The following is a 50,671-nucleotide window of genomic DNA, read 5'->3' on the forward strand; positions in this document are numbered from 1 at the left end:
TGGGCTGGTTCCAGGGAGGCTCTAGGAGAGTCTGTCTGTTCCTCAAATCCTAGGCCAAGACTCCACCCTGTACCTCCAAAGACTTTGCTCTATTCCCCACATCCCCCATCACACCTTGCTGTCTCTAGAACACCCATCTTTTGCAAAGACCCATCTTCTTTCCCAGTTTCCAGGCATCCAGAAAGGGACATCTCAGGACGGGGTACTATTCTATCTACCACACCATGGTTGGTGGAGATTGAGTAGAGAGCATGTGGTATCTGGGAGTTGGATTTACCACAAGAGTCCTCAGGACCAGCAAACGAGGTTGTGACTGCTGATGAAGTTTGGATGAGGATATAATTGTTTTTTTTAGGGGGTTCGAAGAAGAGGAAGACTATGAAAGCCTGAAGCCTGATAATGAAGGGATGGGTAGACATCAGTGGGGAAGCAGAAGTGAAGTTAGGTGTCATGGGCCATTAGGGGCTGAATTAGGCGATATAGGCCAGCAGAAAGAACAGAAGGGGCAGGTTCTGGGGGTGGACTTGTTGCCTGGATTGTGAACTTAGGATAGTCATACTGATCACCACAGTGACTTAGGAGGGCTGGCCTGGGTTCACTTCGGGGCCACTTTGCGTTTATCAGGTATCTTGGAGCATCACTTGAAAGCTCCTCGCATTCAAGAGAAAGGCATAGTTTTTCTCTGCCCCAAGTTCTCAACCCCTAACATCAACATCGCTGCAGATACGATCACCAGCAGCATCACTGAATATAATGGCCACCATCAGCATCGCCATCAACGTCACTGCAGAAATGGCCACCGGTCTTTGAGCAGGAAAGAGGCCAGTGTATCCTCTATCGCCTGCACTGGGTCAGACCTTTTCAAGGGATCCTGATTCCCCATGCTGAAGGGACCTAGGCCATCCTGCTCTACAAAGTATGTCCCTGCTGCAGAGTGACAAAATGGAGGTGACCCAGCCTCTCTGCTCTATGGTCCTTGTTTGTGGTCCAGCCCCTATACCTGGGGCAAGGACAGACACCTCAACCCTAGGATGATACTGTCATGGTGGGAGAAGAGAGCTGGCTTCTGGGAGGCCAGGCCAGGGTTCATCCTTCAGTTCTGCCCAGGGAACTTGTTTTGCAGAGGCTCCAGGAAAAGACCTCATTGTCCGCCCTCCACCCTTAGCCACAAGGCCTGTTCCCCAGGGTAGGTTGGTGGTGTTGGTCAGTACCTTTCTAACTTTCGGGTGCCAGCTTCCTGTGGCACCTGCCCCTCCTGGGCAGCTGGACAAACGGGTCTGGGGTTACAACACCCCTTGCTTGGAGCAATGACTCAGGAGGAAAGGGAGTGGTGGGTGGAGCATGTGTCCCCTCTTCCAGCCTGGATGGCCCTAGTGAAGGTGGCTGGAAGGATGGACTAGTGAGTCTTAGAGGTAGATTTGAGAACCTCCACTTCTCACTGTGGAGGGCAAAGCTGGAAGTGACTAACACAAGACTGTCCCCCTGAAAGTCCCTGCCTCACTTGTGACAGTAAAGACAGATTACCCAGCCCTGTGGTTTTGGGTGGACCCTTCACCTTTACAGACCTCTACATGTGCAATGGCTCTGTCAGTTCTGTGACTCTGATGAATGCAGGGTCTCTGTTCCAGTGTGGTTGCATGCGCAGAACAGAGGGACTTTATCTCCCAGGGACCGGGGATAGGCAGAGCAGGTTGGGCCACAGAGGCAGGGCCTGAGGATGTAACCTGGCCTACCCTGAGTGCCAGGAGGGAAGGGTGCCCAGGAGCTAGAACAGAGTGGGTGAGTGTTATGCAAAGACCAAGGAACAGAAGCAGGACACAAGAGGGGAACTGTGAATGTATAGTCAGACACTTCACTCCTGTCATAGGGACACCACAGTTCTAAGAAAAGACCTTTATTCAACTTCAGCTATACTTAGCCTAGAGCTTTCAGAAATCAAGAGCCTGAAGGCCGGAGGTGTAGCTGCATGGGAACTTGCCTTGTATGCACAAAAGTCATGGGCACAACCTTAATACCACATAAACTGGGTGTGGTGCACACATATAATCCTAGCACTAAGGAAGTGTAGGCAGTAGGATCAGAAGTTCAAAATCATCCTTGTCTACCTAGGAAGTTAGAGGTCTGGGCTAGCAACACCTTCCCTCTAGGGGGATCTGGGACAAAACCTTCTGGAATCAAGGTCTCAAGACAAGACCTCTGGGTAGTTGAATTGCTTGTGCAATAGTTAGCTTTCGTGTCTGGACCTGAGAGGGGCTCTGGATTCCATGTCCTGACTCTAAGAGAAAGAAGGTGGAGGCAAGACATCAGAGGTCACAAGAGGTCCCCAAACTCCCAGTTTTAGCTTCAGGAGTCAGTTAACTGGAAAAGAGTGGTGGGGTTCTCCGTGGCCCTATCACATCAGGCCTGTCCTTTAGAGCTGTTCTTTTCTTTTCTTTTCTTTTCTTTTCTTTTCTTTTCCTTTCTTTTCTTTTCTTTTCTTTTCTTTTTTTTCCCGGAGCTGGGGACCAAACCCAGGGCCTTGTGCTTGCTAGGCAAGCGCTCTACCACTGAGCTAAATCCGCAACCCCTTTAGGGCTGTTCTTAAGATGACTTGGAGCCCAATGGGACGCAGGCTTGGTCTGGGGTTCTATACCAGTATAGCCAAAGTCAGTGCCTACTCCTTCTCAGGATGGAATGTCTGTAGTAGTGCTTGGGCATCTCTTTGGTTATCCCCTTGTTCCAAGGAAATGTGTGGGCGTCCAAACAGGCTCTTGGACACAGGAAGAAAACCAGGCTCCTGAGCACAAGGAAAAGGGACAGCAAGAAGAAGAATGGGCAAGACTCTGATGGCTTCACTCTTGTGTCCACAGGGTCTTTTGCCAACTGAGCACTGCAGAGAAGTGGCCACCTCTGTGGCTGCCCAGAAGAGGGTGTGCTGTGGGACACCTGGCTGAAGCAGACCTTAGCAGGAATGGTGATGAGCCCCAGATCCTCACACTCAGCGTGCCTGAGGACAGAGAAAGGCCACTTCCTCCCTGAGTGTCTATCATCATATGACTGTTGCCCCCAGGATGCTGACCTCTGAGCACATGACCTGAGCCCTTCCTGCAGATTTCATGCCAGTCAGCAACTTCCTTCCCTTTCCGGAAGCTACTCTTGCTGCCCTTACACTGGGAGGGTCAGCTCCCCAACCTTTATCCTGATCCTCAGGAAGGCAGCCCCTTCCTCGTCTTGCCCCCAGATGACCATGCCACATGTACTGAACTGAGTCTCCCTATAGTGATTCCCACCTATATGCTCTGCCTGCCTGGCCCTTGACCCAGGCTCTTCCTGCCTTAGTGGCCTGGTTTGTCAGGTCCTGCCCCTGACGAGACCACTGCAGACATCTGCTTCCAACTAGGAAATGCCCCCAAAGATATTCCAAAGGGTGCAGAAAGGAATCCTGGCCCTGTCGCCTATGGGTCTGTGATCATTGATATTGACTGTCAATGTGACAGAGACTAGAATCACACAGAAGTCACAGCTCTGTGAATGTCTGTGAGGGATTTTCTAGACTGGATTAATTGGGATGGGGTAGCACTCTAAATATGAGTGCTACCATTCCATGGTCCAGGGTCCCAGACTGAATAAACATAGGAAAGCAAGCTGAGCTGCAGTGTGTTATCTTGTTTTGCTTCCTGTCTGAAGATGAAATGTGACCAGCTGCCTCACGATGCGGTCACCATGCCTTCCCCACAAAGATAGATTGTACCCTCAAACAATGAGCCAGGGCTGGGGTTAATGGCACACGCCTTTAATCTTGGCACTTAGGAGGCAGAGGCAGCCAGATCTCTATATGCTCCAGGCCAGCCTGGGCTACATAGTGAGTTCCTGAAAGCCTATCTCAAAAAGAAAACAAAACAAAAAGCAAACAAACAACAACTGAATCAAAGACCTTCCCTCCCCTAAGTTTGCTTTTAGTGGGCATTTTGTTCCAGCAGTGGGCAAAGTAACAGATACAGGGCCTGGCCTGCCAACTCCCAGTGCAGACTTGAGTAGGAAGTAAAAAGCCTAGGATGGGAGGTAACATTATAGACCCAGAAAGGGACACTAAGAGCTCAAGATGAGGGGCAAGAGTCACCTATAGAAGGTGACCTTTCACATCCATGGATCACATCATAGCCACCAGAACATCTAATCTCATCCTCACCACCCTGACCCAAAGAGCAGGCAAGGCCTTGTCCCTATGTCCCAGATGAGGCCACTTAGGCCACCCACAAGAGGAAGTTGCTCAAGGACATGGCATCTCTTTGTCTGGACTTTTTTGCCTCCTGTGCAGTTTTGAGGAAGTCCCCATCCCTATCAGGGTTATGGCTGGGCTCTCCCCATTAAGGGCTGAATCTATGAATCAGGTGTCAGAATCCCTGATGGGCAAAGTGTTCTGGTGTTGTAATGTACGATGTCCTAGACAGCACCTATAACATAATGCCTCACTCCCATGGACTTCACAGAGGAGTTCTCAAGTCCTGCCATTCCTCAGGCGGGAAGACCCTGCAGATCCTGAGCCAGAGAGACTCTAACCCACAAATAACACTCAGCCACAAACCATGGCTGGATCAGGAGGAAGGCCCATGCCCTGGGCCTTTGAAGTCCCACTGTGGCTCACCCACACCTCTACCTTCTATCTCTTCTCCTCCCACTTCTCGGTTTGTTGGAATCAACCCCAAAGTCTGGAATGGGCACTGGACTTGAATTAGCTCTCTCATCTCATGGCTTGAGCTCTGTCTTGACTCCCACGATCAGATCCACTCAGCAGTGTGGTGACAGTGGGATCTAATTTAGGTAGGCTCTCCTCTACGGGCCTTCCTGAAACTTCCAGGGCTCCTGGAAACAAGAAAAGAGACCCCCACCCAAAGCCATCACAAACCCAGCCTCACTTTAATCACAGGGAGGCAGGGACCTACTTGGCAGGCTCAGATCTCTCTGCCTGTCTTACTTTCTGAGGACACTGCCGTGTCTGTCCCCCAACCAACTCTCCCATGTTCCTATCAAGACATCAGGCATCTTTTGCCCCCGTCCCCTGTTTTTAGCAAGTGTTTATCACCATCTTTTTTGAAGCCCGATCTTATGTTGTAACAGGAACATGCTGGGGGTGGGGTGGGGTGCAGACATCAGAGATATTCTGGAATGTGTCCCCTGGCACAATCCCCCCATATTCCATGCTGCTTCCTCCCCACTCCCAAAGCTCCCCCTGCAGACTCTCCTCAGCTTGCCCTTGCAGATGAGTCTAAGTTTTATATAGATGAAGCCAGACATCATGTGTCTGTCCTTGTCTGGCTTCCTGCACTCAGCGTGATTATTTTGAGATGCCTCCACACTGCCTGGTACCTCACTGCACTTGATTTCCACAGCTGCAGTAGCAACGTGCTGCAACTTAATGGATTAGAGCAATAAGGATGCATTGTGGAGGTCTGAATTCCTAAGGGGTCACCGAGCCCAAATCTGATGTCAACTGGATTATAACAGGAAACCCCCAGCGCCCTTCCTCCCAGCTCCCAGACATCAGCATCCCTTGGCTCTGGGCCCAGTCCACCTGCAGAGCAGGCATTGGCCACTGGAGCACTGATGTCACAGGGTCAGATACACCTCCCAGGCCAAGCCTTCAGCTTGTATTTGCACCCCGTGATTACATTCCTCATTCTGTTATCCATGATAATCTCCCACCGTGAGGTCGGCTGCTTAGCGACCTGAATTCCTCCTACAGCTCTAATTCCCAGTCACAGGGAGCTAACACACACAGGTTCCCGGAGGCTGGGGCATGAACCTCCTTGGGGGCCACTCTTCTGCCCACCGCCCTCAATCCCTCATTAGTTTTAATTGCTGAATAGTTTCCCGACATGCGTAAGCCACAGTCGGTTTACTCATTTAACTTTCTGAGGTCATTCGTTGGATCCCAGGTTGGGGACATTACCAGGGAAGCTGCAGGAGTTTTCACACTCAAGTGTGTTCTCTGGGGGTTATGGTTTTACTTCTGTGCAAAGAGTAGCAGGGTTGGGGGACACAGTAAAAGCTGGGGTAACTTTGTTAAAGCATTCAAGTGGTGTCTACAACATCCTCATCCTCCCCACCATTTAGTCTGGCAAGTTCAATTCTAGCCATTTTGACCAGCATGTGTGAGTATCCTTCGGGCTCTGATTTGTGTTTCTCTAATGGGCTATCAAGTCATGGGGTGCGTTTATTAAGATGCTTCTCTAATTATCTGTTGAGTTGTTTGTCTTATTACTGAAGGGAAAGAATTCTTGTCTGCATCTTCTCCCAGTCTGTGGTTTTTCTTTTCATTCTTCTGATAGTATGTTTCAAAGATGTTTTCTTTGTTATTTTGGGGGTTAGTTTTTTTTTTATTTTTTATTTTTTCCCTCTGTAACCCAGGCTGGGGGCTAATGTTTTGTTTGTTTGTTTTGTTTTGTTTTTTTCCAGACTGGCTTGGAACTCACTACATAGCGTGGCTGGCCTTGCACTCATGGAAATCCTACTGCCTCAGATTCTTGAGTGCTAGGGTTAGAGACATGAGCCGCATCCCTATTTTTTCTAAAAGGAATTTTATAAATGTATTGATTACTTCTCTCTAGCTCCATTTTATGCTGTATTTTAAAAGATTTTTTTTTCTAAATTCAAGGTGTCACAGTTAGCTTAATTGTCAACTTGACAGGACCCTGAGTCAACAGGCAAGGCACTACCAGTGAGGGACTATCAATATGGGTTGGTCTGTGGACATGATTCTGGAGGGTTGATTGTTTTGACCAACTGATAGGGGAAGACCCAGGTTATGGTGAACAGCACCATCCCTTAGGCAGGGGGTCCTGAGACAAACTCCACGCGAGTGTTATCCCACGTGTATTGACTTGCTGACCTGACTGGAGAGATTTTTTATGTCTCAAACTGTATCGGTCTCTTTTCTTACAGAGTCTTTGCCTGGCTGTGGAGTTGGGACAGTGCTGCCCTCTGAACAAACTGGGAAGAACCAAGTGTCTCCCCTTTGAGGAACAATTCCTTGGCAGTTGCTGCCACACTTTAGATGCTGGGAGGCGTATGCCTCAGAGCCTCAAAGGAATTTTCTTTGTGTTCATGTTCATGTATGTGCAGGCCAGTGAATTCCTGAGGGGCTATCCACCTTCTTGGAGACAGGTCTCTCATTGGCTTGTAACTGGCCAAGTACGTTAGGCTGGCTGGCTAGTGTGTCCCAGGGTCCACCTATCTCTACTTCCCTAGTTCTGAGATTACAAACACATGCCATTCCACCTGACTTTTTACAGATTTATCTGGGTTTATATTTTTATTTTTTATTTTCTGTAATGAACATAATTCTGGTTTTTTTTATATAGTTGTTAGGAAAAATATTGGCTCAGGACCCCCAAGACCAAGTTCTCAGCACAAAGGATATTTATTTGCACCAAAGGGATAGAGGGTAGGGAATAAGAGGCAAAGACAGGAGATAGAGGATGAAGCAAAGGGGGAAGGGAACAGAGGAAGGGAGGGAAGAGGGGTATTTGTCCTGGAGTTTCCACAAAGGGCTGCCTCTGGATAGGAGGAGACAGACATGACCCATAGGAAAATGGCAGGTTATAAAGGTACAAGGGGAAACCTAGAGTAAGGATGAGGTGTTTAATTTTAATTAAGCATATTGACTAGGTGAGCCAAAGGGGGCTTTTAATTGTCGGACTTCACTACTTTGATAGTTGGACCTTGGTAGTCAGTCTTGGGAGGAGGAAATAGTCAAATAAAGGAATAGAAATGGTGGCAAGCCTTAGGAATATAATCTAACAGGTTTTTTAGCAAGGTAGAGAGAATTGTGAAGAAGGGCAAGGTCTACTAGAGCCACATGTTCAAGTGGGCTCGTGTCCCTTTAATAATTGTTTAAAAAAAAAAAAAAAAAAGAAGGGACTACAAGAAACCACTCCATGCTCCTGGCTAAAATGACGGATAAGCCATCCAAGTCAGTGAGGGCAGATGCCCCAGTAGCTTCATGTCCATGAAGGAAGTTAACACTGTACTTAAGAATGTTCCTTCAGGGCTGGGGATTTAGCTCAGTGGTAGAGCGCTTGCCTAGGAAGCACAAGGCCCTGGGTTCGGTCCCCAGCTCCGAAAAAAAAAAAAAAAAAAGAACAAAAAAAAAAAAAGAGAGAGAATGTTCCTTCAGTGGTCTTCAATAACAACAAATCAACAGAAAGTCCACATGCACATGGACCTTGAACAACACTCTACTCAATGATAACTTGGTCAAGGAAGAAATAAAGAAAAAAATTAAAAAAAAAAAAGAATGTTCTTTCAGGACTGGGAAGATGTCCTGGCATGTGATGTGTTCCCCTTGCAAACAGGAAGACGACCTGAGTTTGTTAGAGCGCTCATCTAGAACGTACACAACCATGAATCCCATCCTTGGCATCACATAGACAGGTCTGATGGAGCACACTTGTAATCATAGCACTTGGGAAACAGAGACAGGATGATCAGGAGTTCAAGGACACCCTCAGCTATACAGAGCGTTTGAAGCCAGCCTGGACTACATGAGACTCTTTCTTTTAACAATGAATACATAAATAAATTATATTATAGTATATTATATTATTCCTAGGTCCCTTTAAAGAAGTTCCGGTAACCGGCTCCCTGAGACCTTTCTCCCTCTCCAGCTTGGGCTGAATTAGACAAAGCTGCAGATCATGTAGCTTTGTTTGTTTGGGCTGAGTTCAGAATGCTTCCTGATTTCCTGCTGGAGGTCTCTGGCTCCTGTCTGCTATGTTACATCAGTGTTCGGTGGCTGTGTAACAAATGCAACGAGACATCAAAGTGATAACCCACCCACGCTTATTGCTGCACAGTAGTCAGAAGACCAGGCTGGGCTCTCGAGCTAGGGGCTCAGCGGCCTGAACTCATGCCTGAATCATGGGGTCTACCCCAAGATCCTGTCTGTGGGTTCAACCCAAGCTCTTGTGGTTGCAAGACTGATATTTTAATAGATCTCAAAAAAAGGTACTGTCTGGACAGATGTCTTAGCAGTTAAGAGTGCTTACTTTGCAAAGAGTCCAGCACTCATTCAACAAAATAGCACGCTGTTACTGACCATCCCCAGCTCCAAGAAGGATGGTGACAGAAAGACACCTGGGCTTGTTGGCTTCCACAGTAGCTGAGGAAACCTGAGCTTCCAGTTCATGGAAGAGAGACCCTGCCCTAAAGAAATAGGTGGGAGTGATAGAGGAGGACACTTGCCACCCTCCTCCGAGTTCTGTGTATACACAAACATGCACACCCATGTACAGACATGATATTTTTACTATAAAAAGGAGAACCGGGGGGTTGGGGATTTGGCTCAGTGGCAGAGCGCTTGCCTAGGAAGCTCAAGGCCCTGGGTTCGGTCCCCAGCTCCGGGAAAAAAAGAACCAAAAAAAAAAAAAAAAAAAGAGAACCGGGTGTATTATGTAAGGTATATTACATACACCTGTATTCCCAGCACTGGGAAGCAGAGAAAGGAGAGTCATTTGTTCAGGGTCAAGGACAACCTGGGCCACTTGATATTCGGTCTACAGAAACTGCCCTTGGAAAAAGTTTGTGAGATTAGGCTAACCCTCTCCTACCCCGATTCCAGCTTGCTTTGGGCTAATTGATAATGTGCAGAGTGCTTGCCTAACATGCACGAGGTCCCAGGATCCCCGGAGCCTCCAAATGAATGATTATGAGAATGAAAAAGTGAATTCTGTTCTTGTGGTGGACCACTGTGGTGCTGTGCCTTGGCCAGGGGTGATGGAGTGATGAAGTCTAATCCTTCCTGACATGTTACTGCTATACTCCTGCCATGGAGAGACAGAACTGAAGAGTTCTCTCACTTCAGACATCCCACGATTCCCCTGTTTCCCTCTACCCTACCCCACCCCCCACCCACGCAGTGCTGGTGCTGTCTCCTTGGTTTTGCCTTATGCGCATGTCCGGGAGAGGGAATCATGTTAGACTGTTTTCTTCCACTCAGCCACATGTGCTCCCGTCATCTTTCATGACTTGATACTTTATATCCATCATAGGCTGTTTATCTATTCGCCTCATAAAGGACATTTTGTTTTGTTTGGTAATATGATAATAACAAATAAATTGGCTATCTCATTCCCATTGTGACAAAATACCTCCCCTCCCACCCACCCCCAAAAAAGCAACCTGGGGAGAAAATGATTTGTTTCCGTTTACAATTCCAGGTCACATTCACAGCAGAGAAGTTCCAGCCTCAGGAGCTTGAGAGGGCCCCATCACATCCACAGTCGGGAGCGGAGAGAAATGCACACACGCACGCATGCCTGCTTGCATGGGTTCAACTCAATTTCTCCACTCCTAGTTCAGAACCCACTGCCTAAGGAGTGGTGAGCCCCACACTGGGCTGGGTCTTCCCACAACAGTTAACCATCATGACAGTCTATCACAGACACTCCCACCGGCCAATCTGATCTAGATAATTCCTCAAAGGAGACTCTTCCCAGGAGATTCGGGTCAAGTTTAACCAGCACAGGTGCTTTCACCCTGTGCGTGTGCAGATTTCTGTCTGGAGGTCTGTGAAGTTGCTATGGTGGTTTATGGAAGTTAAGATTTAGAAGAAATCTCCAAACTGTCTTCCAAACGGGCTTTACCGTTCTGCATGCTCGTCATTGGCGAGGGATTCTTTCTGCTGTGCGACATCCTTGTCAGTCCTTGGTGATGTCATTGCCTGAGCATTAGCTATTCTAATAGGTATGCAGTGGGCATCTCATTTTCGCTCTAGTTGTCATATGACACTGGGCATCTTTCCATACGCCTATTTGCTATCTGCATATCTTCATTAGTGAGACATCCTTCTCTACCTTGCTTATATTGTAAGTCATCTATGGGTTGTGTTAATGTTTGTACAGGCTGGGCAACCCCTCTCAACTGGATTCTGTGCTTGACCTCACCCATTTGTAATTTGAAAAATAACTTTATTACATTTATTTATTTATTTATTGGAGAGGGAGGGAGAGCGAGATGGGGACACACACACACACACACAGAGAGAGAGAGAGAGGGAGAGAGAGAGAGAGAGAGAGAGAGAGAGAGAGAGAGAGAGAGTGAGTAGGGGGGCCAAAGGAAAACTTTTGGGAGTGTTTTCTCCTTCCAGCATGTGGATCTTGGGATCAAACTTGTCTTTAGACTCAACAGCAAATACCTCTACCACAGCCATCTTCCCAGACCCTTTGCGATTTTGTAAAGTGTCGCTTATAGACTTTGGGAGTCGAGTACATTATCAGGTAATGCTTTACAAAAGTTTTTAAAGAAACTTTAAAAAAGAATTTTTAAGAATTACTCATCGTATGCATATGAGTGTTTCCCTGCATGTATGTTTATGCGCTACATCCACAGAGGCCGGAAGCACACTGGATCCCCCGGAACTGGATTTCCAGACAACGGTGAGCCATGATGTGGGTGGTAGGAATGGAACCTGGGTCTTCTGTAGGAGAAGCCAGGGCTCTTAACTGCTGAGCCATTTCTGCAGCCCCTTGAAGTTTTACATTTTAATGAGGCCCAGCTTATCAACCCTCCCTTCACAGTCAGTATCTTTTGTGTCTTGTCTAAGTCATCATCACAGCCAAGGCCAGCCAACTGGTTCTTCCGAGCTGGTTATCTTAGGGGATTTTGTGGCTTTGTTGTATATCCCTGATCTATTTATCTGTTTATCTATCTATTATCCGTTTATCTGCCTGTGTGTTTATTTAACACGGTCCTGGGACCAAACCCAGGACCTTGTTTGTGCTCTCTAGGCCTGTGCTTTTCCATTAAGCTGCAGCCCAGCCCTGGGATACCTTTCAAAGTGAGTTTTGAAGCCAGTGCCTAGAATTCTTTTGTCTTTATTGTACTCGTGAAGAAACAGAAAATCTGCTGCACTTCCTTCCCTGGTCAGAGTCCGGTGGATTGTATCATGAGAGCCTCTTTCTGGGTTATAGAACGCCTATTGGGTTGTTTATCTATTCTTTTGCCCATATTACACCATAACTTTGTAGCCTTTTAAAGTGATTGCTACTCTTATGTATGTCTCTGTGTGTATATGCCATGTGTGTACAGTGCCCAGAGCATACAGAGGAGGGCACTGCACCCCCTGACACTGATATAAAGGATAGGAGCTGTCCCATGTGGATTCTGAAAATAAACTGAGGTCTTCTGCAAGAACAGCAAGTGCTTTTGATCGCTGACCGCCTCTCCATTTCCTATGGTAAGTCTTGTGGGCAGAGAGTGTAAGTCATTGGACTGTGTTTCTCTTCCACACTGTGTTTGCTGTTGGCGGGGGGTGTCTTCTGCTCTTTCATATAAATTTTATACTCTGTCTTCAGTCTTGAAATACTTAGCTTAATGTGTTTTTTTTTTTAATTGTTATTACTTTTGCTCTTTGGCTGGAGTCTTGCTAGGTAACCTGGACTAGACTCTGACTCTCCATCTTGGGCTTTTCAGATGATGAGGCTGCAGCTGTCTCCCACCATTCCCGGCTTTCCTGCTGAGATTTTTTTTTTCTTTTATCTTTTTTTCGGAGCTGGGGACCGAACCCAGGGCCTTGTGCTTGCTAGGCAAGCGCTCTACCACTGAGCTAAATCCCCAACCCCTCCTGCTGAGATTTTTAATAGTTGGGGTAGCCTTAAATCTACAGATCAAATTAAGAGTAATAGAAATAGTCAAAATATTTCCTTTCCATCCAGGAGCCTGTAACTTTAGAGTTACAATGTTTCTCTCTGCAGCTCTTGTAGACGTTTCCTTAGGCTGGACCTAAAGAGGCTGCCCCACAGTTAAAAGCACCTGTTGCTCTTACAGAGGGCCAATGTTCAGTACCAAGTCGGTACCCACATCATCTGGTTCACATCTGTGACGCCCTCTTCTGGCCTCGGCAGATACCGAGCATGCGCGCGGTGAACAGACATACAAGCAGGCAAAACCTCATACGAATTAAAAAAAAATGTTTTAAGATTTAAATGTGAAGATTTAGGAATGACTAGGGAAACTCATGCTTTGCTTGGTTCAGTCTCTGAACCTATTTGAGATTTAAGGACAGGGAATTGAACTGAGTTTTAATTGAGTAAATGGGAGGGAAAAAAAACGGTTCTAGCCAGTAAACCTGTTTCTGGGGTACAAGTAGAGCTGACCCGCCCCTCCCTAGGTAGTCAAGGAAGACTTTAATACTCAAAAGACCAGCTCCAGGTGTGAGCACAGATTACCCAGATCTGAGCTCACTTCCCCATGGTCCCCACTTGACCTCAGAGAAGATGAATAAGGGAGACACTCGTCCCAAGCCGTGGGCCATCCTCGTGAATCAGAGTGAGAGTACCAGAACTGGAGCAGGTTGAGGGCCTCTGTCTCCAACAGCAACATGGCTGGGCTTAAGGCCCTAACTGAGCTAAGAAACAAGAGCAAATGCAGTCTGCATCAGAGATCCTATGTCTCTGCAGCCTTGCTATATAGATGGGCACTTCCTCACACAAACTCACCAGCCTTGATGTGTGGCCTAGCAATCTACAGCTCTGGAAGGAAGCCAGGGAAGATATACCTTTGGCCAGAGAGGTTGTCTGTAGGTGTGCGTGTTCACTCAGGTGCATGTGTGTGCATGCTAGTGGAGGCCAGAAGACAACCTTGGGTATTGTTTTGCAGAGGTCAACCACCATAATTTGAGACAAGGTTTCTCACTGAAGAGGGAACTCACCATGAAGGCTTGAGTGATTGGCCACTGAGCCCTAGGGACTTGCCCATCTCTGACTCCCCAGTACTTGGATTACTGGTGAGTGGCATCAGACATGGCTTTCTTAAGCGAATTCTGTGGGTTGAACTGGGGTCTTCATGATTGTTTGACTTCATGGGGTCAAACAAGTGCCTTACTAACTGAGCCATCTCCTCAGCGCCATATCTAGTTCTTTAAAGAAAAAATGCTAAGACTTTTAGTGTGTGTGTGTGTGTGTGTGTGTGTGTGTGTGTGTGTGTGTGAAGGGAGGATGGGGGGAATATGAGTGGAGGTCAAAGTCAAAGAACAACTTATGAGAAGGGGAAGGGAACTTATGTAGGTTCCAGGGATTGAACCCAGGTCATTAGACTTGACGGTAAGCGCCTTTACCCATTGAGCCCTCTTGCTGGCCCCACACTCTAGTTTTTAATAAAAGCTACGTGAAGTCAGTGATGGGTCATGTCTGAGGTTTAAAGGAAATGGACAAACATCTACCCTGTGTCCAAGCTCAGCTGATAGTCAAGCTAAGGCAAGTGCAGAGCCCTGAGGAAAGTACAGTTGTGGCCAATCGTTGCCAGTTTTGCAACTGTTTCAGCCACATGATAGTTTTTAGCTAAGCTTGGGGGGAAAAGTCTAGACTACACTTGAACCTTTGGCTTTTGGGTCATCCAAAGCCACAGAATAAACCCCTTCCCTGGGGACAGAGGCTGCCTCAAGAAGAGATGGAATCGATGTGGCCTCGATATAGGGGAAAAATGAAGCAACCGCAGGTGGTACTCGAAAAGAAAGACTAAAAGGAGCAGGGGTGGGAGCAGCAGGCAGGAGTGGGAGCAGCGGGGCCCATGTCCTGCACACCTTTCTGTAAGGTGTGCATGAACCACACAGCGACCTTAGAGACTAACCCAGCTGCTTCGTGCTCAGCACGTACAAGGGCCTGCTGTGCTTGAATCACCAGGTGTGAGCTTGGTGACAGCATTGTCTTACATTACTGTCATGTCACCATCTTGGTATGCAGAGGACCTTTCTATGTAAGAGAACTAGTTAATCATTGACCAAAAAGGAATACATAAGTAGCCCAGAACGTTAATTCCCCTAATAGTCAGAAGCTTCCAGTAAACAATTAAAAAGAAAATATTTACCTCTGCTAGCAATACTGGTGCCAATACCCAGCAAAGAAGACAACCAGCCCCGAGGGAGAAGAGAGGCCTATGTTCCTTGGGTTGCGCAGGTTGTATGTGCGTGTCATGTGTGCTTGTGTGCTTGTACATGCAGGTGTGTGTGTGTGTGTGTGTGTGTGTGTGTGTGTGTGCATTCATGTTTATAGGCCAGATATGAACCTCAGGTGTCAGATATCAACCCAGGTGTTTGAGATAGAGTCTCTCCCTGGCTCAGCACTCACCAGGTAGGCTAGGCTGGCAAGACCTCCTGTTTCCACTTCCTCACACCGGGGCAACAAGCACATGCCACCATGTTAGGGATTCCTTCTCTACACATGGGTTCTGAAGACCAGACTCAGAGCCCCACAGGGATCCTTCACTGATTGAGCCATCTCCCAAACCATGTACTCTCTTAACAGGAGAGAAAATAACCAGGAGAGATGGAGAATGCCTTTGACTCCAGTCCCCAGGAGGCAGAGGCAGAGGCAGAGGAGGCAGAGGCAGAGGCAGAGGCAGAGGCAGAGGCAGAGGCAGAGGCAGAGGCAGAGGCAGAGGCAGAGGCAGAGGCAGAGGCAGAGGCAGAGGCAGAGGCAGAGGCAGAGGCAGAGAGGGACAGGGAGGAGGCAGGGGCAGGGGCAGGGGCAGAGGCAGAGGCAGGAGTGGGGCAGGGGCAGGGGGTGGGGACAGGGGCAAGGGCAGAGGCAAGTGGATCTCTATGAGTTCCAGGGCAGCCTGTCTCAATACTAAGCCAAATCAAAACAAACCATAAACAAAGCAAAGACAGAAAGATGTGTAAGTGCTGAGATACTTGTTATCTGTATTAGTTTAGTTATTTCTCTTTTTTATACATTGAGAAAAGCAATTTAATGCTGGAGGGTTGTTGTTGCCTTGTGTTTTTTGTGGTTGTTTGGTTGTTTGGTTGTTTGGTGTGTGGAGGTGGTTTTTGTTTGTTTTGCTTTGCTTCTCTTTTTGTCTTGTGGTTTACAGTTTCAGAGGGATTTGTCATCACGTTGGGAGGTATGGTTGTTTATGGTTATGGTTGTAGGCAGTGTACACACACACACACACCACACACACACACACACACCACACACACACACACACACACACCACACATACACACAACACATACACCACACACCACACACACCAAACACATACACACACCATACACACACACACAACACATACACCACACACCACACACACACACCACACACACACACACACCACACACACACTCACACACACCACACACACACACACCACACACACACACACACACACACACACACACACACACACGTCAGTTTGGTATGGTGGCTCACACCTACATTTCCAGCCCTCAGAAGGAGGCAGGAGGATTCCTGTGAGTTCTAGGCCATTCTAGGCTACAAAATTAGACCTTATCTCAAAACAAATAAATACATTATCAGTAATAGCAGTAATAAAAAGTCCTAGAAATAATTCTAAATTATATGTCTGTGGCATTAATGAAGAAAATTATAAACAATAGAGTGGACAGAACGAAAGGGCCCTGCTTTGTCTGCCAGACCTGTAGCCAGAGTCACCCCAGTAGCGACAGTTGCTGCCACAAGGGGAGACCTGATGCCTTCCTGACATCAAGAAGGAAGAAATGGTTAGGGCCAGAGTGAGCCTAGAAGAGCACTTGCTGTGCTTTCTTAGGGGGCAGTGAGAGGAAGGATGTATCTAGACCCAGAGGGTTGGGTGTGTATCTTTTGAGAGGAAGTGAAGGCTGCAGCCCAGGGGGATCAGTCAAAAGGTCTCAATCAGTGCTGTCTTAGGCTCAAGTCCATTGAGGAAATCTTGAGCAGGCCAGACTGCAGAGTGGTCAGGCAACTATACTGAATGCTTTGGGTCAGGATGCAGAAAAGATGTGGAGCAAACTGAGGAAATGGGCAGGTCTGAGTGTGTGGGTATGTGACAGTTAATCTTGCTTTTCAACACTACGGGATTAAGAATCACCATGGAAGGAAAATTCTAGGCCTGTCTCTGAGGACGTTTCTAGGTTGGGTTAATTAATGTAGGAATTAATTCAGTGTGGATCTCACCAGCCGGTGGACGTCAGTCGAGTATGAATACAATGGAGAAAGAGCGCTAACACTAGCGTTCATCTCTCTCTGCTTCCTGACTGCGGATACAATGTGACCAGCTGCCTCACACTCCTGCAACCACTCCTTCCCCACCATGATGAACTGTGCTCTCCAGCTATGAGCCAAGGTCCTCCTTTCCTTCCTGAAGCTGCTTTGATCCGGTATTTTGTCCCAATAATGAGAAACACACACACACACACACACACACACACACACACACACACACCACATACCACACACACTACACACATACCCCACACCACATACCACACACCACACACCACACACACCACACACCACACACACCACACAACACACACAGTCTCCAAACCAGAGAGTCAGAACATATGTAAAAGAAATCTCATTTTGAAAGCAGACTCTTACAAACAGGCCAACGAGGCCTATAATGAAATGTAACAAATTTTTCTGACTGACTTTCGGGTTTGCCCCATCAGCACAAGAATCACTCAGCATTGAAGTCCCTTGAGTACTAAGGTGAGATCAGGGTTGTGGGTAGGCTTAGGGTGGAGCCTTGTTCCAGAGAAGCTTTTGGGTGAGCGCCTTCCAGCTCCTGGGGCTCCCGTGAGCGAACTGAGGAGCCTCTGTTGACTGAGGAGATAACTAAAAGTGGACAGACAGGTGGATATTGAGACATCATCCAGGTGTGGCGTTGTGTTCTGGATGAAGACAAATCCCAGCAACGGGTGAATTGTTTCCCAGCCACACGTACTTCCTGGTGGGACAAATCCCAGCCTGTCCTCTTTATGGCTCCTGTCTTCAACCTCTGTCCCTTGCTCGTCTCCATGTGTAGCAGGAACAGGCAAGGTTGCCTAACCATGAGGTCATTCTTGACTGCACTGCTCTTTGATGTAAGTTTTACAAATCCTACCCTGATTTGGAGAGGGTGAGTCTCTTCCATATTGAATGGTTCCACATCTATTAACTTTCTGTCTCTTTGCCACAGTAAAATGCTTGAGAAAGAAAGGGTTTGTTTGGTTCACCGTCTGAGGGCACGGTCCATCACGGTGGGGGTAACATGGTGGTAGGAGCGTGAGGCGGCTGGTCACATTGTGTCCAGTCAGAAAGCAGAGAGAGTGAATGCTGGCACTCAGCTTTCTTTCTTCTTTTTGATTCAGTCTGGGACCCCAACCCATACAATAGTGTCTCCCCTCATATTCAGGGTGGGCTAGGTAACCCCAGTCTAGAAACCCCCTTATAGACATGCCCACAAGTTCGTCTCCTAGCTTGACGCCAATATTAACCATCACAAGTCCTGAAGATACAGTGATCTTATAAAATGATGTAGAAAGTTCAAAAGCACTACTGGTTGAGAGTTCTGTTCCTCGGCCTTTTGTATGTCATCTGTTGCTACAAGAGCAGTCGGTTTTCTTTTGCTGCCTGAGTCACATAGGGTGTCAACTTCCCTGAGAGCCATGTTTCTAAGACAGTTTCAGTGTATTTGCCAGGGAGCAGCCTGCAGCCTTCCCGTGTTTAAACACCAGGTTGATCAGCTTAGAGACTTTTGTCTCTGCAGGGCAACATGAGTGTTGTTGTCAAAATGCCCTGGCTCTGTCTTTTCAGAATTTGCCATCCTCAGTCTTCTTCCTGCAGAACTTGTTCATAGGCCCTGTGAGCATTTCTAATGCCTTTGTTTGAGTTTTAGTCATGTTTATTGCTGCACTGGAGTATATCTCAGTAGCAGAGGCTTTACCTGGCCACGCACAATGCCTTGGCTTCTATCCCTACCACAGAAATACAGAAAATGAACAAGGACATGTGTGTGCATGTGTGTGTGTGTGTGTGTGTGTGTGTGTGTGTGTGTGTGTGTGCATGTGTGTGTTATATAAGCTTGTTACTGTGGGTGTGTGCATGTGTGAACCTATGTGCATAACAGCCAAAGATCCAAGTCAGGTCTCTTCCTTGATTACTCTCTGCATTTGTTTATTCATTTTGAGATATGGTCTTACTCTGTTGATGGTCCTTGCTGTGTACATGCTGGCCTTGAACTCACAAAGATTCCCTCCACCTTTGCCTCTCCAGTGCTAGCATTAAAGGTGTTCACCACCGTGTCTCACTCCACCTTTATTTTTAATAATTTGTTCTCTTTATTTTTAGATTTATCATATTATCATGTGTGTGATGTGTGCAGGTGTGTGTGTGTGTGTGTGTGTGTGTGTGTGTGTGTTTTACAGATGCCCATAAAGTCCAGAAGAAGGCATTGGATCCCTGGGATGGACTTAAAAGGGATTTGAACCACTGATATGGGTACTGATAACCTCAGGTCCTCTGCTGAGCAGTATGCACTTTTAACCTTTGAGCCAGCTCGTCAACTCCCCCCTTTATATTTTGAGGCAGAGTCTTTTACTGATCACTGAATTGGATTAAATGGCCATCCAATGAGCCTCTGGGGTCCCTTCTCTTCACTCCCACCCTAGTGATGGGCTTACAAGTCAAGCCCTCATGTGGGTTCTGGGGAGTTGAACTCACGTCTTCATCCATATACACCACACACTTTACTGCTAAGCCTTATCCCTAGCCATGCCCTGTATTATTTTAAAAAATACATTTGAATTAGGATAATGGGTGACTTCCCGCTAATTCCATCCTCCCCTCCCTCCTTGTCACAATGGCCAGTTCCCCTCTAAGTACAGTTTTATCCACTGCATTCCTGAAACTTGGGTGGACTTAGGGAATATGATGTATTTAGTTAACACTCCATTTTAGATTCAACCTCATTTCTGGGATTCCTTAGCCTCCAACTATGTAGAAAGTCTTTGTTTCACCTTTTCAATTACCTTCATTTTGGTTTTCTAAGACGAGAACATTCTGTTCAGATTGAGGTCTATACAAAATGAATAGGCAGGGGTTCAGGAGACTTGTATGAATGGAAGTTCTCAGGGGAAAAAAGCCACACCTTTGTTAAAGTTTCTAAATGCTGACTGACTGATAAGAGCTTCTGAGATTGTTGGGAGCTGGAATGTTGCAAATCCAGAGCCAAATTAACTTGGGCAATATTTAGCCCAATAAAAGCTCTTTATTTCCTATATTGTGTGTGACTTAACAAATGATTTTGAAGTGCATTGACTTAAAGAACCTCTAGCTTCTACTGACCCAAAGGCTAAAAGGTCACTAGATAGCATCTAAGGTTTATAGGAGAGACTCCCCTACTGTTCTGTAACCTGCCTATCTGATGTTTCCACCAAGGCATTTGTAAATGTATTCATTTGCGACTTTCTTTGTTCTGTTACTGTTAAAACATCATCAAACTGTTACCACGGTGGTATTTGTAGTGACATGCATCTGTGTTCCCAAGCCACGGTCACTCATATTTGTCTCTAGAATAAACTGTCTCTGGTTCCCTCTGAGGTTAGATCTGTGACTGCGTGTGTTTCCGTGACATTTTCTTTCAGTCTTGCCAGCAGTCAGTGGCGTAAATTGAGACAGGGAAGAGTTAAGCGGTACAGGTACTGGGCCAGGGGCGTCACTAGGCCGTCTGACCAACTCTGCTTCCAGATACTGCAAATGACTTTTACAGAACAGACTCTCGGAGAACAAACTCAGTGAGGATTCTGGAGGAGATGCTTTGGAGAGATTTGTTTTGTTTCAAGAGAGTGTCTTGCTCAATGGCCCAGGCTGATCTAATATTCACCAAGCAGTCCAGGTTGACTTCAGACCCATAGCAGTCCTCCTGCTTCAGTCTGCTGCCCACTGCCCCTAGCTTGAAAAAAAAAATTAAACTCTTTAAAGGAATGGGGACAGAGGAAACCAGGCAGGAATAGATGAGATCACCTCTTGGTGGAGGGCTGTGCTTCCAAGACTCAAGTGTCCTGGGAGAAGGGTGTGGGATGAGGAGGAGGTCAAAGCAGGATGGAGCTGCAGGGGGGGAGCCCCAAATCTGAACACAATATGCTCTAAGTGCCAAACCCTGCCTGTAAGCAGGGCCTGCCCGGGACTCAGGCTCAGGACCTGCCCTAGAAAACTGTAAAAGTTGAGTAGGCATATAACTGTTTAAATTATTTTCTTTTAAATTTGTTTGGCTTTTTTCGTTCATCGAGAATGGATTCTTCTCTCATACAATGTATCTAGAGTACAATTTCCCCTCCCTCTATTCCTCCCCATCCTTCCCTACTTCCCCTCCCCTTCAGATCCACTCCTTTTCTATCTCTCATTAGGAAAGAATGGTCTAGGAGACAACAACCAAATATGACAAAATATAATATAATAAAAACAATAGCATCAAAGTTGGACAAGGTCACCTAACAAAAGAAGGGAGCCCCAAGAGAGTAGGCATAAGACATCAGATGGGCTTCTTCCAACAGCTGATGGGAGCAGATGCAGAGACCCACAAGGAAACATTAGGGAGAGAGAGAAAGAGAGAGAGAGAGAGAGAGAGAGAGAGAGAGAGAGAGAGAGAGAGAGAGAGAGAACCCAAATTATAGGTCTCTCATTAGGTTCCTCACCTTAGAGCTTGGGGAAACCCTGTAGAAGAAGAGGAGGAAGAATTGTAGGGACTGAATCACCAGGCAAACACACCCCACAGAATTGACTAAGCAGGGCTCACAGGGGCTCACAGCACTGAAGCAGCAACTGCTGAGCCTGTATGGTGTGCCAGGTCTTCTGCACATAAGCTATGGTTGTTGCTTGTTGTTTCTATAGGACTCCCAGCAGTGGGAGTGATAGTTTTCCTCACTCTTTCACCTGCTCTTGGGCTCCTTTTCCTCCTATTGGGTTGCCTTGCCCAGCCTTGATAAGGAGGGTTTATGCCTAGTCTTATTGTAACCTGCTATGCCACTTTGGTTGATATTCCTGGCAGACCCGATGGATCTGGGGCAGAGAGGAGTTGGTGGTGGATAGACTGAGATGAATGGAAGACTGGCAAACTGCAGTTAGGATATTTTTTAAAAAGATTTATTTATTTTGTATACAATGTTCTGCCTGCATATATGCCTGTAACCCAGAAGAAGCCACCAAAAACACATCACAGATGGTTGTGAGCCACCATGTGGTTGCTGGGAATTGAACTCAGGACCTCTGGAAGAGCAGAGAGTGCTCTTAACCACTGAATCATCACTCCAGCCCCTCAGTTAGGATATATTGTATGAAAAAAGACAAACAAACAAAAACAAACAAAAAGAGTAGGCACACGAATCAGAGACCCGCTTATTCACACATGCAGGAGTCCCATAAAGACACTAAACCGGAAACTATAAAGAATACACAGGGAACCTGGTGCAGTCCCATGTAGGTTGCTTGAGCCTTGCTCAGTTAATTTAGAGAGCCTTGTTCTCCTGGTGTCCTCCATCCCCCTGACTCTTACACTCTTCCCACCTTCTCTTCCAAGGGATTCCCTAAGCTCTGAGGGGAAGTATTTAATGGACACATCGCTTTTAGAACTCCAAGCTCTCTCTGTCTCTCTCTGTCTCTGTCTCTGTCTCTGTCTCTCTCTCTCTGTGTCTCTCTCTGTATCTCTGTCTCTCTCTCCGCAGAATATCTGGCTGTAGGTGTCTGTATTTGTATCTCTGATGATGGATGAATAAGGCACCTCTCTGAGTATAGCAGAGTATCACTAGAGTAATTTTGTTGTTACTTATTATTATTGTTGTTGTTGTTGTTGTTGTTTTAGACCAGCAATATTTGATTTTACCCTGGGTCACTCAGTTATCTAGTCTCTGGCTCTTGACACGCAAACTGTGTCAAGTGTGGGTTCTGTCTCTTGGAGTGGGCCTTAGGTCAAATAGATACTGATTGGCTATTGCCACAAGTTCTACACCACCATTGCCTGAGCATGTCTTGAAGTCAGGACATATTGTAAATCAAAGGGGTTTTAGCTAGATTGGTGTTTACATTTCCCTTTTGGTAGCCTGCAGAGTTCCTTCCTGTACCAAAGACATTAGAACTTAGGGGTAAAGGTTCCATGTAGGCTCCAATTTGTTATCTCCATGTTCACTGAATTGTGTGGATGTTGTCCTTGGCAATGGGACAAGTTTACAGGGAGTAATCTATTGTCTTCATATCAGCCCAGACTGATTGGGGATTTCCATGGAACCCCCTTAGCCAACAACTCAATTGAATGCAACCCAGTCCTGGTACTGGAAGACTTGTTTGGTGTCAAGAGTTGGCCAGTTGGGACCCCATTACCCCCATTGTTAGGAGACTTCATTAGAATTGCCTTTGTAGATTTTAGGGATTTTCCTCTGCACCACATTTCTATACTATCCTTCAAACGTCTCTCAGTCCCAGCTGTCTCTCCCTGCATTCCCTGCCTCAATTGAACCAGGGTCTCCCTATGTCACTGGAACTTGGGTAACATAGGCTGGCATCAAATTCCAGACCCTCCTTTTTCAGATTCCCAAGGGCTGGAATCATAGGCCTGCACCAACACGTGCAGCTAAGCAGATACCCCTAGCCTCTGACATCAAAGAGTTTGTTGAGTCTGAACCCCACCCAAGCAGAGAGGAGCTGGTCCAGAACCATGACATACTCAGGGCCCCAGAGGACCTTTGCTAAGGAGGGGAGACTACAATCGAAATCCGAGCAGCAGCGCAGAGGCTCCTCCAGATGTCCCTGTACCTGTTAAGGAAGTTGACTGTATCATTAAAAGGGTGATTACTAAAGATGCTGAAGAGATGGCTCAAGTTTGGTTCTTAGCCATATCAGGTGGCTGACCTTCTAGCCCTAGGGGGTTCCATCGCCCTCTTCTGGCCTCTGTGGCCCACTGCACTCTAATGCAACTACCCACGCACAGCTCTGCATACACATACACGAAATTTAAAAAAAAAAAAACCTTTTTGTTTTTAAACTCTAAATATGATATGATCCACCCCCAGGCCCCAGTGTTTTCTCTGGAAGCGTCCATAATCCTTCATGGAAGAACAGATTGCTCATACTCTCTCCCAGTTAGGAGCAGTTTGCTCAGTTGTGAAACCCACATCAGCCTGACAACAAAGCAGATGAAGGGGCGTGGATACACCAAACACTCAAAAACTTAGCGCCTACTGGGCTATGTGGTCTGAATCCTATGGAAATTAGAAACCTGTAAGTCGGGCACTCGGGTGGAGCACTCCTGTAACCCCAGCACTTGGGAGATAGGGGCAGAGGGGTCAAGAGTTCAAGGCCAGGGATCAGGCAAGACAGTACTTGCCATGCAGGGCCTCCTGAGTTCTAGTCCTAGAACCTGTGTAAAGGTGGAACGAGAACACTGACACCACATGCTGTCCCCAGACCCCACATACATACACATTCAAATATGGCACATGCATAGAATAATAATAAAGTATGTTTTAAAAAAAAATAACCCTGGGATATTTTAGACCCTGTGTCTCAAAGCAACCCTGTGTTCTCCCAAACACAAAAACAGCTGAACGTGGTACTACACATCTGTAATCCTGAGCACTTAAGAGGCAGGAGGGTCAGGAGGTCACAATCATCCTCAGCTCCATAGCAATTCCTGGTCCATCATGGGCTACATAAGCCCCTGTCTCAGCAAAACAAAGGAAGGAAGGGAGGGAGGGAGGAAGCAAGGGAAACACAGCTTACCGTCAGCTGGAACAGACCATGCACCACAGGGCTGACGTGGTGCCTACCCTCTCCCTGCCTCCACTTTGGCACAGTGGCATTTAAGTCAAAGGAGCTTGGGCAGCAGCAAGTACAGAACTATTACTCTGACCTTCCGGAGGCTGCTGAAAACAGAATATGAAATTCTGTTGTGAACCATGCAATATCCTTATCTCCAACAGCCCAGAAGATGTGGTGTGGGCTTTGTTAACTCTTATCTTTTAAGCTTCCTAATGTAATTTCATTTTCTCCTTCCCAACTCATACTCCGTAACCAATTCAGCTCCTGAACTGAGGATTTCCGGCCACTTTTTTTTTTTTTCCTTTTTTGGTCTTCAGTTCCTTCGAGGGGCTCCTAGGCTCCAAAACCAGGTTTCTCAGCAGAATGCATCACCCCCCATGCTTTCTGCTAGTAATGTTTGTGGAACAACCAGGCTCAGGGAGAAAGCGTTCAGTCAGGAGAAATAGGTTGGGTGGTAAAGGAGCCTACAGCCAAGTCTGAAAGCCTTAGTGCAATCCCAAGACCCGTGTGCTAAAAGAACACACACACACACACACACACACACACACACACACACACACACACAGAATGAAAATTAAAAAGGAACCAGGAGAGATGGCTCAGTGGTTAAGAGCACCTTTTGCTCTTCCAGAGGACCTGGGTTCAGATCCCAGCACCCATACCTAGCAGCATGCAAACATGTACGACTCTAGCTCCAGGGGATTTTGATGCTCTTTTCTTGCCTCTGTTGCCATTTGTAAACACGAAGCACACACTTATGTAACAGGCCCCCAGCCCTTAGCACAACTGACTCCATGACAGAAGTACCCTTTGGGCCATCAAACTCAGTATATGACAGCACCCGCCAAAACTGAAAGGAAGACTCAGTCCATCAAAGTTTATAGTTCTGGGAGAGTCTCTAAATGTACTAGTCTTGCTTTTCAGCTTCTGCAGTTCTGCTTCTAGCTAGCTGTTTTGTTAGCTGAAGTATGTCAGTGTGAGAAACGGTTTTAGGCTTTAAAAACTCACCCTGAGAAAGACTTAGGGCTACACTGGGATCTTGAACACCTAATGTAGTCACTGGCTAAGAAAGACTCTTTGTTGGTTTGAGCCCATATCTGAGAAGTCTTCTCTGGTGGGTACACCACAACACACACACACACACACACACACACACACACACACACACACACACACACACCACAGAAATAAAGCAAATCTTTTAAAGAATGCAAAAAAAAAAAATGGAGAGGGTGGAGGTAAACTTTCCAGGAGGGTCAATACGATCCTCAGCCAGTTCTGGGAAAGTGAGGTCTGCTCCACATGAAACTGAAGTGTCCTAAGTCTGGGCTTGTGGGGGATGCCACCCCATTGGTAACATAGCTCCCTCTGCAGTGCTCCCCTTCCCTGGGACATGAGACTCAGTTTCCAGGTCTGAGCAACAGTGCCTCGGCCCCATGCATGCCTGCTGCTCCTGAGAGAGGTGAGGAAGAAGCTAGGAAGGAGAGCCAAGGAAGAGAACAGATGCTTAATGAATACGCTGACCTCCATGCTCAGCAGTCGGGAGGCTCGAGGCTGTTCCAATACCAACCATCTCTGAATTCCTCTGAGATTTCTTTAATACAAGTCCATCACGATGCCATCAGGATTCCAAACTGTGTGTGGAATCTGAAGAGCCAAGAAACTCCAAAAGGACCTCCATGGGGTCCTGCCACCTGCTTTTCAAGTGAAGTGCATTTACTAGGAAGCTGTGGCACTCGACTCCCTGTGCCCATCAGGGAAGGGCAGTCAGATGTAATGGGAAATCCATGACAGATACAAGGGTGGTGTCACAGTCTCAGCACAGTGTAAAAGTGCAGTCTCTTTTGAGGCTAAAGGCGATCTTTTAACTGTTAGACAGAGGTCTCGGCATTGCAAACACAGGTGGCAGATGAGAATGCTGTTGTGTTTAACTTTGACCTTGAATGTGTTTGCTCTTCCAAAGGCACTGCCAAGAAAATGGAAAGATGCTCAAGTATGCTGCTCAAGAGAGCACTTGCCTAGCATATCCTAGACCCAGTCTCCAATCCCTGTCCCTGAGAAGGAGTGGGAGGAGAGGGAGGAGGAAGAGGAAGTGGACAGGAGGATAAGGAGGGGGAAGAGGAGACAGTAGTATCAGCATGGAGAGCTGAGGTAGCCTCGGATGGCTGTGTAAGGAGTGGATGAAGTCCTGAGTGACTGTGTTTTATTGACCAGGGCCCCAGGCCTCAAACTCACTCCTTCCTCCCCGTGAGGCCCTGAGGTCTACAAAACCTATCCTATACAGGCCAGGCTCAGAATTGGCAAAGCCTTCCTCTGGCTAAAGTACCAATGTGTTCAAGGGATTGACCACTGTGTAAGGATTGACCCATATATGCAAAACCTAGCAACTGATGCTTCCATCCGCTTCCTTCCAGATGACTGCAACCTGAGACAGCTTCCTGGCTTCCCTACAAGACCTCAAGTGAGAATACATAATCTCTCTTCCTGATGTGTAAAATAAACCTGCCAAGTCTCCAGGTTGAGTCTCCATCAGAGAGCGCATGGCCCACCTGATCCCAGCTTGTGTGTGTGTGTATGTGTGTATGTGTGTGTGTTTGTGTCTGTCTGTCTGTCTGTCTGTCTGTCTGTCTGTCTGTAAAGAGGGGTTTGAAGAGAAAAGAAAGCCTAAGAGGGGGAGGAAGAAGAGGAAAGGGAAGAGTAGAGAACAAGGAGGAGAAAGGAGGAGGAAGACATAATTAAAACATACGACAGTGTGTTAAAGAGCTGTTGGGAGCAGCTTAGATCAGTGTTTCTCAGTTTGCTCTGTGTGGTCCTGAATGACATTAATTCACCCAGGGAGTATGTTCTTCTTTCAACATGTTCAAAAAAGTTATTTTGGTTTAAAATGCTTGCCACGCCTCTAAGTTTCCCCCCTTTAAAACAAAGTCTTGAGCAAGCGACTATTTTCTTCTAAAATGCAATATATTTTTGCATCCTCTTTCTAAAGACAATTCACATTAGGCCACGGTGCGCAGTGACAAAACATCCTTTGGCACCAGTGAGATGACTCAGCAGGAAAAGGTGCTGACCGCTAACCCTGATGATCTGAGTTCACACGTGGGAGGAGAGAACTCCTACACGTTATCCTCTGGTCCCCGCATGTGTGCCACAGCAGGAGTTCAGACCTCTACAAAACAAGAAAACAAATAAAATGTAAAGGAAATCTTCTTAAGAAAAAATAGCAACCAAGTATTTAAAGGAAATACTTGCAAGTCAGTTGTCCAGTGATGGAGTTGTGACAATGGGTCGTGGGCTCTCAAATTTTAAGAAGGAACCAAAGAACTCAAAACATCAGACTGAAAATCTAAGCAAGTTTACCAGCAGGATGCTAGCTGATGCTGGAGTGGGCTTTTTAGTGTAGCATCTAAGCAGACGCTGTGGCAACACAGCAGTATGGGCAGAGACACGTTACCAGTTGCTTTTCTTGTTGCTTTACCAAATACCAAAGAAGGAGCGATGTCAACAAGGCCAGGTCATTTTGGCTCAGAGACTGAGGGAATTCAGTCTACCATGGTGGGGAAGTCATGGTGACATGGTGACATGGTGGGGACAGTGAAGGTGTGTAGCTTGTTCGCATCTTCACCAACCAGGAAGCAAAGCAAAGCCACTGACAATCGTAGGCTGGTTCTAACCCTCAAGACTCCTTTTAAGCAATTTCTTTCTAATTGAAACATTCCCTCCTTAAGATCAAGAAGTAAAGGAAACTTACAAGGTTCTGGAAGACTACGAAACTTAAGACTCAGAAGACCCCTCCCCATCTTCTATAAACAGTAGTAACTGCCGGAGAAAAGACTCTTCAGTGGAACTGCCTACCAGTTGTGCAGGGAGCTCCAGGATGCTCACTGATGCTGGGGTGGGCTTTTCAGTTGACTTTAAGGTATCCATGCTCCTTTAAACATCCTCCCTCTTCTCCCATAAGTTGTACCCCAATCTCACTGATTTGGGTGAGGTTGTCATTGATGCACTTGGGATGAGTAGACATTTCTTCCTATCTCCCCAGGAAAGGTTACAGAACAGCTCCCTATTCCAGTGATCAGCTTCGGATTACATCCCACCTCCCAGAAGTTCCCTAGCCTCCCAGACAACGACACCACCCAGGGACCAAATGTTCAAACAACTGAGCATGTGAAGGATATTTCTCACCCAGATTGCAGCAGATACTCAGCACACTGAGAATTGCAGAAATTAAAGGGCTGGGGATTTAGCTCAGTGGTAGAGCGCTTGCCTAGGAAGCGCAAGGCCCTGGGTTCGGTCCCCAGCTCCGAAAAAAAGAAAAGGAAAAAAAGAACCAAAAAAAAAAAAAAAAAGAAATTAAAATAGAAGCTACTAGGGCTGGAGAGATGGCTCAGTGGTTAAGAGCACTGACTGCTCTTCCAGAGGTCCTGAGTTCAATTCCCAGCAACCACATGGTGGCTCACAACCATCTGTAATGAGATCTGATGCCCTCTTCTGGTGTGTCTGAAGAGAGTGACAGTGTACTCACATGCATTAAATAAAGAAATCTTTAAAAAAGAAAAAAGAAAAAAAAATAGAAGCTACTAGTTTTCACCTCCTACCACTCAGAATGACTGACAGGAAATAGCTGGGGAGAATGTGGAACTGGGGCCTCACCCTGGGTCTGTGGGAACTCACAAGGGTTGAGTCAATGGGCAAAGGTTAATAGTTTCCTGTAAAGTCTAGTAGACATAGGACCGCAGTTCACACTTCATGATGTTAGGAGTGGCATGAAGGCTCATGCTAATGCATGAACACACACATAGATACACAAACATCAATACATGCATGCATGTACTCACGTGTACATCACACATATATACTCATACATGAACACACATGTACTCATACACATAAACACCACACATACATGAGCTTATGCACACACATGCACTCACAGACAAATACGCTCGTGCACACATGTACTCATACCACATATAGACACTATATACACGTAAGCTCATGAACTCACATACATATATACTACGTACGTAAGCTTATGCATATGCAAACATGCCTATATGTAAACATGTTCACACATACAATTAATGTTACTCCTCCTGGGCATTGTGTTATCCTGAGATTCGACTGGGAAAACCCTAGAAGCTCTCTTGCTCTTGGCCCTGTGGGCTTATTTGTGTGCAGAGCTCCCCAAACCCAGGTGAAATAACGCACACCTTTAGCATCTTAAGGATGCTCATTTTGGTAGCACAAATACTAAAATTGAAACTATACAGAAAAGATCAACATGGCCCCTGTGTGAAGATAACAACACAAATGTATGAAGCATCCCATATTTTTAAAGAATTGACTGTCAAAGAAAAAAAAAGAATTTAAAAAAAATTATGTTCAGCTGGGCACGGTGCATGTCTTTAAGCCCAGTGCTCTGGAGGCAAAGGCAAGTAGATCTCTGTGAGTTCAAGACCAGTTTAGTCTAAAAGAATGAGTTCCAGAACAGCCAGGGCTGCAACACAAAGAAACCCTGTCTCAATAAACAAGGAAATAAACATGCTTTTATTCATTATTCATTCATTCATTCATACATTCATTCATTATATTGAGATATTCAGAACAATGCTAACAGCTATTAGCAGCTGCAGCACTGAAAATAATAGTTAATGCAAACCACATGCACACACACACACTCACACACACACACACACTCACACACTCACACACACACATGAACACACACACTCACACACACACACACACACTCACACACACACAGTCACACACACTCCCACACACACACTTTAAGGACACGAATGACAATTCTCACACCTCCACACTGTCTCCTAAGTGGCAGGAGCCAGCACACTCCACAGTAACACGTGTGCGTCTCCATAGCAACACAGCCATGCCTAGGGAGCTGGGCTTTGAGGTCACTTCTGATCAGATCATGGCCTCCCCATTCCTGACAAGATGGGCTTTAGAGTCACTGCCACTAAACAGACGCTTGCTTATTCTTGTTGTAAATTGAACTTCCTTTGTCTCAAATGAGCACCTTGCCAAACGCTTATTACAATTTCAGTGAGCAGCTAGGCCTCTCATGCCAGTTGTGTGAAAGGCAGAGATAGGAGAATCTCAAGTTCAAGACCAGCTTGGGGGTTGGGGATTTAGCTCAGCGGTAGAGCTCTTGCCTAGCGAGCACAAGGCCCTGGGTTCGGTCCCCAGCTCCGAAAAAAAGAAAAAAAAAAAAAAAAAAAAAAAAGACCAGCTTGGGTAACATAGTGAGATCCTGTCTCAACATAAAAAGTAAAAAGAGGCCTGGAGGGGCTGGGGATTTAGCTCAGTGGTAGAGCGCTTACCTAGGAAGCGCAAGGCCCTGGGTTCAATCCCCAGCTCCGAAAAAAAGAACCAAAAAAAAAAAAAAAAAAAAAAAAAAAAAAAGAGGCCTGGAGACCTCAGTGTTCGAGTACATGTGAGTCCTTCAGTTTTATCCCCAGAAATGCCCACTTTACCCTGCCAAATACTTGGATGCACTGTGCTGGGAGGTGCCTGTTTGGGTCATTTTCCCTCTTTTGATTTAGTTACCTGCCATTCCTGAATGTTTTCCAGAGTCTTTTGGCATGTGGCAGACACAGTGCTCCGCCGCTCTACTCTGCATGGCCTTCTTCACTGCTTATGGGATTTCTGCATGGCCTTCTTCACTGCTTATGGGATTTCCCCCACTTTATTGAGCTGTGACAAAGTAGAAAATGTACGCATACCAACTGCTGAATGTGCCCATTCAGTCACAGCTGCCCTCTCACCCCATACTGGACCTGGACCCCAGGATTCCTTTTTCCTTCATAGCAGGATGTCAGTGTGACGTACATTCTGGAAGAATCAACTGCTTGCAGCCTCCAGCCCACCCTCGCCCTCTGCAGGTGACTATGGCCAAGAGTTTAGCTCTGGTCAGCAGGCTGCAAATGTGTTTGCAAGGTTCAGGAGACAACAGCAGTTTGCCCCTTTGATTCTTCTTCTTAAAAAAAAAATTTATTTATTTGTGCACACCTGAGTATATACATATGCTTTCACAGACACATGTACTTGCATACTCATAATACTATTCACAGATGCACCCATGTATACACAAGTACTTGCAAACGTACATGTACCTGCACACACTGACCCATATATACACATGCAGACACACACACGTGTACTCACATACACATATATACTGGAACACATGAATACTGGAACACTCATACATGTTCCCCCTTTGGATCTGGGCACACATGTGTATACACATGGCCCATATATACATGTACCCCAAGTATGTGCAAACACATACATACATGCCTGCAAATGCATCTGCACAAATGCACCCCACCACACACCAAAACATATATGCACATGGATGCACAAATATCTCAGGATGACCCAGAACCCCAAATTCAACAACAGGTATAGAGAAGTCTAACGAGTATCTGCAGGCCCTCAGGAGCTGGCAGGCAAAGTTAAGGAGAGGAGGCTCCTAGTACCAAATTCACAGGCCTCACCAGCCTAAATATTTCTGTGACCAAGATACCAACTCAGTGACTGGAAACTAAAGGGGCTCTGAGACCCTACCTAGCTGGGAGGCACAGGCCCAAGGCTGACCCCGTTGCTTGCCCTAACACACTCCCGAACACCAGGAAGAAGGTGCTCTGAGGAAGAACTGGAGCATCTGGTAGGCCTGCTAGACCCTTGAGGCTGTTTCTCAAGCATGGGAGTCTCGGTGGGCCTTCTAGAGAAGGCAGTCGAGGAGGGGGAAGCTGATGGAGGCTCGGCTCAGGCAGACAGGATTAACAGGAGAGGTAGCAAGCTTCAGGCTTTCCGTTCCTCCATTCATGAAGACCCTAGTCCTGCAGAGACATCAGAGGTAGAGGCATAGAGCACCTTGGCACTGAAAGGTGGGCACGGAAAGGCACTTACCCTCCACACATTTTGGGCACACTGTGGTAAGAAAGTCAGAAGGGGGACATCTAGAGGGTGCTAGAGGAGCGTGGGCTTCTTCCCGGTGCTTCTGCACTAGGCTGTGTTTGATTTTGGACCAGGTGCTGGCCATTGTCAGGGGCCACGTGTCTTGTATGGAGCAAAGGCTATGGCTGTGGACAGGAGTGAGGCAGGGTTAAGGAAAGCCTGGGCTCTAGTCAAGCACTACTTTAAGAGGCTGACAGCCCTGCTGTGCCGGTGTGCACACCCTCATCTGCCAGGGTCTACCCACAGGGTCTCTGGCATGGCAATAAGATGACAATTTTACCAGAATCCTGCCAGGTGGGGCAAGGTACCTGGGAGCTGGTGAGCTGTGAAACCGAGACATGTTCTTGCTTCGGCGGGCTCATGGCCTTGATGCACCAGTGCTGAGGTTTAAAAAAAAAAAAAATCCACACGATTGCTTTATCATCTGGAGAGAGTGTGTATGTCCATGCATGGCCGGACTTGTGAATTTGCATAGCTGTAGCTTCTGTACGCGCACATGTCCTTGAATGTAAGGGAGCTGGCTGCACTTCCTGGAGGGTTCAGCGGCTAGATGGCAGATGCCTCGTCATGTGGTCAAGGCCTCTTGCTTGCCTGGCTCCCTCGGGGCCTAATGTCTGTGCTCTTTGTCTTCCTTGCTGCAGGTCAGTGAGGCCTCCTCACTCAGCCAGCACCTGCCTGGCCTTCCACGAGCTCCGAACCACACCTGTTTCTGGCTGTTTCTGCCAACTTCCTCTATCTGATGTGTGAGCCTCCAGCCCTCCAACAACAGACAGCATGGTGCTCTGCTTTCCCTGATGGCAAGACTGTCATTGCAGAGGGTCGCTCGCCCTCTACCTAAAGGCTTGACGTCCTCTACAGTACACTAGGCGATCCCCTCCCCGGATTCCAACACTCCTGCTTTTCTGATCTGGAATATGTAAAGGCATCTTGCTCTGAGGTGTTGCTCATTCCTTCTCGGCAGTGGCCTCTGATACCCCAACACTGAGGCCTGCCTTGGCCTTGGCCTGGTCCTGGGTTGAAGACTGAGGAAGTTTTAACTGAGATGCTGAAGTCTCTTCCAAGAGAGCAGATGTCCTGGGGTCCCAGTGACTTCCCTGCTCGCCTGGAGTTTGTTTAGAAGAGTCTGGGGGCCGGCGTGGCCCAAACTTTCCCCTCTCACGGATTTTTGCTCAGAAAGCCAGAAATCTGAATATCCAGGGGCTTAGGACAGCCCCTCTGTGAGAAGGAGGGTCAGGTTGCAGCGCTTGTTAGGACCCTGCAAGAGGCATGTGTACAGAAGGGGGCGCCCAAACGCCTGCCAGCCTTCTGGTCTGGACTGCAAAGCCAAAGAGGAGGAGGCCCAGGAGAGAGCAGGGGTCGGGAAGGAGCGGGAGGTCAGGCCAAGCAGCCTGCAGACAGCAGGGGGAGCTGGGAGTCTGGCTGGTTCAGCATCGCCTGGTGCCTGAATCTGCCTGGCGCCCCGCTGTGCCCGACCTCTGGGTGCATGTTGGATCATGGATCCTTTTAGATCCAGTATGTGCCTTTGGATTGACCCTAGAGGGACAGCGGGACGAGACAAGCCATAAAGGCCAGATACCGAACCATCCTCATACCAGTTCTAGGATAAGCACTCAGTCACCTATAGGGAGCATCTCCAACCACCTCCAGGCTCCAACATGTGTGAGTCAGACTCCCCTGTGAATTTGGGGAAACCCGCGTCCTCGAAGCAAGACTGTAGACCATAGTTATCTGGGTCCCTTCCCTCTTTTGATCTTGGAAGCTACTGCCTTGGATACTTGGGAATCTCTGTAACTCTCTCTCCAGAGGACTTTATACTATAGTTCCCTGCAAAGCAGGGACTGCACACACCAAGTATCCCCTTAGAGAAGAGTCCCCACACAGAAGGATCCCCTAGAGTAGAATCCCCACACAGCAGGGTCCCCACACAGCAAGCTTTCTGTACACAGGTTCCCCCTAGAGCAGAGTGCTTATGTAGCATGGTTCACCAGAGTGGGGACCTACACAGGATTCTCCCCAGAGCAGGGTCTTTACACTCCAGATTGCCACACACAGAAGGGTACTCCTAGAGCAGGGTCTCTGTACAACAGCACCCTCTCCCCCAACAGAGTCCCTGAACAGCAGAGTGTCCACATAGAAGAGTCTCTGTACAGCAGGGTCCCCCAGAAGAAGGTTCCGCCCAGCACTACATAGCCCAAGTACTCCTCACAATACCTTGTCTATCAAAATCCCATTGTATAAGTTTAGGAAAACCTTAGCCACCAACAAAAGAACCTGACTTGTTTGATGGGGCTTCTTGTCTATCCTGACAAAAATCCAGATAGATTCAGGAGCCAGTTGTCTGGGTCTAAGGGGCACCTTGGGACAGGGAGACAGCAAGGGACAGCAGGGAGCTAAGATCCTGAATGACCAACAGGATGAGAAAGAGGGTATCCTACACCAGGACCAGAATACAGGCTGTCCAGAGCTACAGAGAACAAGTCAGGTCAGCCTAGCAGAGCAGGAAGGCAAGACACTCCATATTGAGGCCTGTAAGAGTGGACCCAAAGGTCTGGCCCTCATAGTCTCCCTGACCCAGACACACTAATCAAACAGCTATCCAGATAGCCAGACATGTGCTCTCACGTTTGGAGAGCATGGATAGCCATCTACACACAGAAAACCCAGATATTCTCACACTCAGAGAACAAAGATGGCCCACAATGCCCAGAAAACACAGGTGGCTCACACAGACTTGGAGAGTTCGTCTACCAAGGACCCTGGAAACTAGGCCAGCCCTTCATTCACAGGGGCTTCTGGACTGCCAAGCAACATCCATGTGACCCCAAGAAATCACTTCCTCTCTGGCCTTCACTGGCCTGGAAATAAGATGAGCGGTAGCCATCTTGTAAACAGACTGAGCGGGCTCAGGATCCAGATATCCACTTTCCAGTGGTCCTCCCATGACTGGGAGTCCCCATGAGGGTTGGTGAGGGGCTAGGGTCTACAGCAATAGAGATGAGACCCCATGCTCACCTCTGCCCACCTCCCCATCCCTGAGCCTGGGACCTTGCCCAGACTGATGCTGATGAGTCTGCCAGTGGGATGTCTGTGGGTGGGCAGCTGAGGGAGCCTGGTCAGGAAATAGCGGCTGTGGTGGAGGGCTCTTCCTCCCACCCTGTGCATACAGCTGCTCCTGCTGGCAACCAGTTCAGGACAGGCCTCTGTCCCAAGCTGGCTTTGGCTCCCCAATGTTCCCTTGGGTGGAGGACAGTATGTGTCTAGGGAAGCCTTTGATCACATGCTCCCAAACTGAGGGTCTCCACTCTCCCTCCGTGCCTGCCCTCCTCCCCCTTGGTTATTCCGCGCCCCACTTGCTGCTAGCGCCAGCAAAGCTAGGGTTTGCATTGGCTTCGGGCCAAACCCCGGAATGTGCCTGCTGGCTGCCCGGCAGCTGTTCCTGGAAGAGGGGCGACAATGCACGGACTGTCTGTGAGATGGGGGTGGACGGGGTGCAGGCTGCCCAGAGCTGTGCATGAATAGAGCACAGAGGCCCTGAGACAGGGATGAATGGGTTCACTGGGCCCAGACACCCCTGAATGGGTTAGGACATCCAAAGATGCACTGCAGCTTGGAACTGGCCACCCGGGAGCTCCAACGTGGAATGTGGGCCTATGTGAGGTCTAGGAAGAGGTAGTGGTAAACACATGTCACCCTCCAAATCCTGCTGGGATAGGGGAGAGTGTACCCCAGTACTCAGATCCACAGGTCTACGTAGTTCATTCGCTAAGATAGAGGTTACCAGGAATAGTACCCCAATTCTCGACACAGTCAAAGGTCGTGTGACCTATATACTGGTATGTGTCAGGCACAGCACTGTAGAATTCAGTTATGGGGGGGGGGTGTAAGATACTCAGATTCTTGCATCAGTGGGGTTCACATCGTCCACACGCTGCCAGATTGTGGGAGTCCTCAGATATCCACAGCAGGAACTCTGATGCGCAGAAGGTGAAGCAGCCAGCCTGGCGCCATGCATGAATAGAGACTGGGACCAGGAGGGATATGGATTCACATGGGCCGTGACGCCCGCTAGTGATGAATGGGCAGTGTACATCCAAAGATGCAGTGGATCTTGGAACGGCTGCTGGGGGCCCTTGCCTTGGGATGTGGGCCTACGTGAGAGACAGGCAGTGGGGTGTTAGGCTGCCAAAGACCCTGGTGAAGGAGGACAAGCTGTCCAAACCTCAGGCGATGATGAAGAGGAAGACTGGAGCCTTGGAGTGGGGGGTGCGTGTCAGCATCAGCCAGCACTCTTGGGTTGGCGCGTAGCTCCTGGGTGAAGGGGAGGGTTGGCTGAGGCCTTGGAAAATGGGGCGGGGGAGTTGTGGGGGTGATTCTTGAAGTCTTTTCTACCTAGCAGTTTAGAGGAATGAGGGGCGGGCTGCCAGACACCCAGAAAAAGCAAGGGTTCCCAGGAAGAACTTGCAGGGTGCTGCTAGCTGGGAACATGAGCATGAACTCTCTGTTTAGCCCAAAGAAAGGCACAGTCACCATACTTCCAGCTCTATAGGCAAAGGGCAGGACTGAACCCAGCCTCCGATGGCGCAAGTACACTTGTGGAGATGTGTGACAGGCACTCCTGTCTCCGAGAATCCGCACACAGCACACAGACATCTGGAGTGGATGCTAGCTGTACCTGTACAGAGAGGACTGGGGTGGAGCATGAAGACCCTCAGACAGAAGGACACAGGACAGCGAACCTCAGAAAGTGAGGCTCTTGGAACCTAGCTATGGTGAGGCGGAGGGTAAAATGTACCTAGAGACTCAGACAAGTGAGGTACCAGGTCTCCATAGTCTGCTCATCTTAGTACGCAAGTGAGCAATGTACCCATGTCAGAAATCCACCAAAGGATGACACAGAATCTAGCAAAGAAGGCTAGAGAGGACACTCAGTGTGTAGAGTGCTTGCCTATTGGTACTCTTGAGACATTGAGTTGATCCACAGTACTGTAGAAACCAGCCTTGGTAGCCTGGACTCCCAGCCCTCGGGAAGCGTAGTCAGGAGGATCAGAACTTAAACTCTTCAGCTACATCACGAGTTCCAGGCCAGCCTGGGCTTCATGAGACCCCATCTCAAAAACATAAAGAAGTTACTACTATACCTCTCAGGGCAAGAAATTCCATAAAGTCTTTAAAGCCCAACTGTCCACAAAAGCCCACTTAGAGGACATAGAGTGGTCCGCATGGAAATGCTAAAGAGATTGTGAATGGGAAATTTGGGTCCACAGCATGGTGGACTCCATGCTCAACCCTCATGGGTCATAGGTACCGCACATTTGAGACCATGGGGTTCAGAGATCAGAATTCAGCAATCAGCTCTTGAATGGGCTCAGTTCATGGGGCACAGGTACGGAGTGCAGACACCTGGGAGGCTGGGAGTGGGCAGGCAGCCCAGAGCTCAATGAATGGCACACAGAGAACTGAGACAAGGGTGAATAGGACGCACACAGCAGTGTGATGCCCAGGAACGGTGTGTCCAAAACCACAGGAACGCGCCACCGGCCCTGGGCCTCCAGCCTGGCAGGCAGGCCTATGTACCTTGTGTCAATAGGTAATTCAGTAGGCCTAACAAGTGGGGTACAGGCTGTCCAAGACCCTGATGACCACAGAATGGAGCTCTTGTTCCCAAATGAACAGGGAACAGGTCACCCAGCTGTGGAGACACGCACGGGGCGTGTGACCCAGGTATTCACAAATGTCGCAAATGTAAAGATACCATTCTGCGGTTTCCCTAGATGAACAGAGACCCTCCCCCACCCCCAAAACCAAGATGTATGAGGCCTTCATAAAACTATATGATAGATGGGTCCCTGGACTCCAATTCTCTGAAGCCCTGGGGCGATACATCCAGCCACCTGGAGAGAGTGAGTCCCACCATGTTAGGGCATGTGTCGCCATACACATAGGAGACGGAAGACTCACCCAGGCACTGCAGACATCAGGGTTCACATCCCTGGAGTCTCCAATAGAGTCTCAAAACTCAGCGTAACACCACGCTCGAGTAGGGTGCATGGTCCTGATGTTTCCATGATAGTCCTACATCAAAGCACAGGCAGGAGGCACATTCCCAGGGGCCCAGGTAATGGTGCCATTTCTCTAGATTCTGGGACAATGGGGTATAACTTCCCTGGGTGGTTAAGAGATGGGGATTGTGTTCCTTGGGTTACTAGGTGGTGGATCAGGGTGCATTCTCCAGAGAGTGAATGAATTGGTGCAACCTTACCAGATGTTCAAGTAATGAGGTAAGGCTCCCCAGATGTTTATAAGTTGGGGTTCAGCTTCCCAAATATCTCCATAATGGGGTTTAGGTTTGTTCTGATGCTTGGATGTTGGTGGTGCGTTCTCTCTCGGTGCAAAAGACACAGATAACCTTGAGTGGACACACAAGCTACATACAGAGATCTGGGACAAGTTGAGCACCCATCTTATGCTGTCCCAGACCCCAGGTAAAAGGGGGTGCCTAGAAGGATAGGGCCCACAGCAGAGTCAGTACAGACAGGGAACACGAGTCCCATCCCAGCACGTCTCCTGCTTCCTTGCCAGAGGCTCTGGGCTCTCTCGCCAGCGTCTGCCGTGTGTTCTGACCTCAAACATTCCCCAGGCATCCTCAAAGGAAGCATCCGCGTCCAGGAGCCCCGCCAGGGTCTCCACGGGGCTTCTGGCTGCCAAGCCGCCGTCTGGGGGCCGCGGGCCTGGCCGTGGGCTGCCAGCTCTGTTTGGTTTTCCCCTTCCTGCCTCAGAACCTCAGACGCTGTCTCGCCACGGAGGCGCCCTCATTCTGGAGAGGCACAAAGCCCCTACACAGCCAGGTTGTGGGAGCTACTTGGGGGGCCTGAAGCTCGGCTGCACAGGGGTCTGCCGGGTCCCCAAGTACAGGTGCCTGCTACCAGGGTGTCTTGGTATCTCTGCAGGCACACTGCTGGCCCCTCTGATCTTATTTCTAAGTCCCTGTCACAGAACCTGAATCATACCAGAGGTTAGATCTATCTCATGTCTCTGCCCACGTGCCCAGAGCCACGTATGAAAAGCATGGATAGGGGGTTGGGGATTTGGCTCAGTGGTAGAGCGCTTACCTAGGAAGTACAAGGTCCTGGGTTCGGTCCCCAGCCCCGGAAAAAAAAAAAAAAGAAAAGCATGGATGTACATGTCCCACATGAGGTAGTCCCAGAGCATTCTACAGCAGAAATGTCTTGAAAAGGCCCGTCTCACCAGCCCAGAGACGTTAACCATTACACATTGCAATGTTTGACTGCCAGACCCAGATAAGGGTCTGTAGAGTGACCAGACCGGACCAACTGGTCAGAGCACAATGAAGAGCTCAGAGTACAACCCTGGTTGGACCCAAACTAACTGAACAGATCGTTGTCAATAATCTAACCCTGTACACCAGGAAGAGGACTTGCTCATTGGGGAGCTAAAAACTCAAGGGAGTGGGTTAGGATGGCCTCCAGAACATTCTCTGAGGGTGGCAGCTAAGTCAGTCAGGTCTCCGTGGCCCCAGGATAGACCGCCATAGCACCAGGCAGCCAGCTGCCTTACAGGGTTCCACCCTCTTTGTGCTGGGTTCCCTAGGCCTGCATTGCCAGAAGGCACATTCTTCAACCAAGCAGGTTGTGACTCAGGACTTCTGAGTGTGTGAGTCTGCACAGAGGTCAGTCCAGTGGGCCTATCACCCCCTTTTGCAAAGTTTGGTGTGGCTTAGAGTAACCTCAGCCTTGAGGAACACCCCGAGATAGCCTGGAGTCCAGACACCTGCTCCAGGGCCTCAGAGAGGGGAGACCTTCGCTCTCAAGGGAGTTTCCTGGCTTCTGAGGGCCAGCAGTTCCGGTCATAAGGTGGGGCTCCCCAAAGCCCTGCCTCCACACCCCTTCCTCCACGAAAGATTCTTTTGCTCACTAGCGACAGGCACAGCGGTCTCTGCAGTGGGCTTCAGGTGCTGCCTGAGAGTGGACATCCAGCCTCCCAGTGGCTAGGGTCTGAGCGAGCAGGCCAGAGCCCACCAATCACAGGAAGCAGTAGGCACCAGGTGAGGAAGGGATCACCCCATGCTTGGGGGTGGGTGTCTTGCTTTTCTGAAGGAAAAGAACACAGAAACCTCTTCTCTATGAAATACCACCAGGTTTGGTTAGGCTGAGGTAGACAGAGTTGGTAGCAGGTCTGACCCAGAAATGAGTACCCCACCCTGGGCCGGCAGAGAATTTGGAGGAAAGGCCCAGCACGGTTCTGCATGGCTCCTGTCTTAAAAGGATCACTTGATGACATCCAGTACAAGACTGGGTAGTTGTGAGGGACCTGAAAGGGATACCTGGAGAAAGTAAGGGCTCAAGCAAGCCTTGGAGGATGAGCGGTGTGACAGAGGCTGGGGCCATGGGTGCAGGCGTCGGACCCAGGTGTGAGTCACACACCCTGCCTGGAAGGGATTACAGAGCTGGATGTTCACAGCCACTGGGAAGGAGCTCGGAGATGGAGCAGGGACTCCCATCTCCCTTTCCTGGGTCAAACAGTGCTAGTCCCTTTAGAAAGTCTTCCATAGCAGTCGTAGAAGACAGACTGACAAAGCAGGAAGATAGGGTGGGACGGAGAATCATAGAGCCTCTTTTCTGTCTGTCTGTCTGTCTGCTCAGGCTGCTCACACCTTCCCTAAAGTAGCAAACCGAATGCTCCTGGTAGGTGGGGACCAGTGGGAAGAACAGCTCCACCTGGTGGCTGTCTTTCTACTTGCACCCTTACCACCATTGGAACCCGGAGGTCCTAAGGGGCCTTGATGTTTCCAGGCCTTGAAAACTCACCCTAGTACCAGGAGCTGATGTTTCTGAGGCCCCAGAATCCCTCCAGAGCCAGCTTTCAAACAGCCTTGAGTCCCCTGTAGACATGTGCCACCACCATGCTACCCAGGATGCCCTCCTGAGCTACATACAGTTAAAGTCACAGCTTCTGCACCCTCTGCTCCCTGCCACTTGTTCTTAGGGTAAAGGAGGGAGGACTTTAGACAAGAAGGACACACACACACACACACACACACACACACACACACACACACACACACACACTGAGAGAGAGAGAGAGAGAGAGAGAGAGAGAGAGATCAATGTTACTTGAATCCCAGCATTCATACTAGCTCCACCATTTCCAAATGGTAAATGTGTCTTTGAGCTCCACTCCAAGGCCCGATTTGAGCCTAACCTCAACCCTCTCATGCTAGGGACCCCTAAGGAACAACACCTTAGCTCCAGCCCCTACCAGAATCTTTATAGTCATTATGGCCTCTTGTAAAAACCCCCTTTCCCCTCTGCCCCAGGGCCATGCCAACTCCAGAGCCACTGGGGGTGCTCCGACTGTCACCTGTGGCCTCCCACCTAGCCGAGTCCTTCAGAAGGCCAAACAAGAGTGATGTTAGTGGACAGGCAGACTGTTGAGGCCTGTAGATCACCTCTCTCCATCCTCGGGAGACTCAACAAGCTTCTACCTCCACCAAATTACAGATGGGTCTGAAACCAAGTTAGGGACTAGCCGTATGATTCACAGGGTCTGGGGATGAATTAAAGTACAGTACTCGTGCTAAAAAAAAACCATGAGGAATTTCAAGAGGTGAGCAGGATATTCAGTCTAGCACTGTGGCCCTTCCAGGTCCCCACCAGACCACTCTCCACGGTCATTATGACTTCTTTTTTTCTTTTTTCAGAGCTGGGGACTGAACCCAGGGCCTTGTGCTTGCTAGGCAAGCGCTCTACCACTGAGCTAAATCCCCAACCCCTCATTATGACTTCTTGTAAAAACCCTCTGCACCTCTGCTCCAGGGCCACACCAACTTCAGAGCACCAGCCTCAGGCCATCCTTGAAAACATCATGGTTCCACGTGTGCAGGGCTTCTAAAGGGAGACCTAGAAGGCAGAGCCGGGTCCCCTCCTGCAGCTGCCTCCATCACCGAGGGATGGAGAGTTCTGAGCTCTGTGAGCTATGGCTTCCTTTCTCCCACCTAGTGAGCCACTGATGTTGCAGGAGGGGGCATCCTTTGGGATCATGCTGGGGACTCCAGGCTGAGGGTACAAGAGCAAGAGGGTCTATTAGTCACCCCTGGAGGGGTCTAGTAACTTGTATGCATTCTGGACTTCAATATGGCAGGAGGGTGGTAGGGCCAGGCTCCCGTAGCACAGTAGAGTTAGACTCAAGTTTTAGAAACTGAGTTCTGGCCAGCAGTTGGCATCTAGGGAAGCTGGGGGTGGTGACCTGGGTTCAGCAAGTCACAGTGGCTCCCAGCCCCCTCCCCCAGCTGAGAACCCCACCCCTTCTGCTTGTGGAGGAAGAAGCCTGCCAGGTGTGCATCCTCCTCAGGCCCCAGGCTGACAGGGTACAGAGGCCAAAGCAGCTCCATGGCCTCCTCCTTTCCACTCCCATGCCAAGGGTGGCCAAGCAGGCAGGTAGCAAGTCTGGACGGGCATTGATTCAGCATGGAGGAATGTTCAGGCTCTCCCAGCTATGCTGTGCCCCTGCCTGCCCCTACCTCGCCCTCATCCTCAGGCACTGCTGGCCTGGTGCCCGTGCCAGTAAAGCTCCTTCAGCCTAGGCTTGCTGGAGCATATGCCCACCTGCTGGTGGCCCTGTGCCCTGCATCCCCAATTTCTTCCCACGTGACCTCATGGCCCAAGCTACTCTTGGACCTGAGGCTACAGTAAGCCAACTAGACTGCCTTGTAGAAGATGGTGGGTCGTTGGAAGGTAGAGAGCTGTGATGGGCCCTCTGCAAGAGATAAGCCATCACAAAAAAATGAGAAAAGGCCTCTGAGTCCTAGGGAAAAAAGGACAAAGTTCTTCCTGAAAAGTAGGTTTGGAGGGTGCCAGTGAGCAAAGGCCAGCAAAAGCAGGTACCGGGCTGCCCCCAGGCCAGGCCTGGCCTACTTGGCTGGGCTTGGAACTGGGGAAAGTGGCAAGAGGCTGGGCTTGTGGCATCTAAGTCAATGCTTTGGCTGAGGCCCAGAGCTTCTCTCTGCCTTGTTTCCTGACTAGCATCCTTGCCCCCGGCCACCCTAGGCTACCTTCTTGCTTAGTGTGGACTCAGTACTGGCTGTGGCCTGGATTCCACAATTATTTCCTCGAAGCCGATAGGAGCACGAAGATGCGGCATGTCTCAAACCCCCTCAGCACCTCTGCCCCAGTTGATGCCACCGCTGGGCCCAATCTCATTCCAGACCTCATTACCAAGATCCCCTGTGAGTGGTTGGAACCTCAAAAGTGGTTGTGGGCATGGTCCAGCCTAGTAGGGAGCCAGGTTGTCTAAGAGACATTTCAGCAGCCTGTGCCCCCGGCCTAGGGCCTCGCTGGATACTCTTTATTGCCATCCTTGCTGCTGGAGTCCTCTTAGTCTCCTGTCTGCTCTGTGTCATCTGTTACTGTTGCCACCGCCAACGCCACAGGAAGCAACCCAAGGATAAAGAGACTGTGGGCCTGGGCAGTGCTCGGAACAGCACCACTACTCACCTGGTGAGGAGCAGAAACCCAAACTACCTGTGTCTAATCCTGTATTGGCTCACTCCAGGGAGGGGGGATGCAAGGCTCAAACTAGGGAGCCCAAGGCAGCCCTGGCAGGCCTCCTTCTCAGAGGACGGAGATGAACAGAGGTGATTGGGGAGGAGGCATTTGAGAAGCAGGCAGATGCTGGTCCATGGGCCATTGATAGCTACAGTAGTAGCAGTAATAGCATAACTATAGTGTTGAAGGAAGATCTGGCTGGTCTCAGGGAGCTGTGCTGAGGATATGTGGGCTGGCCTGCAGGTGGTAGTTTGATATAAATCATTTATAATAAATAGTCCAGATCTCTGGTTGAAGATTGGTCTCAACTATACTTGTCTGACCGCCCACCATTCACTCCAGGTTCAACCAGATGTGGAGTGCCTAGAGCCCTGCTCTGGAGGGGACCAACCGTGGGGGCAACTGCTGCTCTCCCTGGAGTATGATTTTGGAAGCCAGGAGGTAAGGCCCGCTCAGCAGGTCCAGAGGCTCCATGGTTGATGGAGGAGGAGATGGATGAAGAGCCAGGTAGAGGGGAACAAGGGAAAAGGACCCCCCTCCCAGGCTGAGTCAACCCATTGGTCCTCAGATTAGAGTGGGCCTGAGGCAGGCTAAAAATCTGAAGGCTGAGGGCACAGCAGACCCCTACGCCCGTGTCAGTGTTTCCACCCAGGCCGGGAGAAGACATGAGACAAAAGTGCACCGTGGGACACTCTGTCCCATGTTTGAAGAGACATGCTGCTTCCTGGTAAGTCTAGCCTGAAGAGATAGAGTGGGCTGGAGCCAGGACAGCAGAACCCAGCTCATAGCCCTGCCTACAGGTCCCACCAGCAGAGCTGCCCAAAGCCACTCTGAAGGTGCAGCTATTGGACTTCAAGCGGTTTTCAGAACATGAGCCACTGGGGGAGCTCCAGCTACCCCTGGGCACTGTGGACCTTCAGCATGTCCTGGAGAGCTGGTACCAGCTAGGCCCTCCAGGTTCCACTGAGGTGAGCCTGGCTGCTAGGGGTACAGGCACTACCTGTAACATGGGGGTGGCCAAGGTCTGAGTGCTGTACCTGCTGAGCCCAAACCCCCAAGGGCAAGGATAACCCTCCCGGCTTCAGTCCTGTCTTGTTGCCCATAGTCTGAGCAGATGGGGGAGCTGTGCTTCTCACTACGCTATGTGCCCAGCTCAGGCCGCCTGACTGTGGTCATACTGGAGGCTCGGGGCCTGAATCCGGGGCTTGCAGGTGAGAGCTATACTTGTGTGGACAGGGAGCTGGACCCTTGTGTTCACCCTTGCCATGTGCGTGTATGAGATTCCCTTCTTGAACTCTCTTGCTCACGCAGAGGCCTATGTGAAGGTCCAGCTTATATTAAACCAGAGAAAGTGGAAGAAGAACAAAACATCCTCCAAGAAGGGCACAACTAACCCCTACTTCAACGAGGCCTTCGTCTTCCTGGTTCCCGTTAGCCAGCTCCAGGTAGGGAGCCAGGAGGAAGGGCAGAGTGGCCTGGAACATTGTGCCAGGCCAAATTGACAACCATCCCCTCTCCATGTCTGCAGAGCGTGGACCTGGTGCTGGCTGTCTGGGCCCGGGGCCTGCAGCTCCTGGCTGAGCCTGTGGGCAAAGTGTTGCTGGGTCCCCGGGCTTCAGGCCAACCCCTACAGCACTGGGCAGACATGCTGGCCCATGCTCGGCGGCCCATCGCCCAGTGGCACCACCTGCGGTCCCCCAGGGAAGTGGATCGTGCTCTGGCCCTGCAGCCTCGTCTTCCCCTGCTTAGGCCTCGCTCCTGAAAGAACCGTAGGTCTCAGCTTTCCCCAGTGGAGAGCTGTGGCCATTTGTGCAGGCTCTTCGGATCTCTCTGTAATAAATGCATCCTCTATCACATTCACGTGTCTTGACGGAGCCCTGTGAGGAGGACCTGAGATACAAGATGGGCTACACTTTGGCCCCACTGCCCTCTCAAGGATGGGGTAGGGTACTCTGAACAGATTTGTTAGTCCTGAAGCTCTGCACAAGGCCTGATTCTAGGTCTTTCCCTGGAAGATGGGCACCATCCTCTCTGCCAGCCAGGATTGGCAGAGGAGCAGGAGACGAGCACTGGCCCTGTGAAGATAGAGGGCAATTGGGGGTGGGGGGAGCTGTGGGTAGGTACAGCGTGGGGAAGAGACCCCAACGCCAGGAGGGATGGTGATATGGTGTCTTCTGTACTATCAGCAGGGGGCAGTAGATGCCTTTGGAAGCTGCTCTGGGGCCTTTGGGGGCTCACAGCCCTGGCTTGTGATATACCTCTTAATCCCAGCACATCTGGCGGGCTTTAGCAGCTCCAACCCTCCTCTGATCCCCAGGGGCCCCAGAGCAGCAGGGTTGGGGCCAAGCCATGATCTGGTTTCCTCTGGGTGGGGTTCAGGAGCGGGAAAGGAGCAAGGGCCCGGCCCCAGTGAGCCGGGTAATGCAGGGCCTGCCTAGACAACCAAGGGCCCTGAGCCCCCACAGGTCAGACAAAGGTTCCTAGGGCGGTAGCACCATTCTCTGGGGTTGAAGGACATGTTCCGAGTTGTCTGTGCAGAGGCACCCATAGGCAGGGGTGTGTGGCAGGCTGGGAGAGGCCCAGCTGCTGGTCGAGGGGCGCATTTGCTTCTCTTTCTGGGCAGAAAGGCAAGTTCACTACAAGAGGTGGGCATTACTCTACTGAGCCCTGACTACCTATCACACAGGGCCCAAGAGAATGGTTTTTGGTTTGGGGGGCGAGTGTGCAATTTTGCAGGAGGACTGGTGAGGTGAACAGTCAATCAGTACAGGGGCCCAAGCAGGGCATGAGCACCCAGCAGGCAATGAGTGGCCAGATGGGTGCTGAAGTACAAGGCCACACATACCATTTGACAACGACTCTAGTTCAACCTACTCTTGGTGAAGTCCGGTTTCCCTTGGAGGAAGACTTCAGTGGATGCTTTGAGCTGGGTACCTTGGCGACCCACATGGAAGATTACACTTGCTGTCCTGAGGGCTCTTGCAGGAACAAGGGTGGCATCTTGAACTCGTCATTGAGACATAAATAGAGCAAACCACCCCCCACTCCCCACCCCAAGACTTCTTGGACAGGCCAGCGCCTGGGCTGGCTGGCCAGGCGGCTGGGCAGGTGGGGAGGCTCTCCTCCTCTCTGTGCCCCCATTGGTCTGAGGAGACTCCATGCCCTTTCTGAGCAGGGGCCCGGCCCAGGGAAAGCAATTTATACCCCTCCCCCTGGCCCACCAGCCCAGCTCACTGCTGCCGGCTTGACCTCGCTCCCAGCACTGCTGCACAGAATCTAGGTGAGGCCAAGCCCATCTTCTTGAGGTTGAAGAATAGGGCACTACTCAGGCGAGCTCACAGGAGGACTTCCCTGGGCAGGGGCTTGGGGGGGGGGGTCTGGGGTCTCCAAGATCTCCCACAGATCTGAGATTGAGAAACAACAGGTGCTGCTAGGCTAGGGCAGGGGGTCTTCAACAGGCCTGGGATAACAGGCTCTGAGTCTGGGGACTCGAAAGCAGGAGAATGTTCAGGTCAAGCAAGTGGGGACTTGAGCCCCCAGGCCACACGGAAGAGCACTTTCTTCCAAGCATTTACTTCTCAAGTCAAAGGAGCAAGAGTTAAAAATAACAGGCTCACTCTGGCAGCCACCTGTGCTGGCCAGCCCCACCCCACCCCTCCCTCAGGGACAGCTGCAGCTCCTCAGGCCCCGCCTAGGACATTTTGGGAACACTTTCTCCTCTTACTTCTCACCCTCGGGGTGGGGGTGGGGGTGGGGGGAGATGTCCTCCAAATCCTTGCCCTCTGAGAAGGTCTGAGTTGTGGGTAGAGCAGAAGTGAGCTAGTGAGCCCAGGTCTCCATGCCAAGCCTCCCGCAAGGCGAACACTGACACCATCACCTCTCTCCCCACAGGCTCAGAGCTTGAGATCTCAAGATGGGAGAGTAAGTGACACCCAGGATGACCTGAACTGCAGTCCCCTCACCAGGGTTTGGGTCTCCTCTCTCTCCCTTCCCTCTGTGGCTACTGCCCACCCCTTCAACCCCATCAACCCCTAAGTTTCAAGGCTACTCCCATGAGCCATGATCTAACGTCTCTTTTTTTCTCCCACTCCTACCTCCCTCTTCCTCCTGGGACAGTGAGGAGGTGAGTATCGTTGGAGGCTATAATGGTCCCCTGAGGCTAGGACAGAAGACACCCCTGTCAAGACTCCCAAATGCCCCACCCCCTGAACTACCCCAGAGAGAGAGGAAGTGCCCGCCTGGTGTTTTGTGAGGCAAGGGAAGTATGACTTAGGTCTAGTCACAAAGGAATCACTTCTCCTTTCTAATTTCTGTTCACCACTCACCTTCCGGGCCTCCCCTTGCCCACAGCCTCTGAGGCCTGGCCATATACTGCCTCCTCATCCTCATTAACCCCTTCATCCCCATGTACCACCTAAGCAAAATGTCAGGACCACAGGCATGTGTCCCTGAAGCAGGCCCCAGACTAGGGAAAAAACAGGGCCCTGGGCAGTGGCCTTGTTACCTCCTTGGGAACCCCAAGTCAGATGGCTCCCAAGGAGGTCAGAGCTCTAGCCAAAGCCTGACTCTGACCCCTCTGTCCTGTCCTGCAGAAGCGCAACAGGGCCATCACGGCCCGGAGACAGCACCTGAAGGTAAGGGTGGGCTGCTGCAGAGGGCTGGGGGTACAGAGGTAGGAGTGGGAGTTCACGGCGGACCCTCACGCCCACCGCTCTGTTCCTCAGAGTGTGATGCTCCAGATCGCGGCCACAGAGCTGGAGAAAGAGGAAAGCCGCCGCGAATCCGAGAAGCAGAACTACCTGTCAGAACACTGCCCGCCTCTGCACATCCCAGGCTCCATGTCTGAAGTGCAGGTAGTTCCTTCCTGCCCCGTACCACCCAAGGCCCTGCTACCCCCATTTCTCAGCAGATCAACCCTATTGGATCAGGACTGGGAGGGGACAGTGGTCCTCGGGTATCAGGGTGGCCACCCACCCACTGCTCGCCCACCCAGGAACTCTGCAAACAACTGCATGCGAAGATCGATGCGGCTGAAGAGGAGAAATATGACATGGAGGTGAAGGTGCAGAAGAGCAGCAAGGAGGTGAGAGGGAGGAGTCAATGGTAAGGGGGTGGGGCATACGGCATGGGGTGGAGTCAGTGGTTTGCGGGATGAAGGGAGTAGGGCAGGCTATATGAATGGGGGAGCCAGGCAACATGGGTGAAGCCAAGCGATATGGGGGTGAAGCCAGGTGGTGTGAAAGTAAGGTCAAAGATACAGAGCAAGGGCAGGGTCCTAAACCTGGCTCCTAAACCTCCTCCTTCCTCCCAGCTGGAAGACATGAACCAGAAGCTATTTGACCTGAGGGGCAAGTTCAAGAGGCCCCCACTCCGGAGGGTGCGTATGTCAGCTGACGCCATGCTGAAGGCGCTGCTGGGCTCTAAGCACAAGGTGTGCATGGACCTGAGAGCCAACCTGAAGCAGGTCAAGAAGGAAGACACTGAGAAGGTAGGCCAGGGCCCAGGGGAGAGCCAAGAAAGAGAGAGTCCACTCACAATCCCTTTTACAGTAAACCAAGGCCCAGGGTAGTCTGGAGCAGACCGGGGTGGATCTGAGACCTCTCTCGTCCTGCCCTCAGGAGCGGGACCTGCGTGACGTGGGTGACTGGAGGAAGAATATTGAGGAGAAGTCTGGCATGGAGGGTCGGAAGAAGATGTTTGAGTCTGAGTCCTAACTGCCTACTTCCCCAGTCCCACCCTACCATTGGGGAAGCAACTAACATCCAGTCTGGAGTACTTGGCCTCACTCCAATAAAGGATTCGCATCCCTTCCACTGGTGTGGTCTAGTTCTGTCTCTGCTTCCTCTGGAGCCCATCAGCAGTGATCAGCTGTGTGGTAGGACAAAGGCCATACTGCTTGGGTACAGTCCAAAGACCCTGGGCTGTACCCTGTAACTCATGGGTGCGATCAATGTCTAACATGACAGGACATGGAGAAAGATGACCATGGGACTCCAACATGTGAGTGGAAGTTTTGGGATCAGCTTCTTTGTCCCTTGGTACAGTCATTCGCTCAGAATGGCTATGACAGGCACACTCCCAAGGCAGCAGGCGCAGTCTCCATTCCTCCAGCACTGCCCTTTCTGAGGGGTCCATCTGAGACCAGAAGTCAGAAGCCATCCTGAAAGGCTGACCCTTTGTGTCTATCCCCAGACTAGGCCTACATCATCCCTGCCTCCTCCTACACTTAGTGCCTGTCCCTCTCTGGACACTGAGGGATGAAGGAAAGGCTGGGCCTGTGCGGTTTGCCTGGATCTTCATTGCACCTCACAAGGTCAAGAATACACTCACCCTGAGGAACATAGAGCCTGGGATGGTTCAGCACTTGACTTCATAGCAGGGCCACAGGTTCCAGGCCATCCTACGGAAGTGCACACGGCTATTCTGAGTTGATAGCTCCCCACTTCCTCTTAAGGCTTGTACTCAGCTGGTAAGACCTGGGTCTCTGTTCCTGAGTAGAGCTGTGGCAGCCCTGCCTTGGCTCAGAAGGAAACATCTTTTTTTCTGTTAAATCCCAGGCCTTGGCTGGGCTAGAAC

General features: G+C 49.6%; 2 protein-coding genes, 1 long non-coding RNA gene and 1 other non-coding gene across 8 annotated transcripts; 3 read left to right on the top strand and 1 right to left on the bottom strand.

Moving 5' to 3' along the window:
* Positions 1 to 27,446: 27,446 nt before the first annotated feature.
* LOC147997011 (uncharacterized) lies at positions 27,447 to 39,881 on the bottom strand. 2 transcript variants are annotated; one of them, XR_015652726.1, is made up of 4 exons: positions 39,644 to 39,810; positions 38,794 to 38,940; positions 38,493 to 38,606; positions 27,447 to 27,714 (listed from the first exon to the last, which is right to left on the bottom strand). It is a non-coding gene; the product is annotated as an uncharacterized LOC147997011 (long non-coding RNA). The 2 variants fall into 2 exon arrangements; XR_015652725.1 differs by lacking the exon at positions 38,794 to 38,940 and having other exon boundaries at positions 39,644 to 39,881.
* Rnu6-81 (RNA, U6 small nuclear 81) lies at positions 29,775 to 29,882 on the top strand. The gene has a single exon (XR_015655946.1). It is a non-coding gene; the product is annotated as a U6 spliceosomal RNA (small nuclear RNA).
* On the top strand, positions 38,740 to 45,951 carry Syt8 (synaptotagmin 8). Of its 2 annotated transcripts, none has more exons than XM_087586316.1 (9): positions 38,740 to 38,812; positions 43,598 to 43,776; positions 43,878 to 44,047; positions 44,438 to 44,536; positions 44,664 to 44,822; positions 44,896 to 45,063; positions 45,201 to 45,306; positions 45,407 to 45,540; positions 45,624 to 45,951. In XM_087586316.1, exons 1-9 carry the CDS (start codon positions 38,808 to 38,810, stop codon positions 45,855 to 45,857), a joined length of 1,254 nt encoding a protein of 417 aa, XP_087442442.1. In that variant the 5' UTR covers positions 38,740 to 38,807; the 3' UTR covers positions 45,858 to 45,951.
* A 1,371-nt stretch (positions 45,952 to 47,322) lies between these two features.
* Positions 47,323 to 49,906, top strand: Tnni2 (troponin I2, fast skeletal type). 3 transcript variants are annotated; one of them, NM_017185.1, is given in 8 exon segments: positions 47,365 to 47,375; positions 47,987 to 48,016; positions 48,212 to 48,218; positions 48,688 to 48,729; positions 48,820 to 48,948; positions 49,089 to 49,178; positions 49,407 to 49,583; positions 49,714 to 49,906. In NM_017185.1, coding segments are annotated over 7 exon segments (549 nt in total). In that variant the 5' UTR covers positions 47,365 to 47,375; positions 47,987 to 48,008; the 3' UTR covers positions 49,810 to 49,906.
* Positions 49,907 to 50,671: the final 765 nt, after the last annotated feature.

The sequence above is a fragment of the Rattus norvegicus genome, chromosome 1, assembly GCF_021556685.1.
Source record: "Rattus norvegicus strain SHRSP/BbbUtx chromosome 1, alternate assembly SHRSP_T2T, whole genome shotgun sequence".
Lineage (NCBI taxonomy): Eukaryota > Metazoa > Chordata > Mammalia > Rodentia > Muridae > Rattus > Rattus norvegicus.

What these genes read in the sequence shown, in the direction of transcription:
- Syt8 (XM_087586316.1), top strand. An exon ending in GCCCTCCAGGTTCCACTGAG is followed by an intron (nt 45,064 to 45,200) that starts GTGAGCCTGGCT and finishes TGTTGCCCATAG; the next exon opens with TCTGAGCAGATGGGGGAGCT. An exon ending in CCTGAATCCGGGGCTTGCAG is followed by an intron (nt 45,307 to 45,406) that starts GTGAGAGCTATA and finishes TTGCTCACGCAG; the next exon opens with AGGCCTATGTGAAGGTCCAG.
- Tnni2 (XM_087550089.1), top strand. Translation starts at nt 48,826, where the DNA reads ATGCTCCAGATCGCGGCCACAGAGCTGGAGAAAGAGGAAAGCCGCCGC. An exon ending in TGCAGAAGAGCAGCAAGGAG is followed by an intron (nt 49,179 to 49,406) that starts GTGAGAGGGAGG and finishes CCTTCCTCCCAG; the next exon opens with CTGGAAGACATGAACCAGAA. An exon ending in AGAAGGAAGACACTGAGAAG is followed by an intron (nt 49,584 to 49,713) that starts GTAGGCCAGGGC and finishes TCCTGCCCTCAG; the next exon opens with GAGCGGGACCTGCGTGACGT.